Source organism: Chanos chanos, chromosome 14 (assembly GCF_902362185.1).
Source record: "Chanos chanos chromosome 14, fChaCha1.1, whole genome shotgun sequence".
NCBI classification, from domain to species: domain Eukaryota; kingdom Metazoa; phylum Chordata; class Actinopteri; order Gonorynchiformes; family Chanidae; genus Chanos; species Chanos chanos.
Genome location: NC_044508.1, coordinates 17,819,427 through 17,891,515, shown reverse-complemented (window position 1 = coordinate 17,891,515; position 72,089 = coordinate 17,819,427). Strand labels below are relative to the sequence as shown.

Below are 72,089 nucleotides of genomic sequence, written 5' to 3'. Positions count from 1 at the left end.
CCTTTGCTCCTGACTCCTGCTTCCTCGCCAGATAAAGGGAAGACGCCTTGGTGGAAAAGTGGGTGGAATTTGTCAACCCTTTTACTGCTCTGAGCTCCCCCCGGGTAACATAATGTGTTTAAGCCTAGGGAAAAATCAACACTCCGCAGACAGACTAACCTTAGCGCAAGAGATCTAAATGGATTTTGCCCCGAGAACAAGGTCTTTTAGCTCAAAGATCTCTCTGTCTGCGTTTGGAAATTGGATAAACAGCTAACATCTTCCACACCTCATAATGACACAAAGAGCCAGATAGACCAAGAAAATCATGTTTCTCTATTAGATTTTTAAACACTGTATTGATGTAAATGGTTGGTAAAAAAAGAGTGGCTAGGAGGTACTATGACACGTGAAAGCCTCAATTCCTTTCCGATTGTTTCATTTACAGGTAGACTCGTGTCTGTAATGGAAGGATATCTGGAAAAATTGGGCCATAATGGGGAATGGATACAGACAGATTATCAAAGGCTTGGAGAGAGTGAGATGTCTCTGGAGAATAAGGATATCTTATTACTAGAGTTTTCCATTCTCACTCTGCAACCAATTAGGCTTCAACAACTGGGCTTGTACCCACTTATGCCTTATGTGAAATGAGAGGTGACTTTTTTTCTTAGTCTTTGAAGAAAATCTTTTTTTTTACTTTTTTTTCTTTCTTTTTTTTAAATTTCAATCAGTGTGACCCTTGCATACGGATCCGTCTTAATGATAGTGGTAGATCTAGCTTGTCGGGTGCAACAAGCGGCCTGGAACAATAATGAGCCCATTAAGCATCGCAGAGCCTTGAATCATTTGAAAATGAACAATGATGCCCAGAGAGCAGTCTGACAGTGCGCAGACACGTCAGATGGGACGTGAAAGTGTAAAAAGCTCGAGAAGGCATGAGCTCCAGAGAGAAATAAGACAAGGCAAAAAGAAGAAGAAGAAGAAGAAGAAGAAGAAGAAGAAGAAGAAGAAAAAGTAGCAGAAGAAAGAAAAAGAAGAAGAAGAAGAAGTGGAAGAAGAAGAGGACAAAAACGGGGGGGGCGGGGGGGGGGGGGTGTGGGGGGTGTCATCCCAGTTATGAGGACCCCTCGATTCTGCCGTTGCCATAGATACTCGATGGTCTTTTCCATTTGGAGAATGCTGCTGATTCAACGCATTACCCCTGCTCTCCAAGTCAGGTGAACAGAGAGGGTGGAAAAATCAATGGTGAATGGAGGGGTGAGCTGGCTATTATGCAGAGCAGTGGAGGAATACAGAAGCAAAGGAAAAGAGAAAAGTGCACCGAAGGCAGATTAAAGGGTTCCTGTAACTGCTGCTCAAGAGACCGGAAAGCCATGATGTATAGAAACCGCAGCCTGTGCAGGGCCAACACACGAGTGTAGGGGGTGGCTAATTCATCATCACATCAGAGAGGAAGAGAGAGAAAGACAGAGAGGAGACTGTGCTCCATGTGTTGTCCCTAGGCGGTAAACACATAGACCACAAATACAGGAGCTACGTACGATGCAGAGAGAGCTGAAAGAACATTTAAAGGAGAACTTAGCAAGGAATATGTTAAAAGACAGATCTAAGAAGGGAATAGCTCTCCCTCTCTCTCTCTTTCTCTCTCTCTCTCTCTCTCTCTCTCCCTCTCTCTTTCTTTCTCTCTGTCTTTCTCCCTCTCTAATTTTCTCACAAGGTCTCTTTAGCTCTGATTAAATGTGGAATTAGAGAGTGAGGATCTAAATACTTTCCATTCTACAGGTAATTAATGTGAGCTTAGTGCTATTAAATCTGCCTTCATTAAAACCCTCCCATTAACGAAGCGCACGCATGGCTACACACCTGGACACAATGCACAATTCAGGCAACAGCCATTACACCCTCATAAACGTTATATATGCAGACCGGTGTAGGCCATTTCAGAACAACTGTATCTGAAGTGACAGAATAAGACTAATGGAGTAGAAAGAGTGAATCCCAGAGATCTTTCCACTGGGGTGGGGGGGGGGGGGCGTGTGTTACTAGACATTCTCCATTCTGTCATCTGCACATTTACTCCCTGTAGGCTTGTGTTGCTGTGTGTCGAATTGTTCTCCCATGTTAGAGAGAGTTTGTGGATAGCCCCCTTTCCAAGATTACAGCTGTTTTATCAGGGGAGAGGACCTTTACAAGGCAAACTCTGGCTTCCGCTTCTGCCATTACGCATTTACACATATGCCGCGTGTTTGTCATACTTGCCGTGGTGGAGCCCGGACAATTTCATTTATCACGGCTAAATTATTTATTCCTGTCACAGCTATTCCACGCTGTATTTCATACGGGGAATACATTAAGTATGAGAAAAGGGGGCCTTGATGTACTATGAATATTCTCCTTAGTTAACAGATATATGCCTTCTCATTTTGAAATAATCATGTGACGGCTGTTTCTAAATGCTAATCAAATGAGCAATAAAGATTTGTACATAGCGTAAATTATGCCACATTACTGTATTTTTCCATGCGTTGATACAGTATATTCTCACCACTGAAAATCTTTGCATTTGGTCTGTCAAAGTAAATTACTTTGATTACGAACACTTGACTTAAAATTTAACAAATCGCTCAATGTAAGGCTACACTTGGACTGCAATAATCAACACTGCCAAATTACAATCACCATAAAACACAATGTGGAGCAAAAAAAAAAAATAAAAAAAACAAAACTGCTGAGACGATTCAAAGCTTTCTCACTCATTGGAAGAATTAATTGTAAGCCGTTCAAACTGCTTTTAAGTAGTTTGTTCTGTCCGTTAATTTTCTTTATTCTTCTACAGCTGAACAAAAAATTTAAAAAAAAAAAAAAAAACGCAAGGAGAATAATTATTCTAAGATCTTTTGACTTTTGATAACTAAAGCACTTCTTTTCATTAAGCGTCGAGTAAAAAGCTGAACTTTACAAACTGCTCTGTTAATTAAAAGAACTATAGTCATTGCGGTGGAAGTTCTTCTTTTAACGTAACAGATTCACGTTTTGGTGTTTATTTTGCCTGCATTGGTACAGCAATATTGAGACATCAAGGTGGACGATCCACAAACTCTAAGTTTAACGTCTGTATATTTTGAGAGACGTCCTTCCAGAAACGACAGTTTTGTGGCATGCTACATTTAATAGCGCTGAAATATGCTGTATGCACAAACAGAACTCATTACAGACAAGACTTCATATAAGGATATTATGCCCACTGAAAAATATGACAGAGGTTTGCTCATTAGATGTGTTTTCTGTGTTCATTTGTGTAGAAGTGGCTTGTCTGAGGGTTACACGGTTCAGAAATATTGCATCTCCTCACTCCTCACAGACATTTTATGAATAATTTCTTTCTTTTTTTTAATTAATTTGAGCCTTCCCCTATACCTCCTATATTTATTTATTTATTTTCCTTCCTTGACTTTTCTCACAACTGTAATAATAGTGATGCAATTACAGTCTTTTCAAAACAACCCCCATCAAGAGAAGGAAAGAGAGAGAGATTTCTCCTCTCTCCTCTTACTTTTCTTCAATGCTTAATGACTCATCTCTCCTTCTGGGCTGCAACAGAACTGTGAAGGACTATATTATGTCAGCTGTTAAACCTGAGGAGAAACTTGTCCCTATTAAATGACCCCCATCACTAAATAATTCATGCACACCATCTCCGTAAAAAGGCTTACGATTTAGATGTCTGTGCACTGAACCACATCTTCCCTGTTTCAGTTTGATGTTAGACCAGTTTGGTTCGCCAACCAAGAAGCGGTAGCCCTACTGACTTGACCGGTTGACCCCCCCCCCCCACCTCCATCTCCCTTCAGATGTGGATTTGTGGGGGGGGGGGGGGTGACAAAGTGGTAACTGCTGACGCACGTCCACGCTTTAATGATTATGTAAGGTGGTCTATTAGATCTAGCCGTGTTCAGTAACATATATAACATGCTATGTCACTGAGAGGGACCGAGGGTGCTACCTAGCGCAGGGCTTGTGTACTCCGGTGATCAGCCAACCATGAAAAAGAGCCTGAAGACCCAGATGTGCCAAGCAGAAAGCGACGGTCCAGCTGCAGCTTCTAGCCAAGCATATCATCTGCTGTTTTGTTCTAGTTGCATTTCCGGATGCCTTATCTGCCTTATTTCGTATCGAATGTAAGGGTGCATTGGACGTGAAAATACGTGAAAAAGCATCAAAAGGGGATGTGGAACAGAAACAGAAATGATTGAAGCAATTTATGAAGCTCTGGAAGGAACCTTGATTCTTGAACCTTGATGATCAGAGTAATAACAAAGAACGCAGTTCACATCACAGAAGCAGATCTGTGTGAGTCACTGACGAAAATCCAGTGGTTTCAAAGTTCCTGCAGATCAATCTGTGAAACAATTTTCATGTATTTCAAACAAAAATCTGTACTTTTAAGATTATAAAAAACATAGCAAAGCAAGAATAAAACTTGAGCAATGGGATAATTTTTGTCCAGTGGAGCTCAATACACAACTCTTGAGCAATGTACCTGACTTTAAATCACTCACTGCTCCCATATTATATTTATCTTCTGTACTGTAAGTAAATCCGACCCAGGACAGCTATCTGAAATCCATTTCTTAGTTTTTAAAGCTAATCTAAGTGAAATTCTCTTTTGGTTCCTTTGATGTTTCTACAAGGATGAAAAGCCTGTAGGGGAAAAAAAAGGCAATATTTTGATTTTGGAGAATTCGGTCCTCTCTATGAGAAAGGAACAAAATGACTGTTGATTGTTCAACAGAGACATGGAGCGCCACAAAAAAATGTATATCTGCCAATTTTCCCTTTGTTCCATTTCCAGTCTGGCTCAGATCCAATTATGTATGAGAAAAAAAATCTAACAGGGATCTGTTTCTTTCTTCTATTCAGTCTTTGTAGTTGTAGGTCTTCATACAGATCTCAGACATGAAAACCAATTAATAGAACTGTTGAACACAATACAACTCACTGAACCACTTGTAAACATTACTACAATGATACAGTGTGCTGCAATTGTACGTGTGCGATATCATGTCACCTACAGAAAGTCACGGGGGGACTGTAGCATCGACGGCAAGCGTTGTGGTTTGCCATGACAAATACCATGTCACACATCCATGGCTTAAACTATCCTCTTCAGGTCCTGATGATGCAATAAAAAAGACCCCCCCCCCCCCAAAAACGTGATAACGTGCTCTCTGGGTTAAAATTTTCCCCATTTGATGACTTAAACGCAACAGGCTAGGTTAACTGTTATGGGGGTCAAATTTGTACTGGCAGCCAAGTGCGAGGAGGCTTTTTGATGTACTGAACCAAGACTTGTCCAAAAAGCCTACCACCCCCCTTCCCATTCGCCCCTCCACCCCTTTCCCTCCATATCAGAGCACGAATGCTGTCCACCTTCTTCACCATCAGTAAAGAAAGCATGACACAATCGATGGAGCCTGAGGCCGCATGGGGATCCACCACCAGTAAAGCTCGGCTGTTATTCTCCATTCCCGTTTGCAATTGTTGTGTCGGGGTGTAATGGTCAGTAAGGGGGCTCCCTTGTCGATTGGAAGAAACGCCGCTCTAAATGACTCACTTAGTCCCGGTTCCGTCAAGTGCCTGCCACAATAACTAGACCGCCGCTCTGGAGATGTGACGTCAATTACTGTCAGGGCGGAAATAAATGAATGACAACATCGGTTCCATTCATATTCCTCCGACAGCTTTTTAAACCACTGCCCTGAGAAGACAAGACATTCATTCATCACCAGAGGCAAAGAAAACGGTATAAAAGAGAGCAACAGACAAATGCACTTTATAATAAAAAAAAAAAAGAAAACTGTGTATCTCCTCTGCAAGCTATGAAAGAATGCTACACTCACATATCCATTTTTAAAAGGATCTTTGTGGCATACATAGTGAGATTAAAGCAAGCTATTTTTCCAGTTGGCTGGTTGCTCTCTTTACACGAGCATTGTGGCTCCACCGGTGGCAGTAGCGGCGGCAGCCAACGCCAACACTTCAGGAAAATGGGGGGAACTTTTTTCGTGGAGAACTGGGGACATCAAAGCCAGAGTCATTACAATTACCTTCCCCACCATCAGACAGAAATCGCCTCACCGCCGCGTCCTCGGCAGTCCATAACCACGCCAGCTCTCTCAATTTATGCATCCCAGGTACCCACAGCCACTGCTTAAATTGGGAAAGGACAGTCAATCAAAGGGTGGCCAATAAAGCAACTGGCAAAAACGTACTACACAGTGTTTTGGTATTCAGGTGATGGGAACAAAAAAAAAAACCCAGCTAATATCTCACTGGTCCGGAGCGTCAGGCAGTCATGAACATGTCCAAGCCAAATCCCCTATCCCTACGTGTCCCATCACGTCAGGGCTATTACTCTGAAGATTGGAATCGGCAGGAAACTCGTTGCGTGACTCTGACAAGAAAGCCGAAAGGTTTTCTGAAGATCTTCCCTCAGAACATGAAGTGAAGATATAATCATATTCTTTTCCTAAGCAACATCACTCCAGAAAGCATTTAACGTACAAATTGCTCCCTTCATAGAACTGTCTCTCTGCCTCACCATTTCCATCCTGTTTCTTACACCCCTGACTTTACTGAAGCACTCTGCCTCCTTGTTCATGTTTACATTTTGCTGTGACCTCCTCTCAATGGGACAGCAAGGGCCATCAAAACTCCCTTTTTCTGTGCTCCTATCTCTAAATGCCCACTGAGCTCCAAACAAGGCAAAACAGAGAGAGCGCTTCACTGTACTGACGGAGAGGGAGCGGGTTCAGAAATCAAACGAGGACCCTTCCTCCACCGGGTGTAACGTGCACCTTTCGCTGTCTTCCACTCAGCTTCCGTCCAGACAAACACGACCACGACACTCGCCTACTCGATTGGGAGATTATCGATCAACACCACGCTGTGTCAGAGCCTTCATATTGAACATGAGTGAGTGCTTTTCTGTCCGCCTTTCTCTCCGATAACCCCTTCATTTGCTGTTCACAGAGCTAACACAATTGCAAGGTATTAACCACCAGTAATTCACTTGTATGGGGCTCTGGCACTCGTTGCCCAAAGATAATCCTGAGAAGTGCATTCTGGGGCACGCTCCTGGCGGACGACTGGGTTCCAGCATAGCTCTTGCTTCGAGTCCCTCTCAATGCCTCGTCCCTGACAGCTCGGTAATGAGGTTTCGGTATTTAAAGACATTAGAGCTGGATTCAGGGAGCCCCAGAGGTCCCTCCAGCGAAATATGGATTTGTTTTTTTGTTTTTTGTTTTTTTTTTTGGTTGGGTTTTTTTGTTTTTTTTTTTTTTTGGCACTCAACAACTCTGGCTTCATTTCACATGTCCGATACGGAGTCTTAACGGTATGATCTAATAAACCTTATAACCCTAATAACTCAAATGCAGAAGCCAATCCCCCCCGCCCCCCACTCCATTTTTTATTATTTGTTTGTTTAACTAACTATTCTAATTAATTTAGCTAACTAGTTGTGTTTTCAACATAAATTCAATCTAATTTCAACTTCAACTTTCTCGCTGTCAGTCTGTCATAGCATTGCGTTCTAAAACTTCTTCCCGTTATATGTCATGGCATTAGCACTCTGGGGCTTTTTGCCATTGGGTTTTTGTAGCTTTAGCACTCAGAGACTTTTTGCTGTCGGCCTGTCACAGCATTAGCATTCAGACATTTTTGCTGTTGGTTTGTGATTGCATTAGCGCGCTGTCATTTTCTGCTGTAGCTTTGTTAGGGCATAAATGTCCCTTAGAGTTCCTTTGTAGTAGTCGTGGTTGAGCTCATTGTTTTCGGCTGAATTGTGCATATTCTGATATGACCTGTATAATGGTCACCTGTACCGATGATACACTAGCATTCTTTAACTTCCTCTGCTGGTGGTATGACTGAGCACATGACTATTCTACTACATTTTGGAAAAATCCCACATTATACTGACCTCACACAAGAGACAAAAACATGAAAGCTGAGCTTCTCTAAATTATAAAGCAGTTTAATTGCTGTACTTCGTGTATTTTTGCACATAGTAATTAAGATTCTAATAGCGAGTGTGGAATGTTTTCAGACAGACTCTCCGGGCAGTGCACCAAAGGAGCACAACAACATACCAAATGCTAGTTAATGCAAAAATGGATCGCTCTTTGATGCAAATGTATAGCTCTCTCCAACGAGCACTAAAAAGAACAGCGAACTTTCTGTGAGGAAAAAAAAGTGCCACATAATGAGACTCTTTGAAGAGAGAGAAAGCAAGAGATGCTTTACACTCTGTAACATTGAAGGGCCAGTGATAGGTCCTTATAGCTATGACCTTCTGCCATTCAGGGACCAATGATATGTCAGCAACCACCTACACTTAACACAGCTACTGAAGATCCCCATAACGTAAGAGTCCTGATTCACATTACAGTCCCCACGATGGCTGTTCAAACCAGCCCTAAGTCACAGATATGACACTTCTTGTTAAACTGGAGTACAGAATCTCTTTCTATTGCTTTTTACAAGCCCAAGCAGCAAAAAGCAATCCACGTTTTCACAATGTCACGTAGTTACTGCATTGTGTTAAACAGTGTATTTGCCCCAAACATGACTTTTTTAAAGGTGGGGAAAGGGGGGGCATCTGACATACTTCAGAGAGCAGGAGTATAGGATGACTGCAGGTTTAACACAGAGCTGTGTTCTGTCAGCAAGACTCAAAGAGCTGGACAAACTGAGGATGGGGGGGGGGGGGTTCACGTACGCCAATCCTGCTGGTACTGCTCTCCTGATTAGTCATAGCATGGCGCTGTCTTCTCTGCCCGGGACTGGCTGTTTGTTTTAGAGGGTCGTAAAGCTCCTTGCCTGCAACGCTTTGGCATATGTAATGCCACAAATCTCTACATTTCTACATTTCCTTCAGCAAAGGATGAGAGTGAGAGAGAGAGGGAGAGTGAGTGAGAGAGAGAGGGAGAGGGAGAGAGAGAGAGAAAGTGAGAGAGAGAATTATTAAATAACTGATGTCTGATGTCTGGCTGGCTGGCTGCGATGCCAGTAATCTGGTCTGATCCTAAGGATCTTAAGGAGAGCTACACTCAGACACTAACTTTAAGTTTGCTTTCCTTTGCTCCATCCTTGTCCTTTCCCCCTATACCCCCCTTCCCCCTTCAAAAACGGTAAGGTCAGGCAGCTTAAAGCTAAGCAGCCAGAATTGAGTGACACAAATGCTAGCCTCAGCTTCCTAACTGAGAAATTCCTGGCGTGGTACGACGACCAACTTTTTTCGTGTCTTCCTTCGTTTTTTTCTTTCCACGTATCCGACCGCTGTTTGTAAATGCAAGTGACCCGCCAAGAGCTGCATTTAGAAATGCAAATCCTTCTCTTCTATCATTAGCTAACACACACGTACGAGGTTGGGGGGGCACACCTCACAATGAGCCTGAACTTTGAGCGATATCAGGCAACGCACGTGTGCACGCAGGCAGCAAATAATCTCGTCATTGTTTGAGCTCCGGCTGGTTTCTACCCGCCGCACCTGTAATTTAGCGGACACTTTGATGAGGGCTGAGAAAAATAAATAAAGCTTCGTTTTGCTTTGGTTCGCTTACGATTTGCTTTTAAAGGGAAACCGTGATTAAAATTCATAGTGTGACACCTGACAGATCATAAGAGCTCGTTTGAATGTAATTCATACCCTTGTTTAATAAGATTATATTCCTGTTTGAAACAAGTTTATGTAAACAAAACCCAACTGCGGCAGGGACACAAGGCTGTAAGCGCAGGGGCCCTGCCTCTCTGCTACTAGCAGGGCCAAGAACTATTGTCATAATTCATCATGTATATTGCTCTTGGTATACTTGGTACCCTTAGCAACGCAGTTTAATCACCAAGTAATAACAAATAAGGTATCCGTAGACAACCACTGGTGGAATGTGACATAAAACTACAGATGTAATTAACAAATAAGAGGCTACTATGTACATTTTAGACAAAAAAAAATGTCTGGTATTGTCTTCTTTCCAGTCGGATTAGTACAGGATTAGCTCTTGTTCAAAGATGTAAATTTGTATTAAGATTAGAGTTTTTGAAATTGATTTATTCGAAAGCCTATTAATGTAAAAGTATTTTACATTTTTAACTGTAATGTCAATAAACGCACAAACGCAACCTAGCTATTTATCGTAACCACAAAAACCTCAACTTCAACAATTACGCACGTTTGTTGAGATTAGTCAGTGATAAAACTCTTTTCTGTGTTGCGTGTTCTTTGCGCTTGCATCAGACACCAGACATTATTAGAATTCATGTGGGTTTCTCAGATGAGCTTGACGCAGCAGAAACCCCTCCGTGAATCATTTCATCGCCTCGGGGTCCTGACTACACCCACACTCCCCCAGAACAGAGACTTCACCATAGACTCTCAGCCTCCAACGGGAAGAGGAGCAAACAAACATCAGAGCTCTCCCAAAGAGTGGTGTCACGATTGGAGAAAGAATCTCTCTCTCCCTCTCTCTCTCTCTCTCTCTCTCGCTCTCTCTCCCTCTCTCTCGCTCTCTCTCCCTCTCTCTCTCTCTCTCTCCCTCTCTCTCTTTCTCTCTCTCGCTCTCTCTCTCTCTCTCTCCACTGGCAAAGACTACATGAAAGGTGGCGTGTCCAGACAAAAAAAGAGACAAAGAAAACGACTGAGAGAACCAGACACACAGAGACCCAAGGAGACCCTAAGACGGGCTGCCGCTCGCTAAAACTCTCACTACAAACATTTCCACCATCGTTTTGAACCTTGACAGTAAAAGAGAGAGAGGCATCTTTTTGAAGCATCCAGGGCTTGGCTTTTCTCACTTTTTAAAAGTGTTGGTGGCACTTTTGGCAGCCCTTCATGCATATATTCTATTGATTAGCTTCTGTTTGTTTGCGAAGGGGAGACTTTTTGCCGTGTTAGCGTGATTCCCGAGGAATGTCTTGCTCGATGTGGCTGCCCTGCCTTTATACCAGCCCTCTATAGCTGATCCATCGTTTGCTTGGCCGCTCTCAGGAAATACTTAGTGTACCATAAGATGCACTGCACAGACCCAAGAAGGAAATCAATATTATTGCCTTTTTTTTTTTTTCTTTTTTTTTTTGAACTTGGTGCATGGTGGTCTTTCCTGGGTAATGCCAGGAGGTAGTTTATAATATGTACCTTTTCACCACTGCTGAACATTATGTGTTCAAGAGCAAGGAGCTTGAACTAATCCAAATACATAGAACGCGTCTGTGCATGACCAAACACACATACACACACACACACACACACACACAGGGACATAAAGACTGCAATTAAATAGCTGCTACTGTGGAAAGAGACCAAAAGATCCTCTGACTCTTTAATTGACACCTGCGGGGAATTTGGTACACACCTCTGTCGTGCTTCCTGAACAACATTTCCCATGTCTAGCCAAGCAGCTTGTCTGGGTTTCAATTTCTGACCGCCTGCAGCAGGGAGACTTGACAGCTCGGTCAAACAGATGACCAGTGTCAAGCAGTAAACTTTGCTCAGGAGCGTACCTGCAAGTTTATACCGTTCTGTCTGTTCTCAGCACTGCTTCAGTAATACAGAGCGACGTAAGCACACCACCACCACAAACAACAACAACAACAACAACAATAATAATAATATTTGTTAAGACACTTTCAAATATGATTCTAAAGCAGTCCAAGGGATCATATGAAACAAGTTGAATCTGGTGCTAGTTTAAAACGTGCTGCGCCGGGTATTCTTTAAAACCTGCCTTTACCTGTGGTGATGAAGCAGATAAATCATAATAAGAGATGTAAAGCTGACTCGGAGAGTTCTCCAGGCAGGCCAGACGTGGATAATTAAACTGCTAGCATTGGGAGAAGTGCTGGCCGGTACAGTGGCACAGGTTAGGGGTCATTCATATTGTCAGCTTCCAAAGGAGGAGACTACCTGTTGTACAAAACATTATTGCAATCCATAATCCAATAAAGTCACGAGGGCCCGGTGCCAGAGAATCTTTGTCAGCAACTTCAGACAGCGGCCTCCTGGAGCTGGGGAGCAGGGCTGAAGGCAGAGGAGCCATGTTCTCAGTGCATTTGGCCCGACTCCAGAGTCATTTTTGTAAGGACAAGTAAACTATCAGGCCGCATTGGTCGGAGAGCACTCGGGATGATATCATTGCGAGGATGAGCGTGGCTACGGAGGACGAATACTAATATTTCCATAACGCCGGCGAGTGTGGGCCGTGGGTCCCCTGCCCACTCTCTGAAGGGTTCCTTCAGCCATTTTGACAGACAGCCGGTTTGCAAGCTCCATTCCTGGGCTTGAAAGAAACAGTGGGCACGCGTTTTCTCTTTAATCTTCGACACGGCTTATTTTTAGTGATTGTGTCAGGTTTTTTTTTTTGGGGGGGGGGGGAGGGGGGTGTTACACAATGCTTAGTCGCAACAGTTACGATCTGGTTTTTAAATTTAATCACTTACAAGTTGGTTGGCTGAGGGGCAGTTATTTTTTTTTTTTTTAGTGAGGCTCAAGATGCAGTGTAGAAAAATCATTTCCCCTCTTAAATAACCTTTGAGTGTTTGACGCTTTTACCAGGGCACAGAAATCAGGAAATAAAAGAATAAGCCAACACGGAGCTGGTTATAACTGGCAATAAACGGCCAGCTACCAACATCAAATTTCAATTCAGCTCCCTTTTCTGTAATCGGTGACGCCTCCTTATCGTCCAAGTGAAAAAGGTGGTAATTTTGTTCATAAAAAAAAAAATGTAAAAAAAAGCAGGCAGCATTGCAAATCAGGGGCAGGCTGTTTTAGGAGGGAACTTGTAAAGGTCTAGAAAAAAAAAAGTCATTATGTATGGTGGACCCTGTAATTAACTGTATCAAGCAATCTGGACCTATTTAGTATATATGTGTGTGTGTGTGTGTGTGTGTGTGTGTGTGTGCGCGCGCGTGCGTTTTTCCAATTTAATGCAACACAGCATTGATTCTGGCCCTTTAATTAAGTTGGTACAAAGAGGTTTAGGGACTTTGCGATGGGTTGAGAGTGAAGAATTGCATATTAATGAAGAGGCCACTCAACCCACAGTTGATTCGCAGTAAATATGCGTATGGCAAATGGGCCACACACACACACACACACACACACACAAACAAGACTGGCTAATGCTCCAAACAGCGCTCCTCAGCTATATCTGCAATGCAGTTCTCTCCATAGGACTAACAGAACTCTATATAACCCAGACCCTGTGCATCCATCATCATTTTCCAGGTTCCTTATAGCAGATAAATGAGAGCTGACCAGAGACCATTCAGTTGTGGTATTGGTTGTCGGTGCCCTGCTCTGGCGCCAGTAAATCTAGTTTGAAAAAAAAAAAAAAAAGAAAGAGGAAGAGGAGACAATTAAGCAATAATTGTTCGCACAAACAAAGAATCCAGTTTTTTTTTTTTGGGGGGGGGGGGGGGGGGTGGTTTCACTTCATCTCCTTATTTTTGTATCAAATTTCAGTGACCTTGGCTCCAGCATCCTTTGAGAACTTCCATTTACGTCACCCTGTTTGAAGTTGAAGGCTGCATGGTCTCCTCCTCACCGCGCCGTGAAGAAGGAGAAAACGCCCAGCTCCGCTCACCGACCCCCTCCTCCCGCGCTCTCGGCGCTCCCCACTCCCAGTAAAGCAGAGAGGACACCAGCATCAGACCCACAAACCCCCACTGGCCTACTTTTCCTGCCAACACAGGTCAGGGTCTTTGTGATGGGCTTCAGAGACTCGGCCCAAGCTGCAAACCGTAATAACCGACACCCACGGACAAGCACACCCTCTGTGTTGAAAAGCCCTGCACCGTGACCAGGGCCAGAGGTCAGAGTATTGACTTAAACTGCTCTGGTTTCAGCTCAATATTTGCCAGGGCCTCTTTTTTTTTGTAGTCAAAGTATCCAAAAAGAAAAAAAAAGTGAGAAACTACGCTTTGAATACAGACATTCAAAAATATGTTAACTGTTACACGTTCTACAAAAGCAGCACGAGCATGCTCAAGGACAAGGGTCAAAGACCCCACTGACAAAGGCACAGAGAAAGGAGAGTGTTAGAGAGAGAAAGGGAGAGAGAGCAACAGAGACAGAGAGAGGGAGAGAGAAAGAGAGCAACAGAGACAGAGAGAGAGAGAGAGAGAGAGCAACAAAGAGAGAGAGAGAGAGAGAGAGAAAAGAACACTAGATTCTTCTACGATGCTGCAGTCCTAAGAATATAGATCAATGATGGGATCACTGGCTTTTTTTGCTTGGAAGAGAAAAGGAAAGTAAACAATTAGAATAATTACATTTCCAGCTCGAAGCTCATTCCTTAACTGGAGTAATAACCCGGAGCTCTTGGAGAAAGCTTGTTATTGGACATTACATGTGCAGAAATGGATAAGTGGATAAGATACATGCAGTAATGCTTCATTACCTGTCATGAGAGAGCCCATAGCAACCACATTATGATACCCTGGAGGAAATATGAGGATTTTATGAGCGTACAAAAGATTCTAACGGATCACTCGTGCAATCTTTCGAGCAGATGTACATTCTGATAACAAAGAAAATCATTTATGTGCTCTTCTGTACAGGCAAAAACTAGCTATGCACAAGGTATGTCACCGATAAAAATGCATAAGGCGGAAGACATTTTAAACCAGATAAACTGATTACATCAGGCGGGACACGTTCTTGACGTCTAAGAGCGAAAGACCATTCTGAAAGACCGCTCAAAAAAAAAAAAAAAAAAAAAATTCAAATAAACTCAGACATCTTTGAGTGCGCGGCACGTTTTTGAATGACAGACAAATATTAAGAGAAAACCCAGTGACAGGAAACCCTGAGTTCTGGAGAAAGCAGCCAGAGGACGGAACATTCTGTGGAGGCATGCTGGCCAAGTAGATGCAGAATGTCAATAGGAGTAACCTTGGCGATAGCCCCGTGACAAGATCTATGGTCCATAGACATATTACTCCTCTGGTCATGCGTTTAATCTACTGTAGTGGCCGGCCTGCGCTTTTAAAAGCACGCCGCCTTGACGGACTGCGCCAGTTCAAGGCAATAAGGTCACGTTTCTCATTGTCTCACGTCACCAACAGTCACAGCCCGATGGCATACGCACACACATATGCACACACACACACACACACACACACACACACACACGCATGCAGGCAGGCATACACGCATGCTGGGTGGTGGGACAGCCGTGTCGTTTCTGGAACTCTCCGCCTCTTTGGCAAAGCAGGCCCAGGATCAATGTCAGTGCTACGGCAGGACAGATAAATCACCAGTGCTATCCACACTCTTTTTGCCCTGAATAACATTGCATTCCTTCATCCTCTCCCACCGCCCTCCTAACCCACACACACTTTAACACACACATACGGACAAGGAGGCTCTTATTCCTGCATATGTTTATATATGCACATGCACACACTCACACACAGGCACACATGCATACACACACACACACACACACACACACACAAACACACAAACACACACACACACAAACAGACATACACTATCGAACAGACATGCAAACATGCACACAAACAAGGCTGTAAATTCTGACTCAGGCACACGAATACGAGCATATGCGCACGCGCACACACACACACACACACACACACACAGAGGCTCACACAAACCAATTCAGCCTTGCTGTCGGATTCAGCAGATTAAGTCTGACCTGAAAATCTCGATTTTATATGAATGTTGTGACAGCTCAACTGGAACATGTGTAAACCCCTCACAACAGGACATTTCCGAACGGGAACAAATCAAAACCAGCCACACAACTAACATTTACATCAATGAAACAATTCACTCTACACTGGATGCCTATGCAGATGAAATTCATTTAACATAAACCTGCGTTACAACAAACATCCGTCAGAATTTGTTGATATAAATTATGCTGAGAGCAAACAACTGAAAGCAAACTCTAGACATGCCAATCAGCATAGGAAACAATTACTGTTCTGCACCTTGCTGAGAACAACCGTGGAAATCAACACTCATGCTGTCAGCGTCAAGTATAAAACAATGTCATCTAAACAAATGCAGAAAACACTACATAACTTGTGAAAATCTAGTTTTCCATGATGATCTGAGTACTCCATTATCATGGCTTATTCGGGGTTTTTTTTCTCAGTTTTAGAATGAGATCAGTAGACAATGTTTTTCTTTTCCACTTTTTGGCAAGTCAGAGAAAGCTTTGCTTTGTCCAGCAGTCGTGGAGAGCAGTCTCCTCAAGCCCAGGGTCTGTCATGATCGTCGGTCATCTGTAAATTAAGGCTCCGCATGACCTGTGGTGTACCCTGAGATTCTCTCAAAAAGTATAAGTCATTTTGAAACAGATCTGGTAACATCAAAAGTAGTGGTGTGAATCAGCATTGATTAAGTGTCAAGCGAGAGCCGACTCGTCAACTTTCAACGCGTCTCTCAATTAATCTCTCGACTCTCCATTTTCACTCCATTCAGTCAAAGCCACCACTCTTAGACGTTATACAACACCCATTTTCACCGACCGACAATCACCGTCAATGAAGCTATTCAAATGTAGCTTTCTTTTTCAACTCGCTCAATGAACGCTGATGCCAAATGGCCCTTACACGGCTACATAACATTAATCAAAATTAGATTCGATTAGTCAAAAAGACCTCTGGGTAGAGAGGCTGTACAGGAGCACCGGTTGTAGAGTTAATTGGTACGTTCCATGCCTTTAATGCTGGGTGGGTGGGGGTTGGGATGGAGGGGGGGGTGGGGGGGTGGGTAGACTGCTGTTCTTGTACAAACATGACCCCTCTGTGCTTAAGAGCTAAGGGTCAGGCTAAGTGGCCTCGAATGCCTACTCAGAGAAGCCATGAGTTAAAGCACAGCCTCCTTGAAACCCTCATGTCCTCAGAAACATCAGGAGCCAACATGGCTGCTGAGTGCTTTTCCAGGCCTTCCACAGCTCCTAATGACAAGCAGCTTCAGGTTGGACTACCATACCAGTGGCACAGAAACACATCCAGGGCCAAGGTCTGAGAATTAAGGTTGAGAAGTTCTCAGTGGTGAACAAGAGGGTCAAACTTGGGTTTTTTTTGGTTTTTTGTACTGTGTTTATGGATTTAAGTGGGATTGTCAGTGGACTTGACACACACTAATAATAGTTTGGTAACGTTTTTTTTTTTCCCCGTACTGACAAAACGAGAAAAACACTGCGTAGCAATCTTGAATCTGAAATTTTATTCAATTCTGCCAAGAGGCTTTTAGAAGCTAAAATGTGCGCTGTGGTAAAATTACTTCCTTCTAGGAGAGAAACACCTGTTAAACAACTTGACTGAAGATAAATGAGAAAACATTACAGCTAAGTACCAAAAAAATAAACAATATTCATAACAATCCAATCAGATCAAAAAAATGTTCTCCTTGTTTGGCAGAAAAAAGATTTTATGGCACACTGAAAAAAGAGTAGTTAACAAGGAAAAGAGGATGTTGGGAAAAAAAAAAATCAAGTGACATCTTTACAGTGCTTGGGTCCACAACAGTTTTGCCCAGACCCAATTACTGTATTGAGTTTTCTCCAGATTCATTACAGGCATACAACTGTCACCACTTTCCAGAGGATACATTTAGCCAAACACTGGCATAGATGTGCCCGTGCAGAAATACCGTAAACAAAACATCATTACAATCTGTCACGAGGCCTTACAATAACACCCTGTGCCTTTTGTTGTTGCTGTGGTTGTTGTTGCTGCTGCTGTTGTTGTTGTTGTTGTTGTTGTTGTTGTTGTTGTTGTTTGGCAGTGAGTGAGTGAGTGAATCAGATTGTAATCATGTGTTTGTTGTTGTTACTGTTGTTGTTGTTGTTTAGCAGTGAGTGAGTGAGTGAATCAGATTGTAATCATGTGTTTGTTGTTGTTGTTGTTGTTGTTGTTGTTGTTTAGCAGTGAGTGAGTGAGTGAATCAGATTGTAATCATGTGTTTGTTGTTGCTGTTGTTGTTGTTGTTGTTTAGCAGTGAGTGAGTGAGTGAATCAGATTGTAATCATGTGTTTGTTGTTGTTGTTGTTGTTGTTGTTGTTGTTTGGCAGTGAGTGAGTGAGTGAATCAGATTGTAATCATGTGTTTGTTGTTGTTGTTGTTGTTGTTGTTGTTGTTTAGCAGTGAGTGAGTGAGTGAATCAGATTGTAATCATGTGTTTGTTGTTGTTACTGTTGTTGTTGTTGTTTAGCAGTGAGTGAGTGAGTGAATCAGATTGTAATCATGTGTTTGTTGTTGTTGCGGTTGTTGTTGTTGTTTAGCAGTGAGTGAGTGAGTGAATCAGATTGTAATCATGTGTTTGTTGTTGTTACTGTTGTTGTTGTTGTTTAGCAGTGAGTGAGTGAGTGAATCAGATTGTAATCATGTGTTTGTTGTTGTTGCGGTTGTTGTTGTTTAGCAGTGAGTGAGTGAGTGAATCAGATTGTAATCATGTGTTTGTTGTTGTTACTGTTGTTGTTGTTGTTTAGCAGTGAGTGAGTGAGTGAATCAGATTGTAATCATGTGTTTGTTGTTGTTACTGTTGTTGTTGTTGTTTAGCAGTGAGTGAGTGAGTGAATCAGATTGTAATCATGTGTTTGTTGTTGTTGCTGTTGTTGTTGTTGTTTAGCAGTGAGTGAGTGAGTGAATCAGATTGTAATCATGTGTTTGTTGTTGTTACTGTTGTTGTTGTTGTTTAGCAGTGAGTGAGTGAGTGAATCAGATTGTAATCATGTGTTTGGTGGGAGGGGAAAGGGATTCATGGCATGATTCAGAGCTGTGGTGACTTAGCAACAGTGGTATATCACTCACTTCTACTGAGTGGGTAGGTACTAGAGTAGGTGACAGAAAGGGAGAGAGAGAAAGACAGAGAGAGAGAGACAGAGGGAGACAGAGAGAGAGAGAGAAAGACAGAGAGAGAGAGAGAAAATCAACCTTTCCAGCTGTGCTTTCGAAAACAGGCGGCTGTCTGGATAACTAGAACATACTCATCCCCTTAAAACCTCAGAGACACTGAAGTTGAGAGATTTAAACAAACAAAAAAAGAACCCCTCACATCATTAATCAAGTGATCCTGAGGACCAAAGTAATAAACAGTGTTGTCATTAAAGAACTGTGTTCTGGACCTGCAACATGATTGCTGTTTGAGGTCCAGTCACCCCTCTGAAAAAACAGAAGGTGCAATGTACATTAGTATGCCAATCCTTTGGCAAGTCACTTCCACACAAGAGCAGTCCACAATGGAACTGCACTCTCTCACAGAGTGACTGACTTTTCACTTCTTTGTTATAATAAATAGCTCATTGTCTTTAAGATGATAGGAATTTTGACAGCAGTCATATAAAGGACTCATACGAAAATGCTACAGTCAAACAGTTTATAGACAAAGATTATGTAAGGGGAACTAATTAGAGTAAGCACATCAGTGCAAATCAATTCAGTGTTTACAAAACACAAATGATTACTCTATGGGAACGGCTTCATCCATTAGAGATTCCTTTTTTTTCTTTTTTTTCTTTTTTTCAATTTCCCTTTTTATCTAGTTGTCTCAGCAGCACATGTAGTTTTTGATGTCCTTTTCAAACCCTCTGTTTATAGCTCTTGCCACTTACATTCATTTTCAAGATCCGAACAGCTTTCAACCACACCAAACTTCTTATGTGAGTCAAAAACACAAAAGTCAAAATAAGGTTTCGGACAGGCAATGGGGTTAGTTTAAAAAAATAAATAAATAAATAAGAACATCAGCTTTGTTTCAATGTTCATATTCTCCGTCTTTAGCATGAATACACACACACACACATGCAGTGTACCATACATTCAGAATTACAGCAGAAATTGCCTCCGAAAGGACCTTTGTGTTCACTATTCGAGAGGACACACACTGGTTGCTGCTAATGAATAACAGTTTCTCAAAAATGCAGTCACTCAATGCCAACCACGGTTTGCATGATGATGCAGTGTATTGACACAAAATACATCATTATGTCTATAGATCCTAGCTGGACATTCTGCTATTTTGTTCTCAGTCAGCATTGACACACTACAGCTGGCTTGAAACCTATTACAATTGGCCAGAAACATGTAATCTGATAATGCAGTATTCGGCTAAGACAACATTATGGTAACCTTGACCTATACTACTCCAATAAAGAAAAAAAAAAGATGTATCTTTACTAGCATAGCTACCATGCTTCACCCTAAATAAAAAACTGTGCAGCTCATGAGTGCATTTCAAACTTTGTGACTGAACTTACATTACATTTTGTTCTGTTTTATAAAAATCTCTCTTGGTGCTCTGTTCCTGCTGCTTCTCCGCAGGCAACCTGCTGGAACAGTTCCTGAGCTGTCTCAAACGACATCATAATAAAATATTTTTAATCAAGCACGTTTCAGAAGATCTTCACAGTCTCTGTGCTGCCAGGCTACTCTTGCTACAAGACATCACCTAAGACTAAATATATATATATATATATATATATATATATATATATATATATATATATATATATATATATAAAATCATTGTCACCAGTGACCTTATTTTAAATTGTTCTTAGCTAACTGTTTTCTCTGATACACTTTAGTCCTTGGGAAAAAAAAAACCCTATTATTCATTTCTTTACTTAATTTATTTCCTACTGATCCAAAACAAAATCATAATTTGGTTAATGAGAGACATCAGATATGTTTTTTGGTTTTATACCGTTTGGGTACAACACAAGAGATTCATAATAACGGCCAGTGTTATTAGCTACTGTTCCTTTTATCTGTATAAACCTGTAAAGGTTATGAGTGTGTGATGTTGGTAGTGCACTCTCTGAGATCGCAGGCCGGGCCTCATCCACGATGTCTTTACAACGTAAACATTCTGTGTGACTCAGAATCTGGCTGAGTCACACTCGTCTTGAACCAGTTCCTCTAATGAGCAGGAAAAATATTTACCAGTGTCTTTCACTTATATGCCCAACCTCATGCAATTAAGACATTTCAAGCTCTCTCTCTGTCTCTCTCTCTCTCTCTCACTCTGTGTGTGTCTCTTTGCCTCTCTCTCTCTCTCTTTCTCTCTCTCTCTCTCTCTCTCTGGTCATTCATAAGGTTACTCTAGGACACAAAGCAAAGCAGTACACATGAAGTATGGTCATAGTTATCTAGGTAGGTTTCTGGGGCAGAGATTGAGACTAGCCGTGGACCTGGAGTGTGCTCTGATTTAAAATGGCTTCATTTTCTTTAAATTAAAATGTAATTTAGCAAATACAAAGAGCATAACCAACAGTCCATATGATAATAATAATACCATAAGTTAAACAAATCTTTCCTCAACCCTACATGAACATGAAATGTTCTTGTGTGCCTTTTGGCTACCAGACGGGTCCCAAACAGAGAGTCAAAATAAGCCCTATCTCAGAAAATCCCTGGTTAGTAATCAGAGAGACAGTTGGGACACAATGGTGGCCAGAAAGCTTGACCTGGTGACTGGTTGTAAAACCTGGTATGGCAGCACAGCTGTTCATTGCTGAAATTATTCACTCATTCAGCCACATGGCCTTGAATAACAATCTCTCAAACTGACTTCATTAGTGGAAGGTGGAGAAACCCTCGTGTGTTCAGGGCTTTGATCTGAACAACCACTTGGGAAAAGTGGAGAAGTCAGAGGGCATGACCTCCACACATTAGAGGCAATCCAGACACACAATGAAAATGAGAAGGAACACGTGTGTTTGGGCTTGTATTTCCTCTCTTAGGGAGATTTATATGTGTTCTAGGAGTCAGAGCGCTGATGTTCTGTTTGTTGTTATTATATACAAAATATTTTATCAGTCAAATCAAATTCAGAATGTTTCATTTCAGTGCAAAATCCAGTCCAAATGTCAGCAGCACAGTAGATATTGTCAGTAGATACCTTTGCAAAAGTACACAAACTCAGGACCTGAAACCCCCCAATGGAGTGAAAGGGGGTTACACACACACTCTTTTTTAACTTATCAACACTCATTAATAAACTGAAAGATGTTCATGCTTCATTTTTGATGTTGCTTGATGTTGAAAAATATAAGTGATGTGCCATGGGTAAACACAAGTCAGGTTTTATAAAAATTTACCATTTATTCCTTTTTTCATATTTTATTTTTATTGCATTTATACTTATTTTTATGAGCATTTGCCCAGATATGTCTCAGAAAGACATATTACATGCTTGTGGTTGTCATAGTGCCAAAGTGAATAATACCCAATTATGTTCCAATGATGCTGCACTAGCAGTGGACCTGACAAGACTAATGAAATTGGGCGAAAAATATCTGATGCGCACTGCCATCTACAGGCAACGAGTTCGAAAGGTCGGCCACTTGATACGCAGCCTCTTCAGAGACATAGGGTCCCGCTGTTGTTTGATAGCCCGTAATCAGGGCGTAATTTAACTAAAGACGATGCCAGGGTATCAGCCTTTTCATTACTCAGGAACACTTTAACCGGTGGCGGTAAACGGACACACATTACTTTGCAGATTATTCCCGCTAAAACCGTCGAAAGAGAGCTCCGCGAAGGTTTTGAGACAGATGAATGCTTAAGTACAAGAGAACACACTGCATGCACCTGCAGTTTCTTAAAGCCAAAAGTTAGCGGAGCTCATCTCAATCAGCACCTCGGACAGCGACGCAGTGCTTGCTGATGGGAACGTCTCTGTTGAACATGACCCCGGGTTGGTTTGAAGAGAAAGGAGCATCGATTGTTTGTCAGCGCGAACGATGAATAAATTCGAATGAGCAGAGAGTAACCTGCGATTTCCTATATAAATAATGGGTCGACTCTTCAGTTTTATGTGAAATGTGCACAGTAAACATTATAGAGGCAACTAAAATATTCAAGTACTTGGGCCGAAACCTTTGTGATTCCATTTTTTTTAATTCAACACATATCTACGAAGATTATAATTATTAAACTAGCACACACATAAACACACACGGCTACACGTTCGCACGCGCATACACACGAGCGCACATAGACACACAGATGCCCACATACAAACACTGGGATTTTTGTAATTTGTTGAGATGTGGTTGCCTCTCATACACAAGGAGTTTGGGTGGTTAAGATCGATGTCAAGATCGAACGATACGTTTGCAAAGACGACTCAGTGTATTTACTATGTAGACGTCAGAGTATTTTATGTAAAGCACATACCTTATTTTGCAAAATCTCAGTGATGTCACCACAGTCACGACTCAGCGGGAAATCCTCAACGTATTTGCGGTATCTTCAGATCGGATTTAGGCATTCCAAACCAAAAATATACTGTTGATCTACACTTAACGGTGAATCAAGTATTCAAGAAATGACAGACACGGGGAGTGGCAAAAGGTTTTGCCTTAGCGCCGGGTTTGCGGTTAAGATTCCCGAACAACATCGGTGACGGATAGTTTACATGTTCTCATGCATTGCTGGAGTTCAGAAAAGTAAGCCATGTGTCAGTGAAAAATCATTTGTCACGATCCCTTTCCCTGTCCAAAGTTTGAAAAAAAAAATTGCACACTTTTTCCTCCAGCTCAGTCGGCTGGTGCTTTGCCTTGCCGGTGGGCAACAGAGCCAACAAGCAGGAACGAGGTCCGGTGCGAGACTCACATCTGACGTTAATGTTTACGCCGTTAACAACGTTTAAACCGCTACTGGGAAACGGCAAGGGATAGACTGATAAATCCTGTCCACTTACTGTGATTCGAAAAACATCGTTACGCAGCTGAAGTTACGCACTTGTCCGCAACTCGGGCGAACCGCAGCGCCTTACTCGTTTTCCAGCAGCCTCCAAAGTGCTGAGGGATTCTGCAGAAAGTGGTGCGTGCGTGCGAGTGACGCAAACCATGTTTAATAGGGCAATCGGCAGTGATAACCACAGGTTAATGCACACCCTAAACTTAAGGTGAAATCGTGGCTCCGGATGAGGAAGAAAAAGTCTGGGTGAACGACGGGAGCCCGTAGGATGCTTTTCAGAATGCTGAATTTCTTTGACATTGTGCACGTCTATTCATAACAGTAAATTATTCCGACATATTTAAAAAGAAAGTCACAAGAGGATTATTAATGGTATCCGATAAGCAGCCATAGCCAGCCACACACACACACTGAGGATTATACAGATATGCAGTAAATATGGAATCCTTATAAAAGCGCTTTGGCAGGATCATTTGAAAGGTTTAGCAAGTGGGAATTACGCCGCTACGTGCAACGTCTGGATAGTGTAATTTTTTTCCCCCGCTGTTTGTCACTACTAACCCATCCATACTAATCAGTTACAGAACTTACAGTAAGTCTAACAGATTCTCTGTAACAATAACAATACTGAAATCAACTCCATACTTGTTCGAAGATGAATTCCTATTCTCCAAAAACAGAAGTAAATATTGCACAAGTACAGTACTTTTTTATATATATTATAGTACCAGGTGCAGCAGAGAGCTCTCTGACTTCACCACATCTGAAGGAACATCTCAAGAGGAGCTTTACAGAGGAACTCCTCCTCGTCGTCTGGCTGGCTCCATACAGTCCAATTATAGAAGGAAAAGGAGGTTGGGAAAAGCTTGGATGGAGAATCAATTAGCCAATAAGTCCAATTGGTCTAATGAGATAGACAGTAAGTCGATGGAGAGGGACAGAGCCAAGGGGTATCAGTCTTTTTAGGAGACTTGTGTTAAAGCAGTAGATCCGGGGGAAAAAAGCACAGAAAACACTTAAATACCAGACAATGGCTGGTGTGCACCAGGGGAACTGAGGTCACCATCAATGTGCAGAGCCAGAGGGATGGACTGTTGTCGCCCAGTGCTACCTCATTTCGCCTTTATGTTGAGAGCACTGATTAACCCTATGGAGATCTGTGATTAAAACACATACTTTTCCTCTGTCCCTGTAAACTGTTACGTGGGTTTTCAGTTCATAGTGTTTTGCAGGTGTAATGATGTTTAGAGTGACATTGAACGAAAAGATTTGAAATCTGCCACAGTTTAGGTTCACTAAGATGTCAAATGTCCCAATTACACCAGTAAACAATTTTGTGTGTGTGAGTGGATGAGTGTGTGTGTGTGTGTGTGCGCATGTGCATGTGCGCATCAAATGCACTAAGCAATCTTGAGCTTCAAGTAAGAGGTAAACTATCTTATTGAAGCCAGCACTCTGCCTGCAAATTGCTCACTGTAGACAGTTGTCTTGGTAGCAAACTCACCTCAGACTGCATGACAATAGTGTTCAACATTTCTACTGCCAGTATTCCACTGCTCTAGCTGCTTTGCCAGTGACTGTGATTCCTCTCTGATATTTGTATACTCTGTCTGATTCAAGACTGAAATGAGATTAAATTGCCTGCATAATTACGAAGAAAAATGGTTCTTCTCTGCATTTGTTGTTTGTGGCAATAACTGAAGGAAGTCAGCATTACTTATGGGTCAGCAAATCAATGGAACTCTTTTCAGTGAGACACTGAAATAGCTACAAACACGTTGAAGTTTCCTATTATCAGTGGTCAGTATTGTTATAATACTGCAATATTATTAAGGTATTGTGATGAATTCAGACAACATCATTTCTAGTTTCATCTTCTCTCTGCTTTGGACACAGGAAGACAGACAAATCTCATGTAATATTCCACATTCAGATAAACAGTAGCCAAAAATATTTATTTTGTTTTCAAAGACTTGATGTTGCCACCCTTCTGTAATTGCTGTCCTCAGACAGCTTTCTCAATTTTAAGATCTACCTTTTGGTTCTCTTTCATGTCTTTAGCAGTGACAATTGTTTGGTTTTTTTCCTTTTGTTTTGTTTTTTGTTTTTTTTTAATAATGTTCCTGTGTCAGGGTGGAAATTGGATGAAATTATCTACATAATCATATTGCTGCCCCTGTGTTACACTACTCTCCTCGGTATTACCGACGTCATCTCTCTATTACTGTCATCATCTTTCTCTCATCAACATGTTTGTGTCTCAAGTTTTCGCAGTCACATGATTCACAAGGCACTCCAGTTACTGGGCTCTCTGAATCTACCACACAACACACAAATACACACGAGGATGTGACTCTGGCTCCATTTTTCCCAGAAATGTGATTTGCTCTTTATGGTTATTTTTCATCTTTAAATCATCAACTTCTGTACTGTCACCATCATTTATAACCATATAATGTGTAAATGAATGTATTAGGCTGGCTTGTGTTGCTGACTCATAAATGTTAGTAAACATTGGATGGGTGTCAGAGTGAAATATAAGGCTAAAATCTTTATGGTTTGGATCAGGGTGAATTATTAGAGTAAAAACCTTTATGGTTTTCTATGAAGAAGCCAAGTGTTTTGAGAGATGAAAAAAAAAAAACAACAGGAATCAGCTTTGATTACACAAGCCATCATTACTGTGTATGTTCTTTGGGTTGTTGTTGTTGTTGTTGTTACCTCTGATTCTAAACCACAGAAAAACAAGAAACTGAAGAACTCTTGTTGAGACATTCTGTTCCTGTTTTAATTTCAAAAAGAAAATTTGAAAAACCATCAACATGTCAGGCATTGGTGGAATTCATTCCTCGCCACATGACCTGTGTGATAAAAACAGATTCGATAAAAAAATTACTTTTCCTGATATTTGCATGATCCTAAAATGGACCCCTGGAGCAGTCATTGGTCATTTTAACCATGTTACCATAGTACGTCACATGAAATTAGAGTCTGTGGATTTCAGACTGTTGTTTTGACAGTGGCGTAATGTACAATTGTTTAATGTTAATTTAATTCCTACTCTAATTATGAAATTTAATTGAGGGTTGAAATAACATTAGCGAGACAGTAAACACACAGGCTCTATTTTGAGCCAGATAGTGTCAAGTCACTGTTATCATAAATGCTTTACTCTCAACAGTTTGGAAGGAGGCAAATTAGGGTCCTGAGCACAGGACAACAACACAACATTGACTTGTTTGGATGGAGCTAAAAATTACTCGATAACCTATTGACAAACAATGCCAGTCAGTTAATCAACACTACATAATGAGCAAATTCAATATCTGGTCTTGTAAATGTGCGTTCAAACTGGAGCTGCATTGATTCTAGGCACCGGTAATAAGGCCAACATTAATAATGTGATTAAGATGCCCTCATCCTTTCCATAATGATAGGCTTTGACTAGGTGGGGGGAGGGGAGGGGGTGAATTTGGCTTGTTTGTTTGGCGTCTCATCCATTCAAACTCATTACTGAAAAATCGTTTGATAAACTTGTATCAGTGTGTTCCTGTTACTGTAAGCCTATTTTATGTTCACTCAAGTGTATTGTTCCTGTGAACTAAAACTACCCCTTCCCCCAAATCAATATACAGTGCACGAATAAAAAACGACAGAAGTCTGATTAAAATCGCTATTACAAACAAGAGAGACATGTACAACATAAGTGATTAAAACAACACTGCATGCTGATGACTGGCCCATGGTCTTGCAGATTTGAATGAGCTGTTTTCTCCCAGTGCCCCACCACAGTGGAGGGCTTTTGGAAAACACAGACACACACACACACACACACACACACACACTTGCGCACGTACGCACACACACACACACACACACACCAGTCCTCTGTAGTCATTTGTGAATTTAGGCTATGAAGTCATTTAACATCTGAGTAATTAGCCTCTCTCAGGGGTCCTGATGGAAAGCAGTGCTTTGGGCCCCATTGTGGTGCTAGCTGGCCTCCAGCGTTATCCATAACCCTGACAGAACCCTCCATGTTGTCAGTCCCTCCGTGGCGGCCCCTGAATTCCACCCAGAAGATGATGAATGCACTCCCTCACTGACATAACAATCGCAACACCCTTTTATTTAACTCTCTCACACCGGCACACTCTCTTTCACACACACACACACACACACACTCTCTCTCTCTCTCTCTCTCTCACATACATTACACCTCCCCCTCCCTATTTTTTCTCTTTCACTTGCCTACACTACTTTTCTCTATTCCCATGTGATAAATGAGTTTTAATTCTGATTTCCCTTATTTGCATGTTCTCAAGTATAGGACTATATGTAATTTCAGACATCATGTTACTGAATAACGCTTCAAGGGCATGTTTGGCATCGTTGGAAGGCTAGACTCATGACAGTCATCATGAAATTGGTCCATTCAATGTACCTTGATTAATCTTTATATCATGAACTTCAAGGAAACTTGACATTACAACACAGTCACTAATTCAGGCAGTAGGAAGAGAGTTAAAAGGAGCTTTTACTGGCACATTTAACTGCATAAATTCATCAGTCAGCCATTCACCTGGATAAACAACCTGCCACATAGACATACCTTTGAATGTTGTGGAGATTTCATAGTTTCCAGTCATGGTGATACCCTCGTCTCCAACTAATGATGACAGCTGGATGCCTAGCTAATGCGTCTTGCCTCTTTGGACCTCTGGATCTTTCGTGCCAGTAGCAGGTAGATGTCAAGAGGCAAGGATCTTTGAATTTGACCACATAGCTGGACAAATGACCATATTCCTAACGAAAGAAGGACTGGTGGGCCCTCTCACGGTTCATGGTCACGGATCCCTTTTCAAAAGGGCTGTCGGCAGGTCACAAGCGCTCAGCTGCAGCTGCCATTCTTCAGGCTTTACTCTGAGCGTGAGGGGCTGAGTTCTCGAGAGGTGTGATGTTGTCTGCGTAGTCGAAGCCACTCAAACACACAGCAGGGTGTCACCTCTGCTGCTAAGGATGTGTCATTGAGTCCCAAGTCAAGGTTTGCGGCAGCTTCTTGTCAACAAGAATAGATGACTAGACAGAGGGTCTGGACATCATGAAGCAGGATTCCTGCGGTGACATCCAAAGGGCTGAAGGTACTGCCGAACCGGATCAATGAGCTCTGGCAGGTTTTGGGGACAGGACATTTTTTGGCTTTGACCCCCAGGATTCAGGATCCCATTAAGGAGAAGTACTGCAACACGTGGCCTCTGGCATTTCATTTCAAATCACTGAAAATTTCAACTGGTGAAATATGATGATCCTAAGAGTTTTCCATTGTCTAAAAGATACGCATTTATTTTACAAAATGTCTGCCAAGATGAAATCAGCCGGGGCCATTTCTCAAGACAAGGATCGTATTCAGGCAGTTCCTGGTTTAAGAGGACCTTACTGTCCACTTTAGCAGCAAAAGGCAAGCATGCAATTACACAGCAGGAGTGCCTTGATTAAAAGATAGCCGTTCTTAGGCAAGGACACAGTCCCATTTGTGGCACACTGACATAGAGTGATTGTCTTGGTACCCTCATGCAGAAACCGTGACTGATACCAAGCATATTTGCACCTTCCTGGGTTTCAGCTATGATGGCCAAGTCCAGAGCTGATGCCCTTCTCTTCTCCATTGACTGTATGGCCCTTGATGTCACTTCCCACAAGGGTATATAGACACAGATGTGCAAGTACCCGTCAGCAGGAGGTGGTTGGTTCGAGGCAATGCTAGCCTTTGTTATTGCTGACACAGATACAATCTTTGTTTCTCTCAGCCAGTGGCTCTCCCAAGTGCTGTAATGGCACTTTCTATACCTCTTCTATAACCTCAACAGTCTTCCTGTTGTTACCAGTCAGGTAAGATGTCTTCCATGGTTTGCTCCAGTCAAAAGTATTGGAGGATGTGGAATCTGCTTGAGATCTCAAGCTGGAACTTCTCCCAAGCAGCCGATGTTTGTTGCTGTTGAATTTTTCATGCTTTTACTGGCTGACACCCTGTGACACTAATAATTTAGTGATCTAGAGAGTCTAGTTCAACACAATTATACACATGGCAATTAAGCAATTAATTATATGTTTCACATTTTTGCGATGAATCGTACTTATACCAATTTTGTAGTGCTACATGGGTTAGTGTATTTTGTTTGATCCCTCAGGTTAGGGCTATGTCATTGCCTTACATTTACAAACATTTGGTTGAGTTGAGTGGTAATAACAGTACCACTGTTGATGTAAGGGCAGTGCTCCCATTGGAGATACTATTCTCACACTCATCCACAGAGCGGCAAATTCCCAGTTTCTGAAACTGCTACTGCTGACGAACGATTCTCTGAATAAGAGAACTAACGTGTTAAGTAGTACTAGTTACCCATGTGTGGTGAATACACATACTACCCTCGATATAAGTACCCTGACCTTTGTTTCATGGGCCTAGAAAAAAAAAAGTTTTGAAGAAGAAGATACAGTTACAGAGAATAAGTTTTCTTTATTTTGGTAGAGAACGAATCCTTTGCTCACCCACTTTGCTGTCAGCTCGTCTGTTACCGGTCCCAGACGTAACGAGTCTGAGCCAATGTTGCATGGAGGAACCGGTTCCGAAGGCGAGGACATAGACCGTTCGCCATTAAGCCCTAATGTTGTTTCTGAAGTGCTTGTCAGCTCATTGTCTTTTCTTATCATTGTCACTGCTCTTCCGTCCATAGTTCAGCTAAAACTGTGTCCTGTTCTCTCCCTCATTCCACTGGCAGGTCCCTTAATTTTCCTTGGTTGTCAGCTTTTGCCCGTGTCTTGATGTGTAAAGGAATTTGGTTAATTTAGGGAATTGTCTCCCGAACTCATCAACTGCCGTCAATTTCCTTTTATGTTTTGCGTGCCTTTTAGTGTCACTCTTGTATTGCCATCAAGACACCTCTAAAACTGAAACAACACCAGTCCCAGTGACACATAAAGCAACCATTTGCAGGAAAGACCAAAGAGACGTGTGTTTCACATTCAAATGCGTGCGTTTCGTTTAAGCAGAGAGGGTTCATTCCTTGAGGGTAAGATATAATTTATGAATGAAAAGGTTTATTTCATTTTAAATTGTTTTAATTTGTTTCCCAGACAAATTGCAATTAAGACTCTTCAAACAGCGTAAGTATCTTAATTGTATTTTAGATTTGCAAATAGAACCTTGGGAATCTTCTCAAACTGTCTTCTTGAGACCACTGAGGGAAAAGAGAGAGTTTCTCCGCATCTTAGCACATAAAAATCAATTTCTTCTTTCTTCACATGATGACCTACCACACACCCACACACTCACATATATATGTAGGCTACATATATGTGCGTGTGTGTGTGTGTGTGTGTGCAGTAGTGACCTACTGACGCTGTCCAGCTGCCAAGAACCAAGAGATGCACTACCTGCTCTGTCTGCTTTTATCAAACCATTCACACCAAACAGAGACAGGGCATAGTTTCTGCTGAAAGGATGGTCGTACTTTTTTGGCACATTCTCAGTTTGCCACTAGATTCAGGCTTCTGTATATGCCATATAGTTACATAGTGATATAGTTATAGGAAAGAGTCATCTTCATAAAGAACAACAGAGGGCTGAGCTGTGTCTGTGCGACTCATTTAAATGCCGTCCAATTCAGAGAGCACTAATCACATGGAAATGGTGTCATTAAGAAGTGACAGGGGCCTTTTCTGTCTGAAAGAGATATAAAAGAGAGAGAGAGAGAGAGAGACAGAGAGAGAGAGAGAGAGAGAGAGAGACAGAGAAAGAGAGAGAGAGAGAGAGAGAGAGAGAGAGAGAGAGAAACAGAGACAGAGACAGAGACAGAGACAGAGACAGAGACAGAGAAAGAGAGAGATCTCCATCTGTCTTCAAGTGCATCCATCTTAAATGTCCATCTGTCTCTCCAGTTCTGTTTACCCACAGTCCTGTGGGGTTAAGCAGAAACTTTTCCCAGTATATTTGCACATTAAGACATATGTGAGGTTTTCATTGTACGAGCCAAGATCTCTCACTATCTGACAAAGACACCCAATATATATATATATATATATATATTACCCACAAAGGTCTTACAAAAAAAGAGGTTTGTGAAGGACATAGGAAAGGCTCTTAAGTATATATCAAACAAATTTCCAGTGTTAAAAAAATTACATGCATAAACAGAAAAAAAATCATCTCTGAAATGAAATATTCAAAAATTAGGCAAACTATATAAACCATAAATATATATATGTAAAATAAAATGCACCACCAGTGTGAAAGCAGTCCAAGTAAATCTTTCTGTCCTGTCCTCAGACAAATTCCTGCAGTGGCCAAGTGCCAAACGTGTAATTCTCAAAGGATGAGCTTAGAGTGAGTTTGATCCGGCTGGACTCTTACTGACATTCCAAACACAAGCCTAATACATCACCCTCCCAAGTTTTAATTTGATGTTTAACCAGGTCATCTTTCGATGAAAATATATGATGAGGAAGATTGTAGGTCTCCTGATGGAGCCTTTGATGCATTTTCTAATCCACTTTTACTTCCCCACTATGGTCTATTAATCTGGGAACCAGATACTTATCTTGTTTCTGATTTATGCCCTAATAAAAGGGTTGACATATGGATTGGATTAAGTCTTGGCATAGTGTAAGGTTTATAGTTAGAGTTTATGATTTAAACTAGAGAGGTCAATGATATAACGTGCAATTTGGACCAGCTGAAATTTGGATTAAGAAGTGCGTTTGGTCGAAGAGGTGGATTCTAGTTAAGCTTATTTCACCCCGTTTGTAATGAGCCACTGCGGTGCTGTTCATTTCGAAATGTTATTTACCTTTTTTTCAGATTGTCTGTAGCGCTCGTCCACCACCATCTGTCTGTACGGTTAATCGGGTCGTGCCTGAGGCTTTTAATTAATATGTTTCTGTCTGTGTTAAAATGAATTTGCACATCCTCTCCCTTCCAGTGGTAAACACCTCAAATACGCACTTCACTCCGAGTCGACGTGACACACCCACGACTTCAAACCAACACACAGCAAGATTTTAGCACCTTTTAAACCAGGCTCTCATCAAAGACAAAAGTAACTGTCCACAGTTCTCATTAGACAGTTCCATTTTGTATATAATCAGACGGATCCAACTCTGCCAACACGCAATACAGTCTAGTTCAGTTTTTAAGCTACACTCTCATGAAAAATCATTCGGTGTCTTCCCACATCCATGTATTTTTTTCCTTCTTTTTGCCCTTCAGTTGTTTTGTATAGAAGAAGACACAGATGCTTTAACGATTCCAGTCAGGCAAGAACGGGCGGGAAAAGCGGCACGGCGCTACACTGTGAAAGAGGAGAAGCGGTTCTCAAGAAGACTTCAACACGTTTTATGTCACTACATTTCTCCAGGCCTAACTAATGCAAATGCTCACCCATGCATGTCATGCCGTGGCTTGTTCCCACTGTCATCTCTCTCGACCCAGAGTTAGGAAAGTCCATAAATTAAACCCGAAGTAACAACTTTATTAAAAGCCTCACATTTATCAAAAACACAGAGGCCACGGGTTTCCGTGATTAACCAGGCGGTGGCAAGCGCGGGGTTTGGAGGAAAGGTAATGTGTAATGTCCGTGTTAAATCTAACATCAGGCTAAAAACAATGCAAAAAAAAAATGGAATTTGTTTATTCATGTTTTTGCGTTGCTACCATTTCCGCTCCCATTTACACGATAAAACGGCTGAGGGTAAACAGATTCTCAAGGTCCTCTTCAGTAATCAATATGAATATGAATGAGTCGTCTCATTAACAGCAGAAGATGGAGGGAAACATTATGGGAGCAAGTAAATTTTAAAAAAGCCACAAGGTATCTTTGTGTGCTTCCCTGAAGGACGACGTATGGCCCAGCAAAAACATTATTCATCTGATTTTGCCTCTGAAATGCGGCGGTTCATTCAAGTCTACAGAAAAAAAAAACAAAAAAAACCTGTGCTTAATTTGAGGAGGGAGAGAAAGCAAAGTCTTGAGAGTCAGGAGAGTATTTCACACAAATGTACTCTGCAGCAGTAGTACAGGAGCCATTTAGATCCAAGAGAGAGCGACTACTTGTAATGGGCACATTACAAGGCAGAGCTGATGAATTGTAAATTTCACTTTTCCACGTGCATCGTGTGTCCATGGGGGGAAAAAGGGGGAGAACTTGGTGAGAGGTAAAATTAACGGCTATTTATATGCATTAAGCGAAACAATATTCAACATGGGATAGCTGTGTCGGCTGTTCTGTCCGGAGTCAATCATCAGAGCAGTTCACACGACCAGCCTCAAAACAAATCATAGGAACATTGCATGAACGATATACAGCAAGGTACTAGAATAGACACCAGGTTTCTGTGTGTGTGTGTGTGTGGTGGCATAGGACAGATAGTGCTTCACTGTGACCACCGCACTGCAGACTCATAAGAAATGTCCCACTCTGTAGGCCTTATATTTCTACACCACAGACATAACGTTTATTGAATTTTGACTTGTTTCTTACCTCTAAGGTAAAGAATAATACTACATCATCCGAAGACAGACTGAAAACCTGTGAACGGGTCATAAACTGTGCGTGCATGCGTGTGGGCGTGTGTGCGTGTGTGCGTGCGTGTGTGCGTGCGTGTGTGCGTGCGTGCGTGCATGTTTGTGTGTGTGAGTGCATATGTGTCTGCGTGTGTGTGAGTGCGTAGGTGTATGCATGCAAGTTTGTGTGTGAGTGCATGTCTGTGTGTGTGTCTGGTGTGCATGTCCTTGTGTGTGTGTGTGATTGTCTCTGCGTGTGTGTGTGTGTGTGCGTGTGTGTTGGAGGTTTAAGGTTGTAATTGTAGTCTGGACTGGGCCTCCTGGCGCATGGCCAGTCAGTGCTGGTAGAGTCTGATACAGAGGTCGTTGAGAGGTGCATGATGGAACATCCGGTTGCACATGAATGCCTTTACATTGGGTGTCTGTTATTTGAAGTTTAATCTCTGTTTGTGTCCAGACCCTCTCTCTTTCCTTCCTTGAGTGTGTGTGTGTGTGTGTGTGTGTGTGTGTGTGTGTGTGTGTCCGTGTTTGACCAAGCAGGGCATCAGCCATGACGCCACGGCTCTCTCATCCTTCAGGGTATCTGTTAAATCAAGGTGCAGTAAAACATGGGCCCAGGAGAATAAAGAAACACAGATCTGGATTTAACATTCAATGAATCCTTACAACCCCTCTTTTGTTTCCCCATAATTTGTCAAGTAATAAAAAGAAAGAAAAGAAATAAATTTTCTTTTAACAACCATAAGGAAAACCCTTTTTGTTTGTTTGTTTGTTTGTTTGTTTGTTTTACAACAGCCGCGCTGTGATCAACACTTAACAGTAAATGAGCTCATCTATGAATCTTGTTGTGGATGAGTGGTTACATGAGGGATTATACAAGGGGACAGTTAGAGTTTGAGAAAGCTGTACAGGGTTTAATACGAATATCTGGGGTTTAACAGAGCTGTGTAGGATTCAAGAGAGATGCATAGAGTTTAATAAAACTGTATAGAATTTAAGAGAGTTGTGTAGACTTTAATAGAACTGTATAGAATTTAAGAGAGTTGTACAGACTTTAACAGAAATATGTAGAGTTTAATAGGGCTGTGTAGAGCTTAACAGAATTGTGTAAGGTGTTATAGAACGGTGTAGAGGGGCATTTTTCGGCAGGATTTTTGAATGTAGGCGAGGAAGATCCAGGCAGAGAGGCTGATGTGGCCTGGCTTGTAAAGTGATGTAAGGTGTTCAAATCAGATGAGTTTCTTGAGGTACTGGAGGGTACTATTGTCTCAATTAACAGGAGATGATAGGCTGCAACCCGATCTTTTGAGGTTTGAAGATAGCATTCATTTTTTAATCTCTGTTTTTGAGTAAATGGGTATGGAAATTGGAAATGTGATAAACGTGTCGGCAAATTAATTTTTTTAATCTTTTTGTCATCTGATTATTGTTGTCCATTGGAAATCCATGTTTTCAGCCACAAGCCATTGTGGTAATTGTTTATTATATGTTTTTATTTCCTTTAAATTTATTTTGAGTGTCATACGATTGAAGATGTAAAGGGGTAAACCTGCTCTTTTGGGTTTTTGGAATGAGAGGTTTTGCACTGGTTTTGGATGGACATGTCTCAGATTTGTCCTCTGGGTGTACTGTCAATAAAACAAATCAGCAATTAGAAAAAAAATCCTCGCTTTGTCTTTAACCGAGGCGATATAAACCTTGAGAAGGTCTAGCTAAATAAAGAAGTATAACGGTTAGGCAAACATTTCATCGCTAGGGTTTAATCCAGTGCTTAGTCAGTGCAATCATGAGCAAATATATTATAAATGAACTCACATATAATTTTTAAAATATGGTTATTTTTTGCCTGATGTTCTACCAGTGATCCTAAAGGTTAGAGTACAAATGTATTCTGTATCAGAATGATGTACAGTAAGAGTTCTGTATTACAAGAGTTCCTTTGGGAAAATGAAGGACACCAGCCCAACACTGGTACAAACATACAAGCACAGTCCTACACAGACACATGTACACACGTAAAAACAAAGGTCTTCGAACAGCATCGCTTTAAGGGAAATTTTCCAGTGGCTCCCAGATTTGGACAACCTTCATTGAGATGTATATCTCTGAAGAATGAACCGAAGAGCTCGGCGGGCACTGAAGTGACGCCAATGCATTTTCATAATTTAATTGGAAAGATTTAAATGTCATAGTGATACAGCTCTGTAAGGGAGTAATAATTACAATGCCATCAACAATAGGACTATAATTCTACCAATTGTCGTGCTTTTAAAAGCTTACATCTCTCCACATCAAGAACAAATGTCATCCTGGAAGGAGTGAGAAAGCACTCAACACGGAACTTATGAGCCATAAAACAAATGGTTAATATCATTTTTTGAACATTCTGACAGACAGTGAAAGAAAATAAAGCAAAGCAAAACAAAAGACCAACAATACATATAAACAAAACTGTAACATGAGGCGCTTTCGCACCGAACAGTTCTAGGGTCTAATTCGATAGGAACTACCCCCTGTGGAGCTTCCCCTAGAACTACATTCGTTCTAGGGCCTTTTTTCTGTTTGCTTTCGCACCGCCAGTAGGAACGCTGAAGTGACGTAAGCCGGCCGACGGTATAGCAGCTAAGAGCTGTTGTTTACGACTAACCAGGATAGCTGCACATTTTGAAGTACAAATTTAATGACTTTTAAGACCTTTTAAATACCCCCAAAAGGAAAAAAAGAACCATTACTGCGGCAAAAGAAATCGGCAAACTAGACTACAGTATACGCAATGAGTTTTATTGAATTTGAATGACAGAAATATTGATTGCACATTAGATAACCTATAACTGCCTTCTCATTAACGAAAATAAAACTGTATGGCGATAGACCCAGTCCAATGGAGAAAATAATTTCCCAATGCATTTATGCATTTACCACCGCAGTAGCAGTGAATGACTTGATGGGCATAGTACTTTTCGGGTGCTGGCATAGCGCTTGTGCCTGACCCTTGCTCGCGGCATCGTGTTTTTTTTTCCCCTTTTTCCCCGCCGCAGCCCTAAAATCGTAAGCTGGATAAACACATTCTTATTTTAGGTTAAAATGCGGATCACAGCCACACAAGCGGACACACAAGCACCTACCGAAGCGGAGTGTACGCTACCTCTTCAATGTACAAATATACATTGGACGTTGCAAAATGGTCATTGTTGGGGGATATAAAATACCGGTAAAATAAAACATAAAAACTATGTGCCCCCTCCTACAATTCCAGACATTTTGAGACATGTGGACCACACATGGATAAATTCAACCAGAACTTTCGCTTTCACTGTTTTATTTATGTTGGGGTGTCTCGTGTAAACAAATGCATTGTGGGCCGCATTTCAAAGTACGACGAATAACTCGCTCATGCTAATGGAGGAACAGGCTTCGCCTGTGTTCAGCCCAAATGCATCGAGCCAGGCATGTAGACTGGTAATGCACGCGCGACGTTCTACGGCGTGTAGCACGTGTGTGGCAACTTTAGAATGTTTTCTTTTTTAAGTTTGTGTTTACGTGAGCTTGAAACAAAGCAGAGTTGAGAAATCGTATGTAACGCATCTTAATACTTATTCTTAATATATTTAACCTGGAAAATTTAACCAGTACATTACAGCGAACGGTCCAAATCGTTGTCTGTCAAAAGTGCGAATACAGTTGCTCCAGTTGTTAACCAGACTCCGATCAGTCTCGAGTCGTTAGATAAACGTAGGTAAGTTCTATTTCGCTGTATGAAGTTGATGAAATGGTTAATGTTGGAAATGTAGTTGACGATCTTTAGTTGTTAAAGATGGAAACAGACTAGATAAGTGCATCCTTTCCACCTTTGTAAAACACTCATGTCTGAAATCGGTAATTTTTTTTTTAATGCAAACCTGGAGAATAACTAGCCAGTAATTCTTTTCTGTACCCCAGCACTAACAAACCTGTAACTTTGTCTCTGAAAAACAATACATCCTAATTAGTTACCAGAGGACCACCAGAATAGGACCGCTTTGAAGCTGTGCCTCTTCTAGATCTCCATGACTGGACTTGAAGAACATGATAGTAAAAATGTTCTGACAGTCAGTCCAAGATCATCTCATTACCATGGGATTAGCTGCTGTTGTTTTTTGTTTGTTTGTTTGTTTGTTCTTATGCTGCAGGCAATTCCAAACTATTACTTGAATCCAATGTTTGCCTGAACAGAGAATGATCAAAAAATCATTTTGGCCATGTTAATAGCAGAACAATTCCAGTTTGTTGAGATCATGTTGGATGGCTTGGAATTGGGGGTTATGTACCACATTAGACATGTTTAAATCGGAGCTGAGAAGACTGAGTCTGTCTGTTTTTCCATTGTTGTCAGTGTTCTGTGAACATCTGATTTGAGTCTTTTTTCCATTTTAGCTTCGGTTTGACCATAACAACTGATTCAAGCAAGCAGACTAAAGTCTGTGAACTGAAAAACATTTAATTTTGATAACTGTCTATTTCCAGTTGGCAGTTTAAGCTCAGCTTTAAGTTATTAAAAATGAAAACAGACTGAAATCCAGCCGAGGAGAATGGTCGGAAATATGGAACATTCTTAGTGCTGGTTTATGAATGAACTGCGAGTTGTACAAATCCATGGGATGTTTCTCAAAAATTTTCCTAAGTCAATCAAATCTTTTATCATGTTTTTCCTTTTGTCTGTTGCACAAAGAACAAGACCATCCAAATCTCGGGTCAGATCATGGATAACTCTGCCGGAGTCTCAGTGCTCTTGGGACCCAAAGCGATGCCAGAACCCAGCGCGAACCCGGCGAGAGAGGATCTAAACAACAATCCGTTGTCATCGTTCGGGGAACAGTGCCAAAACAGAAGGAAAAGGAAAAGAACAGACAGGGTTCGGGCGAGTCGGAAAAAGAGGAACGCCGCTCGGAAAAGAGACGGATGGTCCCCGGATGAGATTGCAGGGGCGGGAAATGAAGAGAGCTCCCTCCGTCCTCTCCCTCGCATCCCTCTAAAGAGCATGAAGGAGGCCGAAGCGAACCTAGCGTTCGGTGACGAGCAGGACATTACCCACAAGGCCCCAGCCTCCGCAGCTGCCACACAATTAAAGTGTCAAAGCTGTGAAATAGTGGGCCTTCCAAGTGGACCTAATCTGGGCTTTCTGCCTCAAATTGACAAATGGCTGAATGTAGCCCTGCAGGACGGCAGCTCGCACTACAGACAGAAGAAATATGCCGTTGCCGTCAGTCGCTTCACCACTGCGCTTGAGGTACTTGATATTTAAATTAGACCCTTCTGAAGTCTTCCATTTTTTTTTATATATATAAAGTTTCATTATTTATTTACTTTCTAAACAATTGGATCACACGATTATTTATTGGTTCTGCTTATTCCACCCACCTTCCTCTTCAGCTGTAAAATGTCAAACAGATAGATTAAATTAAACCATTCAAAAACTGTGAACTAAAACAGTAGAAACTAATAACATTGGTGCTTTAAGTATTCCCAGGGGATGTGCCAAATGTAGTATATGTGACTCACCTTAAATGGACTTTAACAGCTGCTCTCTTTGGCTTCACATTAAAGAGCAGAAAGGTTTGGCTAGCAATGAATCAAGGCAGTATTTTGTTCCTCTAAAGATAACAAATGACCCGAGCCCTTAAAACATTGGCCCTGGTGGTTTGGAGAATATCTAGGAAATAGCAGTCTTCAGCAAAGGCTAGGTTTTCAATATATTTAAATTGAACATAGCTTGCAAGAGAGAGCATAGCAGTCGCAGTCCCTGTGCGAGCTATCATTCTTGAAATGGCTGTTCATCAAATATTCTCTCTCTCTCTCTCTCTCTCTCTCTCTCTCTCTCTCTCTCTCAGTTGTGCTCTAAAGGTAGTGTTCTGGAAGAGCCTTGCGATGCTGACTATGAAGACGTTGCCAAGGTTGTCAGCTTCATTGAGTCTCGACTAGTTGCCTGCTACCTACGAATGAAGAGGCCTGATCTGGCCCTGCTGCATTCCCACAGGTATCCAGCTAGATAAGAGGAAGACATCTGAGTAGAGAGAGAGAGAGCAATAGCAGCAATAAGATACAGCCAGCAGAAGTCAGGTTTTATTATTAAGACTAAAAACACTCCAGTTTGACTTACGAGTCTCCGCTTTGGTTTTACCGACAGTTTACTCAAATACTTCAGTACTTCACACAGGGAACTGCAACATTAAACTCTAAAGCGGTAATGATGGTTGAGAGTAGATGTGGGTATGAAGGTGAGGATCAAAGTTTGTAAAAGTCTAGCAAGCCTAGAAATGTTCGGAATATCAAACAGTGCATTTTGTATAAGCTACTGCTTAGCTTCTTTTAGTAGTGTAAAAAAAAAAAAAAATCTGTTAGGTATTTCTGTTATTTTAGTGGTGTTTTGAATGGCCTTTGTGTGATACATTTACTTCCTAAGCTAACCAAGGATGACCAACAATAATAATAATAATAATAATAATAATAATAATAATACATACATACATACATATATACATGCATACATACACTGCCTGTCCAAAAAAAGAAGTCGCCATTTGGATTTGGAGCCTACGGAGGCAGTGTTATAATCTGGGGTTGCTTCAGTTGGTCAGGTCTAGGCTCAGCAACATTACATGGCAACAAAATGAAGCCAGCTGAGTACCTGAATGTTCTGAATGATCAAGTTTTCTTAGATTTTTTCCTCCTTGATGGCACGGACATATTCCACAACAACAATGCCAAGATTCATTGGGCTCAAATTGTGAAAGAGCGGTTCAGAGAGCATGAGGAATCATTTTTCACGTATGAAATTGGCCACGACAGAGTCCTGACCTTAACCCCATTGAAAGACTTTGGGATGCGCTGGAGAAGACTATATGGAGTGGTTAGACTTTCTCATCGTCAACAAGATCTTGGCCAAACATTAATGCAACTCTGCAATAAATGTTGTGATGTTGCATAAGGTTAGCGAAACAATGCTACAGTGAATGCATGCTGTAATCAAAGCTAAAGTCAGTCCAACGCAATATTAGAGTGTGACTTTTTTTTTGGCCAGTGTACATACATACATACATACATACATACATACATGCATGTGTAAATACAAAACTGAAAAAGATTACATTTCCTCATCATTATACAGCATCATAAAAAGAGATGAGTCAACCCGGTATCATTTTTTGTGTAATAGCAGGATTTACAGTATGTTTTTGCTACTATGTCAGGTTTTTTCTTTTGTTGGTTTGATTCCGTGTGACCCATAGTTTATATCTCTGATTTGAGAGTCAGACTAAAGGCGCCATTTATGAGGGTTTGGTGGGAAACAGAGGTGCCGTAATTCCTGACCATTCATATCCAAGTCCTGCCCCCACCCCACCCCCCACTTATCTGTATCAATCCCGTCTCTGTAGTCACTCCGCAGAGACTTCTCTTCCCATTCTCGTTAGAGAGGAAAAGTTTGCTTTCTCTCTGCTCTATAACTCATCTTGACCGTGCCCTAACCTTGAACACTTCTCTTTGCATAATTTGAAAAAAAAAAAAAAATCAAATAAAGAAGGTTCCCATTCATTCTACCCACTTTATTCTTGTTTGGTTTATCACAGTGTCATCGAACCACATGACAATTATGAGACGCTGTAACAGAGGGGAAAGCGAACGTTTTGACATGGCGGTGGATGGTGTCATGTTTATGACGGTGGTCGCTGTGTTTAGTCATAGGGAGCTGGGGGAAAAAAACATACATTCTAAGTGTCACTGCTGTGAATGTGCTCCTGGTCCACCTGTCTGCATTATTGCTTTCATCAAAATGCAATACAGGAATAAAGAATAGGTTGTCACAATTTCAAACTGTTCAGGGTTTGAAAGCGAAGGTGGAGTTTGAACATTATGTATAATGTGTTGAAGCAAGCACACCTGCTGAATGAAATCATCAGAAACGCACACACACACACACAAAACATGTAAAGGTTTGGCTGTTACAACTCTAAATGGTGAATTTGTGTTTTGTTTTGTTTTGTTTCGTTTTTTGTCATACACGTCGTCTGTAACGAAAATAGGAAACGTTTACATGGACCAGTGTTTTCAAAGCCAGCAGAGCGAAGGTAATCTGCGAGCCAATCAGAATGTGCTCTGCTGAGTTATAAGATTTAATCTGAGACAAGGCCAGAAAAAAAAAAGCAAAGAACACTCTATAGGTTTCTTCGTTCATCACTTCAAATGTCATTTTATTTGGTCGTTTGGTTCCCTGAGACGGTCTTGTCCTCGTCTTCTGAAGGCTGTTCGTTATGTGGGGTAAAAAAGGAAAATAACGATTAGTCTTTACACAAACAGTCATCAATATATCCACTAGGAAATTGAGTATGGAAGCCTATGGCGTTTTTACCCATTATTTCCCTCAAGGTTCTACTGACTAAAGCCTAGCTATACATTCATGGTAGTAAAAGCAAACTTCGTTTGGCAAGTGTAGTGTCGACAAAGCGTGCTCATCATCGGCAAACGCTGCCACAAGCACTGACACCACAATGCAGGAAAGAAAGAGTGCAGTGAAGGCAGGAAAATCAGTGTGATATAGACCGATACATTTCCGTTCATGGAACCCTGTCAATGCAAAGGACGTACGAATGATTTAAGGTACAGCAATCTGTTTTTCATTAGTTAAATAACACACACCGCGTCGTCTTGTTTCCTCTTTTCCTCGATCAGCTAGCAAGTAATAATGACCGACAACAGTTCTTTTTATGAAACAGGGTGCTTTAATGAGGCTCGTTGAACCATACAGATCTCCGAGGAAATTGCATGGAAAAGGCAGAGTCATATCCTTGATACATACATTTCTTGTTTTCCTGTCTAGCTTCACCGTAACGCTAAGCATCATGGGCATCTCACCACGCAGTATCTGTCTTTTACGATATCTCTGTAAACCATACGTACTTCAATATGTAGTAACTCTATTCGAAAACCCGAAAAAAATCAGGCTTTTAATATAGAGTTACTATATATTGAAGTACACATGAAACAAAGGAAAATGTTCTGCAGACTTTTCTGTTATGCTATCATTTACTTTCAACTGGATCTTTTCTACAGTTGAAGTGTCCTCAGTGGCACAGTTAGCGCTAAACCTGAAGAGACATTACACGTACATCAGCTTTTTACCTACCTTCACTGATAATGTGTCCTCCAAACGTGTCTCTTATGAACCCTTCACATTTGCTGTTGTTTGTGCCGCATTGGCAGATGACTCTAGAACGAAAACTAAGTGTGAAATATTCAAGTTTTTGTGGGTTTCTCAGGTTCACGATGTCTGAGGGAAGAGCCACGCGTTCCTAGGCCTTTGAAATCCCATATGGGTTACACCTGAGTTTGTACTTTTTGCTGTCTGTGTCATTAGCACTTGGCGGAGAACAGGTTGGCTGTTGAGCTCTGTTTTCTAACGTCTTAATACTCTAGTCTCCTCACAGAAATCCACTTTGAGTGTGACGAGGGTGTAGGCGCTACCCGATCAAAGAGCGCTTTTATCGATTCCCATAAAATGCATTTTATATGTACTAGTTTCTTACATGTGAAGGTGGAAGTCGACTAAACAATTCGGATAAAAATACCATGGAACAAGCTTTGAACTGTGATGACAATGCTTCGGCTGTGCTTTAAGTAACAGGGGCTGGGTTTTTGTCATGTCTTCGGGTTGTAGACGCTGTTTTTCACAAGGTTCTCTTCATGCTGTCACAGAGCACATAAAAAAAAAAACTTTGAGTTTGTCATCTACAAACAATTATTTTGAGATTCCTGTTCTGGCAGCACAAAGAGAGTTGGAGAGAAAGAGGGAGAGAGGGAGGGAGATACAATACAGCTACTGCATAGTATTGATCCTGACAAGCAATGAAATATTTTAAGATTATTCATTTTTCCAAATTCTAGAGTTGCTTGATATTTATTATGATGGCAGACTTGTGCTTTTAGGTGCCTTTTCCCGCTAGATTAATTTGCCACCATAGGCTCTCAGATGATGTAGAACACATGTTAGGTTAAGCAGTCAGATTAATGAATGTGATTATCTTCTTAACGAATCAGCTCCCACAAAGGTAATTAAAATGAAACACTGCATCCATTAATAATTATGGTACCTCTTGTATGGTTGAATGTGGAGCATATTGGTTTTCTATGTGAAATTGAGTTAGATTTACTAACTTCCCTGGTATTCAGTGATGTTAGGTTGGGGGGGTACCGGGGGTAGTAGATGTGAATTATTTTTTCCCCCAGATGGTGCTTTTATGAGCCTGGATGTAGGAGGACAGTGTGTCTGTAGTTTTGCATTAATGGATTTATCCATTAGTCAATTTAAATTAGAAACACATCTGAGAGACAAGTTTTAAGAAAATAAGTGCAATATGAAAAGAGCCTGAGAAGAGGAAGCTATAATGGCACTGGTTAATTGGATGTTCGTTTGAGGAATTATTGCTCCATCCATTAGAGTCTTCAGGGTCTTATTCACATTGTTCCTGGGGGTTTTTTTTGTCTTTTAATTGCAATGGTCCTTGCAAACTATTCTATTACTGTCACCTTTTTTTCTTTCTTTCTTTTCCCAAGAGGGTCTGTGGAGAGTAGACAGGCTTTCAGACAGACATATGGATCGAGACTATGCCAAGACAACCTCTCCAGCCAGCGTGTGTCATCTTTGCTGTACTTAAGATATATTTTTTGTTGTTGTTGTTGTTGTTGTTGTTGTCGATGATGATGCTTCACTCCAGACCATGAAGTTACTAAATAAAAAATGAGCTACATCTTTCTGAGCTTCTTCTAGAAGGTTCTGTCTTCGGATAGCTTAGCATTATGGGGGGTTGACCTGTGTGAGCTCAACCTCTGCCAAAAGTGTCCTGTGTCTGGGCTTTTTTTGATGGGGAAATGCTTTTTTTTTTAAAAAAAAAAAAAAAAAAAAGAGGCTGTAATATGTTTTGAGAGCTCACCGAATGCGGGGGATGTTGTTTGGATTTGTGACAGCGACAGATAGATGGAACGTGAGGGACCAGACCGAGCTGAGTTCCAGAGACGGACTAACAAAATGGAATGCTTTTATAGGTTAATGGAGCATGCCCTTAATAGCTGTAATGTTTCAGACCTGTGAATTATTTAGCAAACACACAGAGGATGGGAGGAAAATGAAGAGGGTGAGCGCGATGGGCAGGGAAACAGGAATACCATGTCGTCCCAACCCCCCCCCCCCCCCCCCCCACACACACACACCCCTCCTAATGTTTCAGGGGTTTATCCGTCTCAGGATGTCAGAAGAGTTTTTCAGTGAAGCAAAAACCGGGCCTAAAAATGGAACAGGAAGCGTGGAATTATCTACCATTTAATTGGTGTTTCTGTCTGTCTTTCTTTTTCACTCTCTCGCTCGCTCTCTCTGTTTGCACGTGTGTGTGTGTGTGTGTGTGTGTGTGTGTGTGTGTGTTCATTCCCCATACATTTTAACAAAGACTGTCAGAGCTAGAGGAGATTTTAATAGGACTTCAAAGTTAGCTGCGATTGCTGATGGGCTGTTATGTTTTGTGCTTTCAGAAGATGATTAGTGCTGGAGTGAGAAGCAGACAGTGTACTATGCCATACCTATGACACTGCCAGGCTCTGTCACTTTCTTCTGAGGCACAAGTCATACACTTTAATGGGTATAGAATGCATTCAATATAAACGTCAAAAAATGAGAGGTCAGGATTGATTTGTCCTCCATGTAAATTAGGACCATGGTAATTTACAATACGGCATAAGTGTTTAATATATTGTTTTGGGATGGAAAAATAATAGCTCTTCTGTATGAGCGGCAGTCAACACAGCCCAGACAATCTCACTGCCCTGTTTTTCCAAAACTCAAGACAGCTTTGATTTTAACGTGTTGTTTTTCCCTCCTTACAGTTTTGTGGAAGTATACTCTTTTTTTTTTTGTTTGAAAATGCTCTTCCCATCATAAGCCAGAATGGCATTTGATGACATCAATGCTTCTCTCTCTGTCTTTTTATAAGACTTGTAAATGACCCCAAAAATGTCGCATCTGCCAGTGCTTTTGCAAAACTGTGCTGCCTATGGAGGCCTGCCGAGCTGTGCCCCCCGCCCCCCCCATGCCATAACGTGCCGGTTTGATATGGAGGAATCATAAATTGGTCTGGATTTTGGTTAGATTATGCTACGTCTCTCATAATTCTTCTTTTTTTTTTTTCTTTTGACAATTTATAGGAGCATCCGCTCAGACCCCATCTATTTCCGGAATCATCTTCGACAAGCCATGGTCTATCGATTGCTAGGAAACCCCTGCGAGGCAGTAAGGTAAGAATTAGTGGTAATGGGGGGGGCCTGTGGCGTGGGTGGGTGATCTCCAGAAAATGAAGACAGATTCACTCTGGAGAGAGCTCATAGTCGTTTACAAAGCAGACAGAACACATGTTCACTCAGTGGGTTGTCACAGCGCCGCTGTTCTATCGCTCTTTTCCGGGAAAAATATGTTCATGGCGATACATAAATACCAACGGTTCAATGGGGTATGAGTAGGAGCAAGAGGACAATTACAACCGTAATTACATTTGTTCTTAATACCACCATAACCAAGATACAGTAAGCAATGGCTTCCCAGCACTCTGCTGTTGTTAATGTTCCATTTGCATTCTAATGACATGATTATCAACTGTCTGTGTGTCCACCATCAGTCCTTTAGCCTTGACAGCTTCCATTTGTTACTGAATGGAAGAGAAATAAATTGCTTTAAAGCCATCGCTCAGTCCAAACGCCACAACAAAAAGTGCTGTGCTTTGAGGCCATTTATTTTAGGAGTGTCATATTCCAGCTTCGTCGCTACCCAGTCGCGTTACCCCAAAACCGAAATAGATTAGAGCAAGAAAGGGGTTGCTTCGTTCCCCCTTTTTCCCCTTTCCCTCTCTCGATCACATGTACGGTTTGAATATGTGGTGGCATAAATAGACCAGCTCCATTCCACCGCCCTGCCTGCAGACTCAGTGCCGGCTTAGCAGGGAGTTTCTCTGCACCGAGACAATTTCTAAGAGCAACGTAGAGCGTCATGTTAAAACATATCACGTTTGCCTATATGCTTTAACATGTGGGGTGTAGTGAGGTTGTGTGTGTGTGTATGTGTATGTGTGTGTGGGGGGGGGGGGGGTTCAATGTCTTTCATAGGGAGATGTTTGAGGTGGGTGTTGATAAGGTTATGGTCCAGACCAGAGCAGCATTCCATCATATAATGGGAAGGAGTTCAAAGCCCTGTCCACTCGTCTGTAAGGTCAGAGCATGCTGACACTGCTGCGTCCTGACCACCGCAAAAAAACGGCCAATCAGCATCTTTGACTCTGCTGGAATCACCATAGATTAGAGGATTGAGGGATGCCTGTTGTCAAGGAGGAATGCATGACAATGCATTTCAAAGACCTTTCCATTTCAGAGCAAACACACGCTGCTCTGCTCGCCCGCGGCCAGTTCACGTTCCACCAGCAAACGCTCCCCTGACCATTCTGTGTGAGGAAAATAGGCAGGGAACTTTTTTTTTTTTTTTTTTGGAGTTCTTCTTCCCCAGTGCATTAATAAAAAAGAATTTCTGTGACACTTATGAGAGAGAGACAAGGGGCAAACAAAAGTCAAATCCTGCTGTAATCTACTTAAAATGTTCATTTTTCACTTTTCAGTTTGATGAAAATGAATAATGTATGTTCTACTTTCTACCTGTCTTGCCTGGTAGTGGCCTTTGTGACATAACTACCACAGTTCTATAATGTCACTCAATATGACTCTCCTCATCTCAAACACAATGTCTTGACCTGTCAGTCATTTTCTGTGGGCGGGTCATTCACCAGACATGGGCTGTGATATATATGGAGGTTGATTCTCTGGAAGGGAACTGCTCGCAGCATGGAACACTGTGTAGACCTAGTCACGTCCATTGCTCCTATTGCTGAGCAACTCTGCCCCACAGCAAATGAATGACATGTCAAGATATTGGACTGGAAAAAAGGACAAATGACTCCAGAAGGCCATATCATTTGATTTGTGGTGCGGTTGATTTGTCTCAAGGCGGAAATTAAGTTGGCAGTTTAACCTTTGTTTTTGATTCATTGTCGTAGAATCTTCACTTGAATATTGGCAAACGTGTAACAGAGGGAACAAAGAAATGTGAATTTCCCATCGAGTCCCTGATTGTCCAGCAAATGTTGTCAACGCCTCAACGAAGACTTCAAAAGTGTGGAATGGGCTGTAGTTGGAGTAAACTCTTCAGCAAAGAAGTAAATAGGGAATTCGCTAAGTGAAGCTACAAATTTGGTTTGGCATGTTGGTGTTATGTTGCTTTTCCTTTGGAGAGCATGTTTCTCTTTCATGTCATTTCTGTTCTATATTTTCTATAACATAACAAAATCACAGCGGGATGAGTTGTCCCCTCTTTCATTCCACAACTTGTCATCTTTCCATCAGATTTACAATGTCCTGGCGCCTCTCTTGTTTTATGAAGAATATTGGGATAATTTTTGTTGAGAGGGCTCTTGTTGATCTCTGGCCATGTGCAGATTGACTGCCTCTTTTGTAATGCTCCTGACATGGAGTGCATTTGCTGTCAGTGGATGCTCGTCTGGCGAGATGAACATTGCAGGTTGCCACCTTAAAAGATTGAAGAAGAATGTTTATTCTGCCTGCATGACAGCTCATTTGTTAGCACAGCCCCCCCGATCTCACCCCCCCCCCACACCGCCCCACCCCACCCCCCCTGGCCTTTTTTCTTCCAGACGCATTCTCGGAGTGTGCGACTTCTCGACAACTAAATTAGTCCATTTTGACAATTAAGGCAGAAGTACGCCGCGGTCTCTCCCGTTCGAGATCCTGCTAACAAAGCCGTCAGTCGTCACGAGCAACGCTAGCGGGAGAGCCAATTGGCCCCAGTGACCGTCCGCTAACGCCTTCCAACTATTTGACTTAGCCCAATAACATCGCCACATCGTTGTGTCAACATAGCCAGCAGAAGGTAGTCTAGAAATGAAAACAAGTCCAACAACAGCAAAGAGGTGCTGGTCCATGTCATGAGCAACCTCATGTCCTGTTGGGTTTATTAGCACCATATGGACATAGCTGCCTGTTATTATGGCACTGAGGAGTTATTCTGTGTTCTGCAGGCTGTTTACGAGAACAACTGTTTACCCCATTTTGCCTTTAAAAGAAATCACCCCCGTAGCTGATTTTTTTTTTTTTTTTTTTTTTTTTTTTTTATGGGAACTGTAAAGATCCATTATGCAAACATCTGATCTGTCAGAGCCCATAGGTTTTGGTTCTGTGAGAGAAATTGCTTACCGTACACCAAAATTTGTACCAGGGAGCCAAGAATCTGCAAAATGCTGACACCAAAAATAAATATATATATATATATATATATATATAACATAAACAATGGAGAAAGAGAGAGAGGACCATGCCATTTTCTATGCTTTAGTGAGGTATGAACAGTGGGGGTTATTCAAAGATGTAATTTCTCTGCATATTTTAACGTCGTGACAAAGACAGATGTGACCTTCTGCTGTCTCCTTATCTATAAAATGAAACTGTCTAAAAGAAAAAAGTCATCTGCGAGTTTACAGGACTAACACACGTGGAGTGGCAAGTCAAAATGTTATGCCCTTGCCTGTCCAGTGGCCCACCGGGCCCCTTCTCCCTTCACCTTTTGTTTCCGGAGGACATAACAGTCTGTCACCCTCGTTGATCTTTGCCAAACCAAAGCCATCAGGACCAGTGTGCAGTCACAAAAGACCTGTGCCGTCAGACATGTTATTATCTCGGTATGAAGTGCCTGGCATGGAAATCTTTCTCCAAGTGACAGACTGCGTCCCCTTTTTTCTCTTTTATTTATTTATATATATATTCTTTTTTGTTGTATCCCTCTGACATGTATCTTATTGTTCTACACCCCCCTGTGGCCACACACAAGAGAAATAACAAGAACTTTGAAATTAACTCGACTCCCAGTTTTCGTGTTGACTTTAACTTCTGTCCTGCCAGCTGCCAGAGACACCATAAAAGTGATTTATTCCTAAGGTACAGACACAGGGAGCCCGGGAGGGAGCGTGAGGACAGCCTGAAAATACCATGCGGCCCCAGTGTTGTTCAAGATTTTCAGCCTGAAACCATTTTTTAAGACTGGCCCCGGTCCCTAACACAGTCTCGCCTCTCAAAAGAAGGACAAAATGGAATGCGTCGGGGGCGGGGGGGGGGGGGGGGGAGCAACTGGGTATGGCACTCAGGAAATGGTGGGGTGAAATAGTTAACATGTCTTATTGGCAGCGCAAATTGCCGTGATTAGTTTTGAAGAGATGTTTTTCACATCTGTTTTGGCTGGTGGCAGTTTCTTAATCTGTATTCTGCATATGGATTCTAGATTTTTCCATCCACAGTCAGTTTACCTCTCAGCACCGTGCAGCACTAATCATACAGTGATTAGTATTTACCTGGTTGGTTGAGGGAAAAAATGGAAAAACAGGTGGTAGAATGAAGCCTCTGCTCCCTGTCTTGAAACATCCCCCCCTAAGTGAGAACTGATATTGCTATAGGAGTCGTGAGAAAATCAAAAGCTGACATCTAACGACTATAAACAACGGCAGAGTAATAATCCACAGCTAGATGAACTCCTTCTGGAGACTTGGGGGGCGGGGGGGGGGGGGGGGGGGGGGGGGGCTGTACAGGAAAAGCTACTTAGTTAGGTCCTCCCCACACCCTGCTGAGAAAATGTCATGTTTACTGACAACATTTCAATCCCTAAAGGAACAAGTAGATGCTATGCTTAATTATTTGTAAACATTTAATTGACATTTCCACCCAGGAGGATGGCAGCATTCAGCCACAGCAGGACCCTGGCACATCCTCATCAGGGATTAATGAAGCACGTTTAAATGAGGCCTCCCGACGTTTCTCTTCCTAAACGCTGAGCTGTGTTTCAACAAGCCTCCAAACGCGCGTCGACAGGTTAAAACCAGCGCAGTACCTGTGCTGGAGAAGAATGGTCTAGCGCCTTAATGGTGTAGTAGTCTGTCGCGCTAGCAGATGCATTGACTGCCACTGTCCAGTAAAAATAGGCGATGTCTAAAGAGATTCTGTGCTTGGTGACCCTTGGAGAGTTCCCCTGTCAGTTCCATATCCTGTGGGCATATTGGAGTCATTAAGCAGCACGGAAAAACAGATACTCAATGTTTGGCCTCTCAGGAACCAGCTATTTGGGCTCATTCACTCAAACACCCAGAAATACCTCTGGAGATACATTGATCTAAAGGTGACAGTTTCCACCTCCTCAAGTTTCAAGCAGAAAGAGGAAGAGTGATCGGAGGAGAATTGGGGAGTGTTGCCGTGGAGTCATTACGGATGAGGATCCAATCAAGGCTAATGACACGGATTATCTACCAGTGATCTCACTGTCGGACGGATTCTGCTCAGGGCAGCTGGAGCTCAAGCAATTTGCCAGAGGCAAGAAAGCGGGTGTTTTGCTCTTGCCAAATACAAACCAGAGCCAACTCATAATTCACAGAGAACATGTTTAATCCAAAGCCCTGCTCACTTGTGTCTAGAAGAATAAGTAGACCTAAGTGGTAACTGATGGAACTGTTTCTAAAAAAAACAAATAAAAATAAAACATCACCTGTCAATTTTTTTTAACCCATTGATTAATACAGAAGCATGGCAAGTGCTACCTGCTCACAGGCTGCAAACCTGTTGTAGGCTACCTCAGACATGCTGCTCTGAATAGATATTAACTGCATGATGGGACTGGATAATGTAAAGCACTTACTGAATTTTTACAGATATGTACTGTAATTGCTTTATATAAATACAGAATCTTCATAAATTGATTGAGCGTGTTGATATTTTTCCGGTGCTTTTGTTGAGGTTTACTTACATATTCCTGTGCACAAAGATCTGCCTCACACACACACACACATGCACACACACAGTAGCCCCCCCCCCCATCTCCTGCATACGCCTCCCCTGCTCTCCGCTCTCACTTTGTGCACACACTTCTCTCCCGCACGGCCACTCTGTCCCTCTCTCCTCCCTCAGCATACAGATGATAGTAAAACAGCAGGTTCTCCGCCAAACAAAAGGCAGAGCCATCAGTTCCACTTCCCCCTTCACTCACTGAAACATTGTCTGATCACACATCTCTTTGATCAGTTAGAATAAATGTTCTGTGTGTGATGTCCTAATCTGAATGTGTGTGTGTGGGTGTGTGTGTGTGTGCGCGCGTGTGTGTGTTTACATGCACAGCAGACACATACGCACACGCACACACATCTGAGATATATATAATATATAGATATATATAGGGAGAGACATAGATTATATATATAAGTCTTATTTATGTATAGTATATGTGTGTGCATGCATGTGTGTCTGCACTAGATGCTCTCATTCACGCAGATTCATTCTGATGGGTTTGTACAGCACTTCCATGTTGATCAAAGGTTCAAAGGTTTTTTGTTTTCTTTTCTTTTGTTTTTTTTTTGTTTGTTTGTTTGTTGGGTTTTTTTTAACATGCCACAAACCAAATAAAAGCATCCAAACAGCATGTTGTCAGGCTGTATAATTTAACTCTAACGAGTGAGGTAACTGACATTGCAACCTCAAACAGAGGAATCAGCAGAAAACAACAGAAGACAGCATTCTACATCCTGTTTGTTTGTTTTTTTTCCCCCCTACTTTTCTGGTTTTTTTTCCTCTCTCTCTCTCTCTCTCTCTATACTCACAATACATAACATGGAGAACATCTGAGATGGTCTTGATACTGTAAGACTCAGCAGCAGATTGGCGCTAGGAGCAGCGTGGTGCCAACAGCAGACACAAATAGACTACTGGTGCCAACACCTTTTTGCATCACCTAAAGCTGTAGCGTAAAACCAGCATTTTGCTTCAGATAGTGCACGTGGTGTGTGTGAGTGTGTGTGTGCGTGTGTGTGTGTGTATGTGTGTGTGTGTGTGTGTGTGTGTGTGTGTGTGTGTGTATGTACGTGTGTGTGTGTATGTACGTGTGTGTGTGTGTGTGTGTGTACGTGTGTGTGTGTGTGTGTGTGTGTGTACGTGCATTTCTTATTTTCTTTTTTTCTTTTTGTTTTTTTTAGCACCTATTGAGCATGTGGCTGATCTCCTGTGCCTCTCTCCTGAGCGAGGTGTAACATCTTGATTGAAAGTTGTCTGATACTGTTTGTTTCTGTCCTTGTCATTAGAAGCGCCATGATTGCTGACTATGTCTACTGGCTGTCGGGTGGTGTGGAGGAACACATAAGCAAGCTCATCAAACTGTATTGGCAGGTGAGGACGGATGGCCTGCCACTGGGCGGGAGGGGCAGCGGCGTCCAATCAAAAGCTTGATGAATGATTATTGCTTAAAAGACTGCCAACTGAGGTAGCTCCCCGCATATCAATCAGCTGGTAACCCCAGCATAGCAGTAAACTCGTTATGTTGTACTACTGCAAGATATGGTTGGGTTTCTGAACACAAAGTCAGCACCTCTGGCTTAGGGACCTCGTTCGGTCAAAGCTACGCTGTTATAGTGACAGGAAAATACCAAAGTGTGGTATGAAATGTCGTTACCGTCGCATAAAAAACTGGCTCTGGTCCTTTTTTTGTGCCCGGTGCATCGCTTCCGTTTCACCGAGAGGTAAACCAGTGGTTTTATTTGTTCTCAGTGGAACAGTGGGTTGCCGTGGTAATTAAAGTTTTAGGAAATATTTTTCATGGGACAGCAGTTTTTGCTTGTTTCAACCCCGGTGTATCGCTGTTTTTTATCTTACTTATGTGTACATTTTCCAGCTTTTATGTATCTTTTAGTTGCCCTGCACTCTGCTTTCCCTGTTCAGTATTTCAGGAGGTAAATATATTTGCCAATTCACTAGTTTATACATTCATTTACTGTATATTTCCTGACTGCTCCTTTTCTCATACAAAACTTCCTTCACACTGACTTCTATGTAATGTATATAACCACATTATCGTAAGAGTTTTCCATATAACCAGCACCATCCCTACCATTTTCCTGAAAATGTCGACTTTGATTTCATATGTACATAGGGTGCAAGAACAAACATAAAACCTGTTTTTGAGAACATGTAGAATTCACAGCTGAGAACCATAGTTTTGTCCCTGTCTTAACAGTAGGGCAGAGGTACTCACAGACACACTGAGCCTATTCTTCATGTCTTGCTGGCCATTGTATAGCTACAGCAGTGCCTCCTTCTTCTGTAGCCAAATTCAAAACAAATGTCTTTTCTATTTATCTCAGGATGTCAACATTTTTCTCTCAGCAGAAGAAAACAAGAGAAAGAGAAAAATGGTCGTTTTAGTAAGTTTCCAGTATGACACGAATTAATCAGTGGGTTCGGGGGGTTTTTGTTTTCGTTTTTGTTTTTTTTTCTCCAGTGTGTTCTTGAAAATGTCAAAAGCGTCATCATTTTCCTGATGCACAGGTCAAATTATAGCGAGTTCATATCTAAATATCTAAATATGTCAAACTGTTGATGTCTACTAGTTAGCATGACAGTGGAGATTTTCTGTTTGCTGCTTAAAATATATCTTTGAGTGCAAAATATGCCATGAGTCATGCTAAACATTACCAGAACGCAGGAAATGGGATTTTGCAAGAAAACCTTTTTCTTAGGGCAAGACCCCCAAACCATCAAACCATAAAATTCACCCACCAGCTGAAAGTGAAACCACCAAACTATTGTGCTGATGCCATTAGTAAATCAGAATCAGAATAAGTCAGGAAACAGAGGCCGGTGGAAATGTTTATGCAGGTACTGTAAGAGTGCACTTAGTCCGAGTCGCCCTTCCCATTTCCAGTCTGGAGCCTTTTCTTTTTGAAAATTCACAGCTAAATAAAGAAATAAAAATTGTCTCTGACCTCTCCTAAAAGTTGGCCATGGAGCCCAGCAATGATTTGCATTCTCTTCAAGTGAGATTAGATAGCTTTCAGTATACATCAAGTCCCTTCCTCTCTCTCTTTCTCTCTCTCTCTTTTTCTCTCTCTCTCTGTTTTTTTTTTTTCATTTCCATTCCACTCAGATTTCAATTCGTCTGTGTGTGTTTATCCTGACGGCCCTCAGTAAGGACCGAGTTTTTCATCTCTCTCCATACCTCCTCCTCTCTCTACCTCTACATACCTCCTCCTCTCTCTCTATCTCTCCATACGTCCTCTCTCTACCTCTACACACCTCCTCCTCTCTCTCTACCTCTACACACCTCCTCCCCTCTCTCTACCTCTACATACCTCCTCCTCTCTCTCTATCTCTCCATACGTCCTCTCTCTACCTCTACACACCTCCTCCTCTCTCTACCTCTACATACCTCCTCCTCTCTCTACCTCTACATACCTCCTCCTCTCTCTCTATCTCTCCATACGTCCTCTCTCTACCTCTACACACCTCCTCCTCTCTCTCTACCTCTACACACCTCCTCCCCTCTCTCTACCTCTACATACCTCCTCCTCTCTCTCTATCTCTCCATACGTCCTCTCTCTACCTCTACACACCTCCTCCCCTCTCTCTACCTCTACATACCTCCTCCTCCTCTCTCTACCTCTACATATGTCCTCTCTCTACCTCTACATACCTCCTCCTCCTCTCTCTACCTCTACATATGTCCTCTCTCTACCTCTACATACCTCCTCCTCTCTCTCTATCTCTCCATACGTCCTCTCTCTACCTCTACACACCTCCTCCTCTCTCTACCTCTACATACCTCCTCCCCTCTCTCTATATCTCCATACGTCCTCTCTCTACCTCTACATACCTCCTCCTCTCTCTACCTCTACATACCTCCTCCTCTCTCTCTATCTCTCCATACGTCCTCTCTCTACCTCTACATACCTCCTCCTCTCTCTACCTCTACATACCTCCTCCTCTCTCTCTATCTCTCCATACGTCCTCTCTCTACCTCTACACACCTCCTCCTCTCTCTCTACCTCTAAACACCTCCTCCTCTCTCTACCTCTACATATGTCCTCCTTTCTCTACCTCTACATACCTCCTCCTTTCTCTACCTCTACACACCTCCTCCTCTCTCTACCTCTACACACCTCCTCCTCTCTCTACCTCTACATACCTCCTCCTCTCTCTACTTCTACATACCTCCTCCTCTCTCTACCTCTACACACCTCCTCCTCTCTCTACCTCTACATACCTCCTCCTCTCTCTACCTCTACACACCTCCTCCTCTCTCTACCTCTACACACCTCCACCTCTCTCTACCTCTATACACCTCCACCTCTCTCTACCTCTACATATGTCCTCCTTTCTCTACCGCTACATACCTCCTCCTTTCTCTACCTCTACACACCTCCTCCTCTCTCTACCTCTACACACCTCCTCCTCTCTCTACCTCTACACACATCCTCCTCTCTCTGCCTCCTCCTCGCTCTACCTCCTCCAGAGCCCCTTTCCCTCCTCCCCAGGTTTCATTGTTACTGGATGAAAATGCCCACATATACAACAGTAGCTCATTCCCTCTCCACCCACAGTGTTACCCTGTGGTCTTTACCATGGTGCCTTGACTGCCAAAGAGGACATTGTATTCCTTTATTTAGTTATTTATTTATTTTACTAGGATTATTATTTCACCACAAGAGGACAAAAAAACCATGAAAGAGATCATTCTGTCTATCTGCTGGTTTATTGCATTGGAGAGTGAAGAATTTGTCCTTGTGTGTTTAGTAGGCTTAGAAATCTGCACAGAGTATACTTAAAAGTCTGTTTCAACAATTCCCATTGTCAGTATCAATGTATGCTTTGTTGATAAATATAAATATTTCAGAAAGTGCACCCATGGATCTTTTGATCATCTGTTTCTCTTTCAGTTTTTTGTTTTTTTTCTGTAAAGCCTTTAGTGGATGATTACTTTTAGCTAAATGATGTTTTGGGGGAAGGTAGACTCTTTTGTGTTTTTGGAGACTCTTGGAAACTGAAGTGTTCTTCCTAGCATCACCAGAATACCAAGACATTCAGTGATGTCGGAGGCTGTTCCATGTAATCCTTGTCTATTCTTTCCTTAAAGGATAGACTTCATAGGGGTGAATGCTAGAACCTCTCCAAAAAATGTATAACAGTCGGATTGGCAACGTGTCCATCGGTGGCATTTGAAAACCCACGTCTTTCTTTTAAAAAATCCTTGTCAAGTGAATAAATCAGACGTTTGGCTGTCATGTTTCATTCTGTCGCAGCGTTGTCAGCGAGGGGTTTCAATCAATGGCCGCAAATGAGGCTATGATGGTTCCTCTTTCCAGATCATCTGCTGGAGAACATCTCTCCATAGACTCTCTCTGAAACGCATCAATAAATATGATTTATGGCTCGACGGACTGAACTACACATTCAGCACATGCATACATATCCAGCACTGTGTACTCTCAATTACTTGATACTACAGTTCTTCAGTATGAAGAGATGTGACTGAACTGTTACCATACAAACACAGGAGACAAAAGATTTATTTTAGTGGTCACTCTATTCATGCCTCAGCAAATGTTAAAGGTTATGAGAACACCAAAGCCAAACTAATCCCCAATCCATAATAATCTGTCCCTTTGCATTCTGAGAGGATTAGCGTGGGGGAAATAGATTAGTCTGTGAGCACTACCTGATACTGGTTTAATCAACAGTCTTAAATGCAAGGAGAAATAAATAAATAAATAGCAAAAAACCCTTTCTCCTTTAAAAGCTCATGTCATAACGCCGAAGCAGTTTGCTTTGTTTCTCAAAGCTCAGAACACTAAATGCTAATAAACACAGACAGGACCTTAAATACAGATCTTGGATTGTACACACTTTCACCATCTTTTAAAGATTTGATTACATGGAACCCAAATTATTTCTCATTAATTACAAAAATATTCTCTCTCTCTCTCTCTCTCTCTTTTTAGGGTTTGCTGGAGGAAGCTATTACAATGGAGGAAAATTTCTCTGTCCTGTACACTCCTTGTGTTGGCAAAGTTACCAAAGACTTTGTCGAGCAGACTGAGGAGACCTTCCGGAATCTTCATCCGGCATTCTCTGCCTACATCTTCACAGGCACGACAGAATCATTAACCTCAAATTTAGACAACTATCCTTGCCATAAAAAAAAAGAAAAAAAAATGAAGGGATTTTGTTGGAAGAGACCTTCCTCTTCTGTCTGTGAAACCTTTTCAGCATTCACGAAAGACTTTTGGGTTGTCACATTATATATGATGATTTTACAATAGGCTAATCGACGCTTCCCAGCTCAGCTAATTAAGATGTTATCCCGGAAAAAAGGTCAAGGATGAGACAACCTTTTCACCTCGGACAAGAAAGCTGAGGTGTTTTCACAGATCGCGAGCAAGCGCCTTTTCCCCACGTTAATCACACAGCTACCTTTTCACATGTCTTCCCATTTCCATTTAAGAGGGAGAAAATACCTATGGTCTTTAATTGCCTTCTAAACTCTGCATTCGCTGTCACTGATCTCAAATTACTCAACTCCTTACCTCAACTTAATCATAAGGCCCTGATGCCTAGAGTTTTAGGCCTATGTGCATGTCTGTGCCTGATTGTGTGTGTGTGTGTGTGTGTGTGTGTGTGTGTGTGTTTGGGTGAACATGTACGGTTAACTCGTTAATTAACTTTGCCTTTGAGAGCGTGGCAGCTCAGCTCCAGCGTGTCCCAGGGCCAGTGAAATTTCAGTGGGCTTAAAGCTTGGTTTTTAGCCCAGCGTCAGGGGAGTAGCACAGACAGAATGGGGGTGAGGGAGGACTTAAGGCGTCTCCAAGGGCCCTTGTTAAAGTTAGCTCTGCATGTACTCACTGTGGATTTCTCTTCACATTCGTAGCCTGTGACATACGTGAAAACTAGGACTAGAGGTGAGTGGTCAGAGATGGGCAGACTCATCAATCATGTGGCATCCACACTGTGACCTGATTCTCCATTAGAAAAAAAAAAAAGTAGAAAAAAACGAGAAGTGGTCATTTTCAGTAGTCCTTCAAATCTTTGCGTTATGGTGTTGAAGCCATTTAAAGGAAGCTGGTATATGTTTATGTTGAGTTAGAATTTAGCGTTGTTTTCAGTCGGCTTCCTGATTACGTGGCTATTTGAAATGTATTTTAAATGGACTTCAGCTTTATGGAAACATTATGCACACAGTTCATGTAAGTTTATATGCCCACGTTAACTATTTAATAGCTGTCCTTCAGGGGTGTAAGGGGAAAAAGCTGAAGAAGAGGGAGTGATAATGGGGGTCAAAGAACACACGGTTTTCAACCTATGAACTTTTCACTTTTCAAATGAGGTTCTTCTTTGCTTCTTCATAGGCGTTCTTTTTTTTTTTTCACCTCTCTTTTTGTAAAAGTCCAGAATCGATGCCTCACTGGTCTTGTACCTTGTGGATTTCCTGAGGATTGTGTGTGGACTGTGGATCGAGGGGGAGTGTCCGTAGAAAATCCCTGACTTCCCAATTAAAAGCGGCTGAAGTGTGTTCATAGGCCACTACACAATGTTTATTGGTTTATTCTTGGGGGGGGGGGGGGGGGGGGGGGTATTTTTTTTTTTTTTTAATTTTGCTCTTGTTTAAGAAATTAACATGCTCTTAAATTATACACTTATGATCAAAGGTTTCACAACCACCTTGGGCATACAATTTGTAATGTTGTACAAAAAAAAAAAGAAAAACTGAAGGCATGCTTATAAATTCCAGGCAAGTTAATGGATATTCACCATGGAAAACTTTGAATTTATTGACACAGCAGGGAGTTTGGTCCCCGAACCATAGACAATAAGAAAGCTGTTAGATGTCACACCTTCTGCAGAACGTGGCTATCAGTTGAACCATTTCTGGCACGAATGAAAAACCTGGGTGCAAAGAGGTAAATGGCCCACTCAGGACAAGCACAGAAACACGCAAAGACGGCGTCATGATTCATCTGACGTATTGTGTTTTGAGAGAGAGAGATGACGTTTGTTCCCCTCAGGGCGTCCTTAATCCACCAAGAAAAATTCCCTAGAGGATGCATTCATTTCTGGCTACACCTCGTGTCAACATTCTCATTCCCTAAGCGACAAAGCTTCTCCCAGTTGCTATGTATTTTTTTTCTTTTTTAGCACATTAGTGGAACCTTATGCGTGTCACATGACATGATTAATCCTACATGCCTTGAAGGACGTGACTCATTTGAAGACTTGTGGAAGTTGTGTATATTTTCACCGCTGACAGAGAGGCGACATTCCTACTGTTCACTGTTGTATCTTCCCAATTTGCATGTCATTCTCCTCATTGTGCTTAGCTAGCTCTTTTGCAGTATTATTATTTTTCTTTCTGAAAGATGAAAAAATGTAAATGCTTGCTATATATGTCTCTGAGCCTTGAGCTAACTCTTCCTCTGTTATACATAAAGCTCCACCGCAAGTATTCCAGTCAGAAACGAGTGAGTGACTGAGCCTATGATCAAATGAATAAATGAATGAACGATGGAGCGAATGTCAAGTCAGAAATTTCTCAAATCTGTTTAACTCCTCTCAAGCAATAGATGCACGTGTTGTTTTTTTGTTTGTTTGTTCTCTTGTTTGTTTGTTTTTTTGTATGTGTGTGTGTGTTTGTTTTGGTTTTTTATGGGGACTATCTGTAATCTGTCAGAGGGGTAAGGTCATGTTTTCAGTGCCATATACTAATGAGGAATACTGGTTATTTGTCTTTGCCTCCAGACCCTCTTACAGGTCATTTACTGCCCCAGACTACAGACTGGAGGACAGACACCTCCACCCAAAGCTACACCCTGACCATTGGCTTCAAGAGGAGCCAGGATGGGCAATTTTTGGATAAACTACTTCTCAGAAGATGTCCTACATTTACAGGTATTTGATATAGAGAGCTTTTCTTCCTTCCAAAAAAATAAACTCTTTATATATATATATATATATATATATATATATATATATATATATAGACTCAGTATCTTCACTCTAAATGCTCTTAACAACTCCCTCCACTTTTTTAAGTTCTCCGTTTGAGGAAATTAATAATGTAAATGAGAGAACAGAGTATTTAGAGATTTAGCTGAGGGTGTTTAAGCTATTTATGAGATGAGCTCATGCGAATTCTTTGACATCGCACCATTGGTGTCACTCTGACCTCTTGATCTGCTCATCATGTCACACCATCAGCAACTGACATACAGCTGTTCTGAGGAGGGATATGAGAGAGAGAAAGAACGCTCTCTCCTTCAGGGAAGAAAAGAGAGAGAGATAGAGAGAGAGCAAGACCAGGGCTGCTCAATATGCAACACAAATAACTCGGCGCGCACGTCACACAAGTTCCCCCCCCCCTTTTTTTTTTTTTTTTGTCACTGAGTCTTTCAGCAGCTCAGACATTTACAGGAGGAAGATAATCCAAAAAGACTTCCAGACGTCTGAGAAGTCTCTTTACAGTTGCCTCTCCCAAAGTGAACTCCTCAGCACTTTAAGAGACAGGCGGCACAGCCCGAAAACGAGAAGAGGGAAGCAGGTCTGCAAGCTCCTCAACACAAATTAAACCCGTTTGTCCCTTAAGCCCAAGGCATCATCATGTCATTTGTAAAATGAGAAATTCCTATTGACTTTTCTCTTCTCTAGTTCAGTGGTCAAAAGATTGCGGGGTGAGGGTGGTGGCTGGGAGGGGTGGTTCTATTGGTTGTGATGACATTAAATTTCTTAATTAACTTCGGCCTGGGCGGAAACGGCTAAGCAGAGAGAGCATCGCGGGGCATAAGATGGACTGCCGCGGCAGTGGAGTAGAGTTGACGAGGTCAGCACCGCGTGTGCTGCGGTCGCGAGCGTGTGCTCTTAAGAAAAGGGGCGGGGCGGGGGGGGAATCGACGTGTTTGTGTAATGTATCAAAGGAGCGGCCGTCTCTCTCGCGGGCCCTCAAAGCGATCGCTCACCAGCAGAGGTGGGAGAGGACACCCTACCCTCATCGAACGTGGTACCCCTGCGGTAAACCCTGTTCGCTGTGATCGTGTGAGCAGAACGACGGTGTGGTGAGTGCGTACGGTGTGAGACAGGAGTGAAGTGAAGGACAAGGCAGGATCCCTCACACAGCATCAGCTGGAGACCCACAAGCAGAGGTGGTCATCAATAACACAGCAGCAATAACAAGAGCTCATGTCAGGCCCAAAAAAAAGGAAAAAAAGAAAAAGCTGAAATAATGATAAATAATAATATCAAATAACTGAAAAATGTAGCACTGGCCATAAGACCCACTGTCACTGAGGCACATGTTGTACAACCACCATCAAAGTGATAACACCGTTTATAATACAAGATGTCAAAACTTTAGAAAAAAAGAAAAGAAAACAAAAATGGCCTGCTGTTTGTGCTGTCTGAACGCTTAGTGGTGCTGATGTAACACTGGCAGGCTGGTGGTTTCTGTCTTCGGCCTTCCTTTGGCTCCTGCAGAATTACCCGCGAGCAAGGCACTTAACACTAAGTTGCTCTGGGCGTTACGGCGACATGGTACCCTTGTCTCCACTACCTCTCTCTTCCCTGGCATGACAGCCTCTCTCTGGCCCTACTGTGGATAAATAAAAGGAGGTGTAAAAAAAAAAAAACACTCTGATAAATGGGACCTTAAAGGAAACGTTTGATGGGTAGAAGATGATAATGTACGATGAAGTGACGAGTTGTCTGGTTTCTCCTGCAGGTCTCAGAAGTCCGTTTATTCATCCAACCTCAGCAGATGCTGGGAAGATGTGTGAGGCTTTGGGGAGGAAGATTCTGCCGGTTCTAGATTTTATTAAGTGCACCAAGTTAGATGTAGGTATACGTTTCAAAGCCCCGCGGTCCGTTGAGCTCCATGGCAACTGTTTCCGTGGGGGTTTGTAAGTGTTTGGAATCTTCTTGTCAAACTGTCACCACTTGAGGTTCTAAAGAAAGGTTTGAATGAACTATCCATTTCCCATAATTCTGCTTTAAAGACGGTCTTAGAGAGCACAAAGTAGCCGCTTTCTGGCTGGTTTTTAAAATGGTTTTGAAGACATTTCCTTTGAAAATCGGGAGCTCTTTGTCTCCCGTTAGTCTCATTTAGCGAAAATGCCATTGCCTGTTTGGGAGCTCTTACAGCTGTTTGAGACACACACACACACACGCACACGCACACGCATACATACAGATACAATGAGTTTTCGTTTCATTTGAAGCTCGAAATCTCTCGCCGTTTATTTTGGAGGACTTTGGTTCAATCACACCTGTGACATAGACGGTATGAGGAGCAAAGGAGACGTGATGCTGATCGAATTAGTCACTCACTCTGAGGCGGTGAAAGCCAGCAAGAAATCCTATTACCTCACTATTAAAAACAGAATTGATCTCATCTAAATTGTGAGCAACGTGCTCATTTTACCGAATAATACATCTTGCCAAAGTTAACTTGGACCCTAACCGTCTGTGAACAATTCCGCACGTAACTGTCAGGTGAGGTATTTTGAAGTCGGAAAGTGAGACAGAGGTGGCAGAAAACTGAATAATTAAGGTGTAAATATTATAACTTTCTCTTTATTCAGACAAATTGCTATAGGGGATCTAAAATATGTCTCCTGCGTTTGGGATATATAGGGATATATTTTCTTCTGTGGCGGTTTGGCAGAAGAGAGAAGCTCTCCGTAGCAAAATGAATTTGTATTCTTGCTGATGCTTATTTACATAATGGTAATGCTACCGTTAGCTAAACATTAGCTTAGCTCTAGAAGTACTTAAACTCCAGCTTTATAGAACATATTATAAATGTTACTGTCCTGGAATTTAAATGATCACACCCATGTTTCCCCACCTTATTCCTAACTTGTGGTGTTTGGGGGTAGCAAGGACACATTTATAAAATAATAAAAAAAATAAAAAAATTCTCTAAATTATGCAGCAGATAGGAAAAAATAGTGTTTGAAAAGTTGGAGAGGCAGGGTGCTTTTTTTTCACCTCCTGCCCTCTCTCTCTCTCTCTCTCTCTCTCGCTCTCTCTCTCTCTCTCTCTCTCTCTCTCTCTCTCTCCTGTTTGGAATATTGAACGTAAATGTTGCAGCCTGGCACAGAGTGAGAACGGCGGCCTGGGAGACACAGTGGCAGTGAATGATGCATGTGGGGGTATATGTATCTGTAATAAAAATGACCATAAACAGGATGAATGACAGTGAGGGGTAATAGCAGGCCAAACCCAAACGTTGGAGAGAAAAAAAGAGACAGAGAGAGAGAGAGACAAAGAGTTTGGAGTGGAGGAAGAGGAGCGCGCCATCGTTTAGAGTGACTCTGGGGCACAAATGACTCAAAATCAGGGGATGGGGTGGAGGGGGAGGTGTTGTGGGGTGTGTGTGTGTGTGTGTGTGTTTGTCATTGAGGAGAGGGAGCAGTGAGGGTGTTCCACGAAAGCAAGAGGTGAGTGAAAAGACTCGCCGACTTCATTTCCTTCTATCCTTTGTCGCTGGGAATAAGAAGAATGAGTTCACCCTGTGACGGGGGTCTCCATGTTGAGGAAAAGAAGAATGAGTTCACCCTGTGATGGGGGTCTCCATGTTGAGGAAAAGCTTGTGACAGGAGCCACCAAAAGATAAATGATGTGATAAATTGTTGAAGCGCAGTAAGTTACTTTTTTGACATTGTACCTGCAAAACCCCCTCCACACACAAACACCCCCACACACACACACACACACACACACACACACACACACACACACAGAAAAACCAACAGACCAAAGCAGCTCCCAAACCAGTGCAAATGTAACCTGAGCGTTAAAAGCTGTCAGATCCTCAGTGTTCTGTGGTATGCTAATTCTTTAAAAAGGAAAAAAAAAAAGAAAAGAAAAGGCTTCATGTGGTTTTCAATGTGAGCTGTTAGCCCTTGCTCTGTGCTGAAAGGTCAACGTTCTGCTTGTACGCCACTCTGCTGCTCTCAGCTCAACAATCAAAAGACAACAAAACAAATACACACAGGCATGTGCAGTGCTAAAGAGTCATGTAGCACACAAAGGCGTTCCAAATCAATGCGTGAGAAGAGTCTGTGCCTGTGTGTGTGCCTGTGTGTGTGTCTGTGTGTGTGTGTGTGTGTGTGTGTGTGTGTGTGTGTGTGTGCGTGCAGTATTTGGCTATTCTTTTATTGCTGTAGCGTAACTAAAAATTGATGTCCAGGTAAATTTGCGGTGTGATTATAGTGTGTGTGTCTGTGTGTGTGTGTGTTTGTTTGCGGTTTACTCGGTTATATTCTTCAAAAATGTGCACAAACAGTGTTACAGTATTTCTTTGTCAGGGGTAGGTTTAGAGTTAGAGTTTGTATTAAGTGATCAGTCCTTGCAGTTAAATAAAAGTCAATGTTAAGTCCCTACCAGGATAAAAACACACACATGTGTATATTTCCCTGCTCTCACGGTGTGTATTTCTGCATGTGGCGAGCGATTAGGTTGGATTTTCTGCAGGGTCAGGGCTGATAGAGAGACTGCAGTTTGCAGATTACTTGGGCCAGCTTAGCAGAACCAAGGAACAATCCCAAATCCTGGAGCACACGCTAGCCGAGCTGGGGCTAGCACCCTATCTACAGGATATCAGTCCCACAGACGCCAGCCTGGTGAGTTAGCTAGCCACAGTCTCCCCTCACGTTCACACAGCTCACTGTTCTTTCACACATGCATTTAATGAAATATGTAATGCAAGTGTTTTGCCGCGCATAGACCTTTTTCTCAGCTGCATAGCCTTTAGCAGTAGCGGCGTGATTCACGTTGCTCACTGTGGAAGACTGCTGTTTCTGCAAGAGTACATGGCCCGCTACATGTAGCATGGGATCCCAGCAATGCCACTGCTAGAACCAGAAAGTATTCCAGTCCTTTTTCTTTATCATGACAGATCACAGCGCTGGAAACTGATTGTGGATCAGTGCTAAAGAATAAATGCCAGCATTGCCTCACCTCAGCAACATTACCCTGGAGCGGAGGGTAAGCTGCTAGTCCCTCGGGCCTGCGGCAATGTTATCAGAGAGAGAGAGAGAGAGAGAGAGAGAGAGGCGCGGTGTTGGTACGCCATCAACAGAACTAGGCTAGGCTTGTTTTAATAAAGTCTTGAATTATGCACGCCAATAAGCAGAGCTTTTGTTTTGAATATTTATGAAGATGATGGGGGCAAAGCCAGCTAAATGAAAAGGCATCGCTTTGGTATCTGTGTGTGTGTGTGTGTGTGTGTGTGTGTGTGCGCGTACATGTACAGCAGCCAGAGGAAAGGAGAAAAAAAAAAGGAAAAAGAGAGAGAGAATATGGAGGAGGTGGTATAAATCTCATTCTGGTATACAGTGGAGATGCTGTATAATGGGCCCTTTACTTGATTAGTGCCACACAGTGGTGAAATGAACTCAGATCAGTGCAACCTGATGTATGCGAAATTGCCGTCAAATCTGCCACGGACAGGATGCGTGCGTAGGCGTTCGTTTTGCGGGACGTTATCGTGCAGTTGTTTCGGACAACACCTGGAATCATAGAGATGAATGAGAAAAGTCTCTACACCGGGTGAATGGTGTGTTCATGTATCATTTCTGTCAGAGAGCGTTATCAGCTTCTGTGGGTAAATGAACTTTAATGGAGTTGTTTTGAATCAGGTCAGGTCAGGTCCTGAGATGTTGTTTTTGGATTTACTGACAGTGAGGTTCATCATCATTAGCTGAATCAGATTGCCCACAAATGACCAGCTTGGTTCAAAAATAAAAAAAAAAAAAAAAAGGGAAAAGAAAAATAAACAAGTTATTTTACCCTCTCTCTCTCTCTCCTTTTTCTAAAGGGTGAATGAATTATTCAGGTTCAGAAGTGCTCCTTGAGTGTCCCTTGAAAAGGTCTCTTATGGAATGTTTTCCTCTGCTAAAAACAGTTTTTCGTATTAAAACTGGAAGCCAGATCACTTCCTGTTGTTGTTGACCAGAATGCTGCACACCTTCAGTGCTCCCTCTCTTTCTTCCTTTCTTCCTCCCCGCAATCTCTCTATCTGAACCTGCAGATGAATGGGTCTCATGGGTTTGTCGTATATATTACTCCCCTCCCTTCTGCTTTGATGGACGAGAGCTGTTTGTCAATTTGTCCACATTGTCTAGCCCTCACTATACACACCAGTCTTGTAAAAATCCTACCGCCCTATTCCCCCTCTCTCTCTCTCTCTCTCCCTCCCTCTCTCTCTCTCTCTCTCTCTCTCTCTCTCTTCCTCCACCCACACACGTCGGGTGAAAAAGACAAGATGGCAGGCCTCATTGTATGAGGAATGAGTTATAAATATCGTTGGTGGACAAATGATTTTTTAATTAGCTTTTAAGGCGAGTGTGTTAGAGAAGTTGCAGCAGCAGGGTGAATTGTGCTCTGATAATCTTTATCTTTGGCCCACAGCTGCAGGAGCTAATGGCAGAGAGCGTGGACACCCTTGAAGGCAAGCGGACAGATCATGAACGTGTGTGGAATGCACTGCAGAAGGTAAATAGAGAGAGAAGAGTAGGGAGAGAGAGCACACTGTATAACTGTGCATATGTGTTTGGAGGGGGGGCGCGGGGGGGTTGAAAATGCCAGCATAGGCACCACACCTCACCTGACATTCTTGGTGTATCATATGAAGGAGGGAATTTCATGTGTCATTCAGCTGACTTATCATATCAAAGAGATTTGATATGTCACACGGTTGACATATCCAATCAGAGGGAAATTAATTTTCCACGGTTTGGGGAGGGTGTAGGGTGGAATCTCTCTCAGTGGAGCTGTCTCATTCGCCGAGACGAACAAAGCATCGTGAACTTTGAAATGGCAGGTGTGTCCGACGAGAGGGGGCCTGGAGGTTTCAAAATATTTCCTACATCCGTCCGAATTATTTTCTCTCGCAAATTAGCACTGGGGGGGCGGGCATTCAAATAGTCACTCAAAGTAAGAAATGAAATGTGATTTCTGACTCCAAAAAAAGCAACCCCAGGCATCCTACGTGCCCTAATTTGAGCTTTTTATCCTGACTGATTGGACATCATAACCTTTGTTTAACTGACTGGACACCGCACACAGCATCACGTTTCTGCTGACCTCACTGTCCAAGTGAACTATCCATTGAGAGGAGAGACTGAGGAGAATGGAGACTAGTGGAACAGCTCGGGGAGTTGTTTGGGGACAGTATTTTAAGGGAGGTGGCTAGTGTCAGAAGTCATCCTGACGTGTTATTCATGTACAGCTCAGTGATTTTACTGTGCGTTTGTCTGTGCGGGCGTGGTATTAGCACACAGACGCAGTGAGATGTCGGCGAATGTGGATTTAGGGGCATCGGTCTGCTATGGGAGCTGTGAGGAGGAGTTTAATGTGATTGTGGAGCAGTAGCAGTTAGGAGGCGGTGAACGTATACGCATGTAGTCAGGCAGGCAGAGCTAAGTATGTGTATAATGTAGCAGCACATGGGTTTACTGTGGTAGCAGTGAACAGATGTTAAATGTGGATGCCTCCTAGGAGCAGTTAGAATGTGTGTATATTGTAGGACCAGAAAGGTAGCATGAAGTGTGTCAATTCTATATCGGTGTATGGGAAATGCCAGAGCAGCAGTGTGGAGGTGTTGAACGTCTAAATACCAAAGCGAGAGTAAAGGGGCTGCTGAATGGGAGTATACACTCCTGCGGCAGTGGCAGTAGCAGTCGCGGAGGAGGAGGTGTCGCGGAGCTGATATGCTGGGTTGGTTTTTAGGCAGAGCTTCTTTGGTGTCTGTCGTGTGATTGTGATGAATGGGACAAGGGCGGGATAGCTGACACTCTTACACGCCGAGACAGTGCATCGGCGGGTCAGTCTCTCGCAGCCACGCCGGAGCCTGTCACCTGGGGTTACTGATGGTTCTTATTAATCACCCCATCAAGCATCAGCACCCCTGTGCCGTCCGCTGCCCCTCAGACGCTCTGCGGTGAGCCGGCGTTCGCGCTTCACATCTGGGCCATACATCATTCCTGACTGGAGCCGCCAAGGCGAGAGGGCAGGGACAAAACTAGAGACTCCCCAACAAACTCCACTTTAAATACTGAAAACACAGATACGGCTGTACCAGACTCTCTGGACGTCCACTGGCACTCTTAATCGCTGTTTAGAACAGGTGTTTGTACATTAAGAGATAATTGCGGGTGTAACGGTCTTATTATGTTGCAGTTACTGTGTTATATCCGTATTAATTACTGATGCGGTTTAATACCGGCCACGTTATGTCAAGGCACTTGATACGGCATTTTTTCCTCAGAGTCTCAGAATAAGGATCCCTGGGATTTAACACAAGTCGGAGTGGTGCCAGTGACACATGCCCGCTCTAATACGGTGGCTGTCGGGGGATTGGATGATATTAGGCGGCTACGAACTGATATCTCACCATACACACACACACACACACACACACACACACACACACGGCGGGACAGACTGATCCCTGTGTCCAGTGCCAGACATGACCCATCTGTCTCTTCAGGATTAATAGTATTGTGCTCTGGATGAACATTTTTATAAGTTTCTGTAGGCCTAGAAACGCATAACCACTCACACACACACACACACACGCACGCGCACGCGCACGCAAACAGCACAGTTGTACTCATGATATACATAAAATAATGGTTTTATGTTTGTGTGTACAATTCATTAGTGATGACTGGTGGGAGTCTCGTATTCTCCTGGTAGTATTCAGCTCTGTCTGACATATACAGGGACCTTATAAACTGTCTGCTCTGCCCTCACACTAGGATTAGCCTTAGATGCTTCATTTTCACTCATCTAGACTCATCCATTTGTTTTACATACATCAAACGGACATTAACTGAGCAACCACTAACGTCTGCCTCCGTTTTGACTTAGTGTGCGCTGCAAAACATATCGATTTTCCAGTTTTGTTGTGATGAGTCATTGGGCAATGTCGGCGGTCGTCTTCAGTCCATTACTTAGAAATAAAACCCTTTGAGCTCCTCCCGGTGCCTCAAAGTGAGAAACTTCTAGAACTATCGGTTTGAAGTGTAACACAGACGCGAATTTGCAAGGCAGACGTGTTTTATCTCCAAATGCACCTTTTTTGTGATTGGAAAGGATACGTGGTTCTTCAGTGGTTTAAAATGAAATATATAAATAAATGTTTTGTGCTCGGCAGAGACTGACCTATAGCCTTGATTCCAGAATGTTCTATTGATTACGACAGTGAATGAGATAAACTTTGAGAGGCTCCAAGAAAAAAGGTCACAGAGAGTGGAGCAAAGACGCTTGTTGCGTGCCGTGGTTTTCATTTGCATAATATGATTCATTTTCTGGTAGACGCAGGACTGCTCCAAATTTCCACAGTCCTGTTCCTCCGCTCCTGCGGTGAAGACCTTTTGTTTTGGCTCCCTTGCGGTAATGGACTTTGACAGATTTGATGGACGCTTTGACAGGTCTTGTGTATCAGAATGCTGGTAGGCTGCGGGCGGTCTCCAAAGTGATGCCGACCAATCGCTCTGTTCCCCGTTGCCGTCTCTTTCGTAAACACACACAAAAGTGCAGCGTGGGTGCAGGCTGCACACTAATTGACAGAGCTAATTGTTGTTCACATTGAGTCTGGCATGAGTGTGTGTGTGTGTGTGTGTGTGTTCACTTCATCCACCGGGCTTCATTTTAGCAGTCTGAGCAGTGCATTTAGAGAAGGTGAATGCTTGCTCTTACCCACCCCTGTGTTTCATTTATTCCACTCCCCTGGGGAAGGATCCCTCAAATAAACACATTCAGTTCTCTGAGATCCTTCCAGCGCTCATAGCTAAACAGATCTGATCACCTGACTCTCTCTCTCTCTCTCTCTCTCTCTCTCTCTCTCTCTCTCTCTCTTTCTCCCTCCTCTCTGTCTCTGTCTCTTTTTCTCATTTCTTCTCTCTGTCCTAACTCCTGAATAGGCTTTTTAATTCGTTTCTTCGTCGTACAGTCGCTTTCATATTTCACTCAAAATAAATTTCGCTTCCATATTTTTGCCTCCCTTTCCTCTGTGCTATGAAGGCAGACACAATAAATTCCAAGAGCCGGTCTCATCAGAATAAAATAAAAAAAAAAAAGATGCAGTGAAGATAACTGAAGCTCATTGTTCCATCTCCAGAAAGTAATTAAGTCTCTGAGGGAGCACTCGTATATATCAAAATAAAAATGGGCTTGGCACTGATCTGGGACCAGTGAAAAGCTGTCTGATAAGTAATAAATAGTAAGTAATAAATTTAATAAGTAATGTAATCCCTGAAAATCAGATGTCCCCTCTTGATGGACGTATGTTTGTGGTTTAAAGGTGGGAGACATCGAGGAGATGCTTTACGAAATGGAGAACGTGTATTTGAAGAATAAAGCTCTCAGGGCCGTCAGGAGACAACAGGCCAGAGAGAGGAGGAGAGAAGCTAAACGTCGGTGGGACAAGTCCATGCCGAAAAAGGTCCCGGCCCCTGTTCTTGGAGAGCCAGCCTCCTGGACATAGCGGTCCACCAGACAACCTGGTTCCACCCACGTATGAAGGAGTATCCCGCTTCCACAACCAAAGCCCCTTTTCCTGACACTCCCACCCTCCTGCCCAAACCCTACACACACACACACACACACACACACACATACACACACACACACACAAACTCAGCTTCAGCAGGAGCTCATTACTCTATGCTGGCAGAAATAAATGGGCTTTGCAGCCTTGCCATCTCCCTGATTTAGGGGGGTCTGTGTGTGTGTGTGTGTGTGTGTATGGGCGCATGCTTCTCTATCTCACTCTCCCTTTTTCCTCTCCGTTGTTTACTAGTTAGACACTCCGGCTCAGCAC

The 72,089-nt window shown here is 42.3% G+C and overlaps 1 protein-coding gene across 1 annotated transcript; it reads left to right on the top strand.

Annotated features, from left to right (window-relative positions):
* Nucleotides 1-39,029: 39,029 nt before the first annotated feature.
* On the top strand, nt 39,030-71,753 carry LOC115827324 (spermatogenesis-associated protein 16-like). Its single transcript, XM_030791130.1, has 10 exons — nt 39,030-39,557; nt 40,159-40,304; nt 46,514-46,603; nt 53,527-53,611; nt 58,216-58,363; nt 61,007-61,156; nt 62,979-63,091; nt 65,719-65,883; nt 67,673-67,756; nt 71,571-71,753. The coding sequence occupies exons 1-10, from the start codon at nt 39,030-39,032 to the stop codon at nt 71,751-71,753; spliced, it is 1,692 nt and encodes a 563-aa protein (XP_030646990.1).
* Nucleotides 71,754-72,089: the final 336 nt, after the last annotated feature.

Bases quoted from the DNA above. Each gene is read 5' to 3' on its own strand.
- LOC115827324 (XM_030791130.1), top strand. From the start codon at position 39,030: ATGGATAACTCTGCCGGAGTCTCAGTGCTCTTGGGACCCAAAGCGATG. The intron at 46,604-53,526 runs GTAAGAATTAGT...CCTTGTCATTAG, and splicing joins AACCCCTGCGAGGCAGTAAG to AAGCGCCATGATTGCTGACT. The intron at 65,884-67,672 runs GTGAGTTAGCTA...TTTGGCCCACAG, and splicing joins GTCCCACAGACGCCAGCCTG to CTGCAGGAGCTAATGGCAGA.